Genomic DNA, 72,089 nt, shown 5'->3' on the forward strand with positions numbered 1-72,089 from the left:
TGGACTAGCATTTTGCCATTTATATGAGTTCCACAGATTCTTTCGTGGACTATTCTCATTGCTCTTTGTGCATCCTTCTTTCCTACACATAGGAGAGCTCGACCTTTAGGTACCCTTTTATGTAGCTCGTTGTCTATGAGTACATATTGAGAAGCCAAAAGTCTTAATGCTCGTTTCGCTCTTTCGTCAGCATGAGGAGGGTATTCTCCATTGGTGACATAATTGAGCATGTCCGTGTACCATGGTTCTTCTTCTTCTTCTTCTTCTTCTTCTTCTTCTTCTTCGCCTTGGACTACTTCGTCGTCTTCTATGGCTTGGATGTATACTGGTTTGTGCCTTTTTTCAATAGTTAGAGGCATTTGCTCGATTTCCGTGGGAATCCTAACCATTGAGGCTAATCTTGCCAAGGGATCAGCAAATTGGTTTTCTTCTCTAGGTAGATATGTGTATTTTACCTTCTCTAACTGATCGGTAAGAGTTTCCAGATAGGTTTGGTAAGGGGCTAGACTTTCGCTCCTTACTTTCCACCTCTTAGATATCTGATTGATGATCAAAAAAAAGTCTCCGAATATCCTTAACTTCTTTACTCCCAATTCCAAAGTTGTTTCAAGGCCTACCACGCATGCTTCATATTCAGCAGCATTGTTGGTAACGTCGAAATCAAGCTTTATGGAGATTGGAACATGCTCCTCTTTAGGTGATACTAGTAGTACTCCAACACCACATCCCTTTTGGTTTGAGGCTCCGTCGAAATACAAGGTCCAAGTATCATCTTCAGTAACCATTAGGTCTTCATTTGGAAATTCATTGTCTTGTATTGGCGTCGAGTCTTCTATTGGAAAATCTGCTAGAAAGTCTGACACCAAGGATTCTTTGATAGCTTTTTGTGGCATAAACCTTACATCAAAACGGGCTAGATTGACTATCCATCTTGAAATGCGTCCATTGAGTGTAGATTTCTCGAATAGATACTTGAGTGGATCTAATCGGGAGACTACGAAGGCGGTATGCACCAACATGTAATGTCTTAACTTAGTTGTGGCCCATACTAAGGCGAGGCACAATTTCTCAAGCGGTGTGTAGCGTGCTTCGTATTTGAGCATCTTTTTTCTTAGGTAATAGATTGTGTTCTCCTTGCCTTCTACCTCTTGTGCTAGCATAGCTCCCATTGTCTCTTTGGTAACCGTCAGATATAACCTAAGGGGTATTCCGGGAAGTGCTGGTGCTAACACGGGAGGATTCGCAAGATAGGATTTGATCTTTTCAAAGGCTTTTTGACACTCGTCATCCCATATTACTGGTACATTCTTCTTGATCTTCTTGAAGATTGGTTCACATATTGTCGTTAGTTTTGATATGAACCTACTTATGTATTGCAACCGGCCAATAAATCCTCGAATTTGTTTCTCAGTCTTGGGCGGTGGCATTGACATGATTGCTTTAATCTTGGTTGGGTCTACCTCTATTCCTCTAGAGCTTATGACGTAACCCAAGAGCTTTTCTGAGGTGACTCCAAAAGCACACTTGATGACCTGGACGGTCTTTTGATTTTATATTTTCTTAGCCTTTCGAAAAATTTCCTTAAGGCTACTTGATGACGTGGACGGTCTTTTGATTTTATAATCATGTCGTCGACATATACTTTGACTTCTTTATGCATCATGTCATGGAGTAAGGCAGTTGCTGCACGTTGGTAAGTAGCACCCGCGTTTTTCAACCCGAATGGCATTACCGTGTAGCAGTAAGTGCCCCATGGCGTTATAAAAATTGTTTTCTCCATGTCTTCTTCTGCCATGAGAATCTGATTGTAACCTGCGTATCCATCCATGAACGAGAGAAACGCGTGATTTGCCGTGTTATCTACAAGAATATCGATGTGTGGAAAAGGGAAGTCGTCCTTTAGACTTGCCTTATTTAGATCTCGATAGTCGACACACATCCTTACCCTTCCGTCTTTCTTCAGAACTAGGACGACGTTGGCGACCCATTCGGGGTAATTGGATACCTTGATGAAACCTGTAGTTATCTGTTTTTGAACTTCTTCTTTTATTTTAAGTGCTACGTCGGGTTTCATTCGACGTAACTTTTGTTTTACAGGTTTCATTCCTGGAATTAGTGGTATAGTGTGTTGAGTTATTTCTCTATTAATGCCTGTCATATCTTCATATGACCAAGAAAATACATCAATGAATTCTTTAAGTAAGTTAATTAAATCGGTTCTTTCTTGCTTATTCAATGTTAATCCGATTTTAACTTCTCTTTTATGAGTTGAATCATTTGAGATATCAACTGTTTTAGTTTCTTCAATTATCAGTGTTTTCTTTTCGAGTGTTTCCATTGCTTTAATAATTTCTTTGTCTTTTTCATCGTTAGCTAAGCAATGCTCGTCATCTTGGGTTAGAGAAGAACACGAGAGGTAAGGAGAATGAGAAATATTATTATACTCTGAGATCATTACATCAAAGAGTGATATGTCCTCAGGGACTGGATCACTAACTATCCTAGGAGAAGAAATAAGAGGGGGAGGTGTTAGTACTAAAGACTTAGAAAACTCTAGAGGGAGAGACTCCGACTCAGACTCTGACTCAGACGACTCTTAAAACATCGGTCCTTTCCCTGTCGTGATGGATATCTTCCTTCCGTTTGGAGTAGTCACCTTGATAGTCTTGCGCCACCCTTGTAGTGATCCTTCAGCTGGAGTAATTAGCTTCGAGGGATCGAAGCTTTCACTTTGTAGGACTGTTTGAATGAGCAAGGAGTTATCTTCTTCATAAGTTTGCTCATTCTTTTCATGCCCGAACAGTAATCCCATGACGTTAAAGTCAAATCATGGGGGTGCTTTCTCCTTATGGATGGGAGTTGGGATTTCATCAGTGAAGTAGCAATCCAAGAAGATCTCGAATCCCAGTTGTCGTATGCCGTTTACAACAAATGGCTCGGGAAATTCATGGCATGGATAGTCCTCTCCTTCTTTTATGAACTGACCATTAAGCGTAAGAGGGTACTGATCCATTGGAATTGCTTTCTTTTGAATGCGAGCGTCCCTACGTGCCTTTGAATTTTCCTAGGCTCGCTTGATATCTTTCCGAGTTGGTTCGAAACCAATTCCGAAAGTATCTAACTTAGGGAGGCAAGGTGACTCCAGTGGTTTTGTCATTCCTTTCTTCTTTCCTAAGGTCATCCCAGGAAAGTGTCCTTGTTTCTTCAGCATGGCATTGACAATCATGTTGGAATGGGGGTCATGGCAAAGAGGGGTCCTTTCATCCTCCTAGATTAAGGAGACTTCTTCGTTAAAGCCCCATAAATCTTCATCATCCTCTTCGTGCTCTACATTAATGATTGGATTCTCTATGGATTTGATTCTCATAGGCGAAGCATCTATGGTGACTGGAATTCCCCCAACTATAGCTTTTACTTGTTGGTGGAGAGATGAAGGGACGACCTTTAGATCATGAAGCCAAGGGCGTCCCAACAATAAGTTGAATGAAGCTTTGATGTCCACTACTTGGAAAGTAGTAGCATGTTCTATTGCTCCTGCCGTTACATTTAGGGTAATCTTGCCAAGAGCTTGACGACGAGTGTTATCGTAGGCCCTTATTCCTTGTGTGGACGGAGTTAAATCTTTGTCCCTTATGCCGAGCATCCTCGCAGTTCTAAGTGGACAGACATTGATAGCCGATCCATTGTCTACAAGAAACATAGGAACATTCATCCTCTTGCAAACTACTGTGAGGTTTAATGCCTTGTAATGTTTGTCACCTTCTGGGGGTAAATCTTTGTCAGAAAAGGTGATCAAATTAATCGGACTAAGAAGGTCACTTGTGAGGAAGTTGGCTAGTCCCTCAGGAGTAGTGTCAGAATCTATCCCGATTTTGTCCAAGGCATTCATTACAGCCAACCTATGTTCTCGAGATGTTGCCAGAAGTTTCCATACATTCATCTCAACCTTTGTCTTCTTAAACTTCTTAACAATATCATTGTCTTCAATGATAGGTATGGGAACTTGTTGTGTGGTTGGCATAGGTTGTGTTGAAATGGGAGGTTGCATTCTCCCAGATCTTGTGAGGACGTCTATTGATGAGTCTTCTTCACCCCAAATGTCATTTGTGGTGTATGACACAGAAGGTGAAGGTCCTACTATGTCCTTTAGATAGACATCTTCTTCATCACTGTCCCAAACTCCATTAATGGTTGCATCCTCTTCTTATTGAATTTGGACTAGTTTCTTTTCATCAATCATTTTCTGTACCAAATCCTTGAATTTGAAATAGTTTTCTATGGTGTGACCTCCTGATTGATGATACTGACAGTAATATCTATCTTTCCTTTTTAATGATTCGAATGGTCTCGGTTCGAGAGGTTTGACCTCGCCACTCTCGGAGAGCATTTCGAACATTTGCGCATATGGGATCCCAATTGGAGTGTAGATTCTATTGCTCTTCTTGGGTTTTTCAGTGACTTGTAAGGGAAAGTGCTTTACCTCATAAGTCGTTCTCACTGGTGTGAATTCTCTTTTAGGTTCTTCTTTCGGAAGTGGAAGCTCATCATATTTCTTATGGAGTTCGTTCATAGCTTTGAGAGCTTCGCGTAGTAGTTGCGATACTTCCCTCATATACAGTGTGAGCAATTGTATATCTTCCTTATTTGCCGGTTCTGGAAGGTTATCCTTGACATCGAAAAATATTTCCTCTTCTTTTTCTTTGACACAGATTTCTTTGACAGGTCTAATGAGAGATGAGGGGTCAACCTCGTTTTCCTCATCAAAGATAGCGAGGGTATGAGCGAGAGGTGCATTGTCAATACTTGGCTTCTTACTGGCAGGGGGCAACGGCAGCTTGTTGTTGTCGATTAGGTCTTGGATAGCTTCCTTTAGCTTCCAACAGTTTTCAGTGAGATGGCCCCTACCTTGGTGATACTTACAGTGTGCATTGGGGTTCCAATTAACCGACCTCTTCTCAACTGGTGGGTCCCCAAATGGTCCAATAGGAGTTATAAGACCTTTTGCATTTAATCGATCAAATGCGGTGTCATAACTCATGCCAATAGGAGTGAAGTTCCTCCTAAATGGTTTCTTCTGTCCTTGATTGTTCATAGCAAGGACTTCTCCTAAATTAAAGGTGCTAACATTGTCTGAGTGGGCGGTTTTGGAAGAAGAAGTATTGTCGTTCTTCTTTCCTTTCCAGCCACTGTTGGAGTTATTGTTGGCAGCTTTTAACTTAGCCAAGTCATCTTCAATATTTAGATGCTTGGAATATTTTTCTTGGAGATTTTTGATGAATAGTCTCACAGACTCTTTTTCACTTGGCACATCAATCATTTTAGCTGAGGTTTCTCTCCATTTGTTAAAGAAAGAGGTGAAGCCTTCATTCTCTTTCTGTTTGAGGATTTCCAGTTCCCTATGGTCAGTCTCGACTTGAATGTTGCACTTGTACCTATCAACGAAAGCGTTTTCTATAGACTCCCAGGTAGAGGTCTTTTCTTTCTTGAGAGAAAAGAACCATTGTTGGCAAATGGTCCCGAGAGATAGTGAGAACAGAGAAGGGAAGACCTTCTTATCAATACCCTTGATACTCATGATTGTTTCAAATGCTCTTAAATGAAAGTAAGGGTTGTCAATTGCTCTGAATTTTGGGATGTCGTTGGCGTTGAACTTCTGCGGAAGAAGCTCTTTGTCCAGCGAGACCCCTTGTGATGTAAGCTTTTGAAACTTGTAGTCGCTAGACAACTTGCTTAAACTCTCTTGCATGAGGTCCATCTGTTGTTGCTTCACGGGATCATCGATCTTGAGTGCGAGAAGCTTCAATGTCTCAGTCACGGTAGCCAGTTGGTTCTTAAGATCATTGACTTCTTCTTGTGTTGTCATTATAGTCTTAGCTTTTCTCTTGCGAGCTATGGGTTTGTCGAAAAGTTGGACTTGTACGAAGAGGTTGTCTTTGATTAATCGTCCTTCCTTTCTTGACCATGCGCTGTAAATTAAGCCATTTTGCGTTTTAATTACTCGACTCGAATCAACTTGACTTTACGGTTTATTTTAAGGAGGAAAAAGAAATAAAAGGGAAAAAGGGGCCTATTTTTGGCAAAAATAACGTACATATTTTTAGGGAGTACATATTTTTAGGGAACTAAGTATAGTTTTTTATTATTGGAGGATTAATATCCGACTTACCCCCTTAAAAAAATGACGGAAAAAACGCGCACACAAGACTCTCTTAAACATGGTCAAAGTATGTGGATTGGTGTGTGCGTTGAGTGTAAGTGGTATGTTTGGACTCTTGTGTAAGACCATGGGACTTAGTGCCTAAAATCGATCATTGACTCAATTAAATACTATTGACAGCAAAATTTTAGCCGACTTAAATAGAAAACTGATTAATTAGACTCTAGGTGATGACTCGACCAATAATCCGAACTGTCGGTCAAGCGACAGGACTGACGTTGCACTGTGAAGCTTGGCGCCAGACGACATAGCTGTCTTCAGGTGCTACACTCCATGATGTGGCGCTACAGCTCAGACCTTGGCGCCAATATTAGAGCTTCGGTCTGGGACTGTTTTCGGTGTTATTAGTCAATCAGGGTATGCCTAATGTCGTACTAGGTCAATTCCGATTGAAATATTAGACTTTATTGACTCAAATTAATTAATTATTTAATTAAATAGGCAAATTTCTTTAAGTCGTTAATTTTTTAGTCTCAACACAAGTCAACAAACGGTTAAGAGAAACATAGAATATATATGCACAACAAATAATGCACACTTAGTCAAGTAGGCACAATATGATGCAATGCGTTTGCAACCTAACCATGGCTCTAGTTCTCTAAAATTCGGGATATGGTTTAGTCAAAGAGGGTCCATGGTTAATTGTCCGGATGCACCGCGCGGAAGCCTAACCATGAAGTGTTGGCGCGAGTGGATGGGACACCGCGAGTTTAGAAAAAAACTCGCTTCCATGGTTTGGTGAATTCAACATCTCGGATGTACCCTTTATTGCATGGAGCGTTCAATCGGGTAGATGGAGCATGAATTCCCAGAGGGTTATGTCCATATGTAGAACACATATGGGTTTCAGAAAAGTGAGAAAAAATTCAATCAGGAAGTAGGATCGAGCAAACAATACGAAAAACCGGTCGAAATTAGAACGCATATTTCTGGCAAGGTATTGGGAGAAGTTGGCGCCAGCAATCAGAGACTGGCGCCAACTTTTAACTGTAGCGCCTGGCACCAATACTGGCGTCTAGCGCTACAACTAAAATACTGGCGCCAAGCTCTAGCCCCTGACGCTACTTCCCACATGCCTCAGCAGCTTTCTGTGCTTGATAAAATTTTCCAGTTTCGCGCGGTGTTATTTCAGTCCTAGTTGTGAAAGATATTTCTCAAATTTCCTACGTGTAAAATCCTATGTTTTTAATGCATTACGGATGGTCTTTCCAATGAGATCTTTTTTATGCATATGACAATAATGTTAATCAAAATTACGCACATGAAATACTTAGAACTTTTCGAGTCTCATCCACTCATTCTAAATCATTGCCGAAACAAATTCAGGAATTAAAATAGAAATCCTCCCCAGTGGAGTCGCCAAAAACTGTAGGGAATATTTTCAAGCTTTAATCCCACTAGCTTGAACCCCACTGTGATCATACACTAAAGTACGGTGGCGTCCAAAAGGGAAGAAGATAGAGCAAAAGAGTCGCCAACGAGTTTTTTAGGAACTTGTAAACCGTTCACGAGGTGAAGGTTACACCCCTTAACGATCCAAGAGATCGTCAACTCCATAAGGTCATGAACCAAATAAGGGTTCGGGGATGAAGGTACAAATCCAACATAAAAGAGATTGAACCTACCCTAATAATAGGCCTCTACTTTATTCTGATCGTATTCATGTGCGCTTTCTGATTAACATGCAATAAATAGGATTACCCTAAACCTGTTTATCTATGTTGGTTGAACATTAATGCACAAATAAATCTATTATTGGCGATCACTTGAATTTATAATCATAATTAACCCTAAACAAGATTATTAATTATCTTATTAAGCGTGATTACAAGTACAAATTCCCTTTAAACATGCAATAAAAAGGTGATCAAGCAATAAATAAGCATCAAGCAACATAATCATTATCATAAGAATAAACATGAATAATAATAATCATCAACAAAATAATAATAATAATAATAATAATAATAATAATAATAATAATAATAATAATAATAATAATAATAATAATATTCATAATCATGTTCATGTTAATATTAAAGCATAAAAAAAATAGCAAGATCCTAGGCATGATACTAACAAGATTAATAACAAACCCTAGCATGTCACTAAGAAATAAAAAATCAAATCTTTAACCCTAACATGATACTAACAACCATAAATATTAGGAAGAACATAGGAAGCATCGCAGGAGTCATAATAAGCATATTTGATATTATAATTACCCTAAACATGATATTAGGAATATCATAATAACAACATAAACATGATTTCTACATTATAACATCAATAAAATCATTAAAGCACTAACTTTGATGCCTTGTACCTCTTTCTAATAACAAAATACACACGTTAGTAACTTCAAGGAAAATAATAAACAAACAATTAAATTAAATAATTGAAAGAGAGATTTGAGACCAAACCCTCAGAAATTAAACCTTTCACGTCTAGGGCGAAGGCAACTTCGAATATGGCTAGGCGTTTCTAGATCTTGTGAATGCGGAATTTTGTATGAAAAGTAATTTTTAGAGAAAGAAAGAAAGAATGATGAATGATTAAAGAAAAATGATTGTAGATGAATGTAGATGAGAATTGGTGAATGAAAACGGAGTTTTTGATACGTTATTTATAGAGAAAATCAGCCAAAAAGATAAAATAAACAAAACAGAGTCTGACGCATAAAAAAACAGAGCTGGCGCCAACCCAGGCTAGCTGGCGCCAGGCACCAACACTAGCGCCAGGCCTGGTTCCAGGCGCCAAAACCTAGGGTCAGGCGCCAAGCCTAATTTTAACGCGTTTTTGAAAATCAGATAAGTTTGCCGTACTGGAGGATGAAATCATATAATTTCCTCGAAAATGCTATTTGATTTTGATTAAAACTCTGAAAAGTCAACAAAAGTCAATTTAGCAATGCTAATTGAATTAGGAATGAAAACAACTTTCTAGAAGATTCTAGAAGACTAAAACCATTCCTAATTGCATTAGGAATGATAAATCATATTAGGCCCTCCCCAAGATCATTGGGCAGTATATAAAGCTCAACCCGGGCCCAGTTTAGTAAATTGGCCATAACTTCTTCAATATTCATCTGAATTGGGCTTATAATATATCGTTGGAAAGGTCTTTGCAAGCCCCATCCAACTACACTACTATTGGACCCACATCATGGATCAACCAAACTGGATTGGCTGTTTTCTTAAAATAATTTTTCAAAAACAGAGAGAAGAGAAAAGAAATTAAAACTATCCGCAACACTAGACTTTCCACACTTTCACTTCATTCGATTATGATTCGACGTGAAAGGTACTCATCACTGGGTTTGGTTTTGGGGAGACACAAATGGGTGTCTACACCTAGCATGTCACTAAACAATAAAAATCAAAGCTTTAGCCCTAACATGATACTAACAATCATAAATATTAGGAAGAAAATAAAGGGCATCATACTTTTAATCATACTTGATATTAAAGTTACCCTAGACATGATACTAGGAATCAAAATAACAATCTAAACATGATCTCTACATCATAACATCAATAAAAACCAATTAAGCACTTACTTTGATGCCTCGTACCTCTTTCTAATAACAAAATACACACGTTAGTAACTTCAAGAAAAATAATAAATAAAACAATTAAATTAAATAATGGAGATAGAGATTTGGGACCAAACCCTCATAAATTAAACCTTTCACGTCTAGGGCGAAGGCAACTTCGAATATGGCTAGGTGTTTCTAGATCTAATGAATGCAGAATTTTGTTTGTAAAAAGCTAGTTAAGAAAATCTTGATGAGAGTTGGTGAATGATTATTGAAGAGAATGAGAGAGGATTGAAAACTGGTTGTAGGTGAATGAAAAACTAGTTATCGAAAACGGAGTTTTTAATACGTTATTTATAGAGAAAATCAGCCAAAAAGATAAATTATTAAAACAGAGTCTGGCGCATGAAAATTTGAACCAGCGCCAACGCTGGCGCTGGCTGTTGGCGCCAACACTAGCGCCAAACGCCAATGCTGGCGCCAGGCGCTACAGCTGGCGTTTGGCGCTGATTCAGAAAATCACGCGTTTTCTTAAAATCAGATAAAAATTGCCGTACTGGAGGATAAAATCGTATCTTTCCTCAAAAATGCTCTTTGATTTTAATTAGAACTCTGAAAAGTCAACAAAAGTCAATTTATCAATGCTAATTGAATTAGGAATGAAAAGAACCTTCTAGAAGAATCTAGAAGACTAAAACCATTCCTAATCGTATTAGGAACAATAAATCATATTAGGCCCTCCCCTAGATCATTGGGCCGCATATAAGGCTCAAAACGGGCCCAGTTCAGTAAATTGGCCATAACTTCCTCAATATTCATCGGAATTGGGCTTATAATATATCGTTGGAAAGCTCTTGTCAAGCCACATCCAACTACACTCATTGGACCCATATCATGGACCAACCAAACTAGATTGGTTGTTTTCTTAAAAATAAGTTTTGAAAAAACAGAGAGGAGAAAAGAAATTAAATCTATCCGCAACACTAAACTTTCCACACTTTCACTTCATTCGATTATGATTCGACATGAAAGGTACTCATCACTGGGTTTGGTTTTGGGGAGACACAAATGGGAGTCTACACTCCCTCTCTTTTCTCCCGTCTCTTCTATCACTCCCTATAGTTGTATTAAAAAAAAAAAAGTAGTTACTCATGAATCTAACACGATTCTACTGTAATGTTGAATTTTATGTCAAATGTGCTACTAATTAAATAACTTGTTCTTGATCCATCTTCTAAAAGGCTTTGAAAATTTTATAGAGCTTCGAAAATTTCTAATCCTTCTTATCCTTGTGCCACCCTATAAAAGTCTTTGAATATTATAGGTTACACTTTATCCCTGTCTCTCTTTTATCCTGACGCCTCTATTACTCCCTTTGGTTGTACAAACATTAAAAAAAAAAATTAATTACTCTTATCCCTTTTTCCTAGCAAATAAAGTAACTATTTTTGTTAAGTGGTCATAAAAATATTATATTTTCCATCTCCTCTCTCTTTTACGATCTATTTTGTTACCCGATTTTTTAAGTGATTTTTCTTAAGTGGTATATCTCTTTCTCTTCTAAGCTAATTTCCTTGATTTTATTAAGTTATCTTTCTTAAGTGGTGATCTCTCTCCTAAAAAGACTCAATATTTCCTTCACTATTATACTTTTTAAAAAATAGTATTAAAAGTATTATTTTGGGTTTTGCTAATATTATAATTATATCCAAATTGTTTAATTTTTATGGTTTTGTTGATATTATAAAGTTAATTCATGTACGTTAGCTTGCCCTTATTCTAAGATATTTGTGTTTTTTTAAAAGTATTTTAGTAAACCTTTTCCTAAGTTAATTGTGTATTTCTAACTCGATTGCCCTGTTTTTTTTCTTAAGTGGTCTCTCTCTCTCTCTCTCTCCCCCCCCCCCTATAGTAATTGACTTGATTTTATTATAAGCGATCTCTCTCTCTCTTTCTCTTTCTCTCTCTTTCTCTCTCTCTCTATCTTCTCATAAGCTAATTGCCTTGATTTCTTAAGTAATCTTTTTATAATAGTCTCTATCTCTCCCTCGCATGTATTTTGGTAAGCCTATTTCCTAAACTAATAGCCCTGATTCTCTTTAGTGATCTTTCATAATTGGTATCTCTGTCTCTCTCTATCTCTTCTAAGCTAATGCCTCAATGTTTTTTAAGTGGTATTTCTCTCTCCTCAACTAATTGCCCTGGTTTTCTTAACTGATCTTTGCTAAGTGGTCTATCTCTCTCTCTCTCTCTCCTTCCCTTAAGCTAATTGCCCTGATTTTCTTAAGTGGTTTCTGGATTTTCTTAAAGAGATAGATCTATCTTCTTAAGTTGTCCTTTTCTCACTCTCTCCCTATTCCAAAATAATTGCCTTTTTTTAACCAGATTTATCTTGATTTTCTTAAGAGATCTTTTCTTTGCTTAAGTGACCTTTCTTCTTAAGCAATCTTTTTTAAGTGATATTTGTTCTTAATTTACCTTTTTTAAGTGATATTTTTTTCTTCTTGAGTGGTCTTTCTTCTTAAGTGATCTATCTATCTCTCTCTCTCTCACACACACACACACACACTTCCCCCTCTATCTCTCTTTCTTAAGATAATTGTCATGATTGCCCGAAATTTTTTAAAGTGATCTTTCTTAAGTGGTCACTCGAATTTCTTATGTGAATTTTGTTTTCCTAAGTGATCTTTATTCTTTAGTAATCTTTTTTAAGTGGTCTCTCTCTCTAGAATTAAGTAACTCTTTTTCCTAAGCTACTTAATCTTATTTTCTTAAGTGATCTTTCTTAATTAGTCTCTCTCTTTTTGTCAAGTGATTTTTATTAAGTGGTCTCTCTCAAATGATCTTTCTTAAGAGGCCTCTTTTTTTCTTTCTCTTTCTCCCTTATAGTGTGTTTAGATATAAAAAAGAGAAGGATAAAAAGGAGAAAGAGAGGAAAGGATGGGAAAGGAAGAGAAGGGGAGGGAAGAATGATGTGTTACCTTCCAAATCTCTCTATTGTTGGAGAGATAAATTTTTTATAAATTAATTTCTCCATTTATTTCTCCTATAATTCCCTTCCTACCTCATTTGTTATCCAAATGAATGATGATCCATCCCTTCATTTCCCATTTTCTTCTTTTCCCTCCATTTCCTTCAATTTAAACAAAGTGTTAAGTTCTTAAGCTAATTTCTCTGGTTTTTAGATGTGATATTTATTAGGCCTTTCTCTTACTGTTAAGTGATCTTTTCTAAGTGATCTCTCTCTCTCTCTCTCTCTCTCTCTCTCTCTCTCTCTCTCTCTCTCTCTCTCTCTCTCTCAAATGATCTTTCGTAAGTGGTCTCTCTTTCTCTTAAGTGATAATTGGTAAGTGGTCTATCTCTCTCTCTCTCTCCCCGCTTCCTAAGATAATTTCCCTGATTTTCTTAAATGAACTTTTTTCTTAATGTGATCTTTCATTCTTAAGTGGTCTCTTTGACAGGCTAAAGTCGTATCACCTAATCAAAAGTAATTCCTAAAACCACTAACTAAAATAGATAGGGAAGTAGGGTCGAATCCACAGGGAAACAAGTCTTTCTATTCCTAATTAGTTGTTATAATCTGAATTATTAAGTAACCAAAATATTGTAACCGAAGGATAACTAAACTACTAAGAGTAAAAGTGGGAAAGAATAAAAATAGGAAGAAAATCAATGAATAAAAGACCTAGGGCATAGGTTCACCAATAAATAATATTCCAGGGTAAAACATAATAATCAATCATGAATGCATAAATTAATCAGATCATAAAGGGCTTTCGCTACGTATTACAATCACACAATTAATTTACCGGTATTAAATCTCATCTCTCGGTTCTCGACTTAACCATTTATAAATTAACCTGCCTATTGAAACTAGAACTAAACATCAATTCTCATCTCTCGAATCTCGGATCAATATTGTCAAACTCATGCATAAAAGATCAGGCCTAATCTAGTTACAGAGCATTAAATCAATCAATAGGAAATTAATCTAGAATTGACAATCAACAACAATAAATTACCCCTTCATATTATTTATGGATCCCCATAAACCCTAGAAAGAAAACTACTCACACATAATTAAATATAAACTAAACAAAGCAATTAAAGGAGACATGATAAGGATCAAAGCAAAGAAAATAAGTAATAAAGGAGAGAAGAAATAGTACCAAAAGAAAGAAATATAAAATTGCATAAATTAAGAGTTTAGAGAGAGAAATAAGAGAAAAAGTAATACTAAGAGTTTAATTAAGAGGAGAGAGAGGGAAAAGTTGGAGAGGGAAAGAGAAAAGAAAACTAAGTAAAACTCAAAAAACTAATTAATAAAACTAAAACTAAACTAATGAAAACTTAAAACTAAGGGCTTGTTTGGCATCATTTTTGGTTTTCAGTTTTCTGTTTTTTTGAAAACCAAAAACCAAAAATAGGAAACAAGAAAAAGGTGTTTCCACTTTTCTGTTGTCAGTTTTCAAAATTATCATGATTATAATAAGTCCATATATTTTTTGAGTCATTATGTGACATATATAATACACTTTTAAAAAACAAAAAACCAAAAAAAAGAAAACCATAGCGATGCCAAACGAACCCTAAACTAAGAGAAACTAGTAATTAAAAGCTAACTAAAGAAAATCTCCCCCGTAAAACTACTACTCCTCCCCCTTAAATAAGAAAAGAAATAGGAGTTTAATACAAGTCAACTTCTTCTAATTCCCACTTAAAGCCAAAGCTGCGGGAACTTAGAGCAAAACAATGAAGCCTAAACAACGAAGCCCAATAGCTGAAGTAACATGCGCTGAAATCCGCCTGAGCGGGCCAGGCCTTGCCTGATCGGACCCGTCTTTCTGGCAGCGAGCTGGGCTTCAAAGCTCTACCTCCCTTTTGTTCTTGGACTTGGTCTTTTAGAGTTCATTAGACCAAATTCATTCACTTGTTTGGTCCGTCGTGATATAATAACTTATAAAATCTAGGGTCTTCTTTCGTATCAAGTCCTTAATTACCGAATTAAATTTCTCTAACTCGGCCTTGGGCTTAAAATATACGGTCATAAAATTGCTCCGTCTCTAATATATTTGTAGTGGTTCAATAAGCTCTGAAATTGTCATAATTATGCAAATTCCTACAAAATAATACCAACTCTACAAAAACACTAGAAAACGTATATTAGTAATAAAAATAGCTCCGTAGAACTCAAATAAGCACAAATATGACTATGAGACAGGGAATAAAAATATATATAAAATAGACTTATCACTCTTCCTCACTTTCTCCCTATTTTAAGCTAATTGCCCTCATTGCCTTGATCTTCTAAAGTTATTTTTCTTAAGTGGTCTCTTGCTTTTCTTAGGGGATTTTTCTTTTCTTAAGTTACCTTTTTTATCAAGTGTTTTCCTTAATTGTTCTTTTTCTTAATTTATCTTTCTAGGTGATCTTTCTTTCTTCTTTAATAGTCTTTCTTCTTAAGTGATCTTTATCAAGTGGTATCTCTCTCTCTCTCTCTCTCTCTCTCTCTCTCTCTCTCTCTCTCTCTCTCTCTCTCTCTCTCTCTCTCTCTCTCTCTCTCTCTCTCTCTCTCTCTCTCTCTCTCTCTCTCTCTCTCTCTCTCTCTAGGATATAGTGACTCTTTTTGCTCAGCTAATTTCTCTTATATTTTCTAAGTGATATTTCTTAAGTGGTATCGCTATTTTTATTAAATGATCTTTCTTAATTGATTTCTCTCAAATTATATTTTCTAAGTGTGCTCTCTCTCTCTCTCTCTCTCTCTCTCTCTCTCTCTCTCTCTCTCTCTCTCTCTCTCTCTCTCTCTCTCTCTCTCTCTCTCTACCTCTACCTCTACCTCTCTTAAAAATAACTTAGCTTAAGAAAATGTAGTTAGCTAAACTAATTAGTGCTCTCTCTTTCTCTCTCTCTCTATCTATCTCTCTCTAGTGATTTTTCCTAGCTAAGCTAAGCTAATTAGTGCTCTCTCTCTCCCCCTAAGTTAATTGCGATTTTCTAAGCTGATTGCCCTGACTTTCTTAGTAGTCTCTCTATCTCTCTTCCCCCTCTCTCTCGCATTTCAGCGTAAGCCTTTTACTAAGATAATTGTTTTTTCCTAAGGTTATTGTTCTGATTTTCTTAATTGATATTTACCTCTCTATTTCAAGCTAATTGCCCCCTTTTTTTTTTTGTATGTGATCTTTCTTAATTGGTCTCTCATCTCTCAAAAGCCAATTGATCCTATATTAATAAGTGATTTTTCTTAAGTGACCTCTCAGTCTTTTTCTTTAATTATTTTATTAAGATAGTTGCTATAATTTTCTTAAGTGATCTTTATTGTGTTATCTCTCTTTCTCTCTCACATTTTAGTAAGCCTTTTACTTAAGATAATTGTGCTCTTCTAAGCTAATTGCCCTAATTTTCTTATGCGATCTTTCTTAAGCAGTCTCTCCCATTCACTCTTTCTTTCTCTTCATTTCCTAAGCTAATTGCCTTAATTTATCTTATAAGCTAATTGCCCAGATTTTGTTAAGTGGTCTCTTGATTTTCTTAAGTGGTTTTTCTTCTTAAGTGACTTTTCTTAGGTGGTCTCTTGATTTTCTTAAGTGACTTTTTACAAGTGATCTCTTTTCTTGAGCAATTTCCTTTATTTTAAAGCGTTTTTAATTCTAAAGTGATCTTAATCAAGTGGTCTCTCTTACTTTCTAATATTTCCGTAACTCTTTTTTCAAAGCTAATTTCTCTTAATTTATTAACTGATATACTTAAGTAGTCTCCTTTTTTTTTGTTAGGTAGTCTTTTTAAAGTAGTCTCTCTCCAATGATCTTTACTAAGTAGTCTCTCTCTCTCTCTCAAGTGATCATTTGTATGTGATCTCTCTCTTTCACTTTCTTTCTCTCTTAAGTGGTTAATTCTTTTGATTTTCTTAAGTAATATCTTTCTCTCTCACACACACATACACATTCTCATGTTACTATGTTAGGAAACATTTTCCTAAGCCAATTGTTTTTTTAATTCTAATTGCCTTGATGTTCTTAAGTGGTTCTCTCTCTCTCTCTTCTAAGCTAATTGTTTTGATCTTTTTATGTTATTTTTCTTAATTGGTTTCTCCCTCCAAAGCAAATTGACCCGATTTTCTTAAGTAACCCGATTATCACATAAATACAATTATAACTATAGTAAATATAACAAATATTTCAATATTCGGCCAAAGAAGACCCCTAAATTGATGTACTAAAATTAAAACATGCGATAATGCAAAATTAAACCCAAGATGCATTTTCACATGTGGATCTATATTCTAAACTAAAAACAAAGCCAAGATCAAATGCATTTTCATCATATGGATCCATATTCCATACCCAATTTGTTAAAGGTAGCTCAATAATGTACTATTTCGTGTAATTAATTAGTGTTATTAGCAAATATGTTACAATAAATTCTTCACTTAAGAATATTAACATAACGAATTCTTAAAATCAAAATCATTAGCCGACGACGTCTTTGATACTTTGTCTATTGACTCAGCGATACTCTTTAAATACTAATTTACTACTTTAAAAATCATTTTGCTTGTACACAAAGATCAAAATACATGATCAGAGTGAAAAAAAAGGCTTTTTTCATCAATGCTTAGCAAATTTACAGTATGATGATTTTTAGAAAAATGTTTCCTTTATGAAACGATTAACCTTGCTAACGCGTTTAAACAATGATAAATTATAGCAGAGGCACATATTATTATCGTCTGCTTAATTCACACAGATGAACAAGAACCCGTGACAAGATCAAACACAAAAGTAGTGATAAAACAAATCCCCTTCATTTTCTTTTGCATTCCTCTGATTGTTTCAGTACTATTTTGTAAACTATCCCTTTATTAATTAACGAAATTGCCACTTTTCAAATAATGGACTATCTTAGTTAAAAAAGGATTACTTCAAGACATAATTTATAACATCACTTATACTAATACATTATGTTTTATCTCAGGGAATGAACAAGCTTTAACTTAACACTCCCAACATCCTTAACAAAAAATTAAAAATTCTAACTACAAGTTTCACGAGAAATGTCAATCCTTTTGTTAGGGACATCATAGACAACCCTGTGGTTCTGTTGCTGCATGTTGGCAATGATATTGAGGGCAGAGTTGGGGTTTTTCGGGGCAGCCGCCATTGCGAGGCATGCGATGCTGGTGGAAGTACTACGGAGTAGGAAGTTGTCTTGGTCCAATGTCAAGTCCATGCCATCAAAAACAAAGGTTATGGATGGTATGGTTATTGGTCGCTGTAGCACGTGTCGACTCTTTCTTTTTCCCCCTTTTCTGCTTGCCATTACCTTTCTCTTTCCTTTGAACCGAAACTTCTCACTCCATCTTTCCTTTATCTCATTCTCCTCCATTGAAGGAACTTTTATGCTTTCCTCTCCATTATTGAAGCACGCAGAAACATTAAGGAAGCTCCTATGAGATCAACTTTGACTGTTAGCAGGAATGAACAGTTCAAAAGCAAAACCATCTTTTAACTTAAAAACTGAAACAATTACAGACATCTAAAAATATTTGCATAAGAAACTGCTACCAACACAGATGCTTACCACTAACTTCTCAATTAAACTCAATAAATTTCTCTGATATGACTTGGCATATTTACTAATATACTTACTGCAGCAACTCTAGTTCTCTAAGCACCATATTTCCACTTCCAAATAGATATGAGCATCAAAATCAGCTTCACTTACCTTCTCTGTTGCTCTGTGAAAACACCACATAGCAGAGCCCATGTCTTGCCTCACACAGTCCCCTGATAGGTGCGCACCACCTAAAAGATAAAGAGCGCCTGGATGCAACTGAGACACAGCATACTGCCATAAGACCTTTGAATAAATTTTATCCATTGAACACAGTAAATGAAACTGTAAAGCTATACTTCAAACAACTCTAACCAAATAATTCAAGATACAACCTATTTACCATATCCCACTGAAACAAAATCGGATAACCCAACCCAAAACAAGATTTATAAGAAATTAATTATTGAATAAAATGAATTTTTGGAATTCAGGACTGACTATATAATTAGTTAAGCTGCTTCATGAATAGCTGATAGAATCTTTAGCTAGTTGTGCACAGAACGCCTGCCATATGTGAGACACACCAAGACATCAATATAAGCTGCTTTTCCAGTTTTTTGAATTAGCTTAATGCTTCATTCAGAGCTGTTCTTCAGTTTGGCCAAATTAATTGTTAATAAGTCTAATTGCAGTTGTCTTTCTTAATCACTATATGTATTAGTTAAAAAAAAATCACTACATGTAATAACAACATTGCATTCCTTAAGTAAATAATGTTGTTAACTAACTAAAAGGCTTTTTATCTTTTTACGGCAATTCTATAGTATAATTCAAAGCGCTTCCAATATAATTCACTATGTTTAAATCACTTATCGTAACTTTGTTAAGTACAACTGAACAGTTAGTTCATATATTGTCATGTCAGCTCATTCAAGAATACAACTCAATTTATACAGAGGTTACCATATATCTTTTCAAAATGTGGCATTCAAGACTTTAAAACAACAATAATACTATATCAATCAACCTCGATATTTATAAGGAAAACCCTGTGTGCATGATGTTGTCATTGTATAACAATATCTTTCGAAAGAGGATAGTAAGGGGCTGAATGGCAGTGAATGATAGCCCTCAACTATAAACACCACAGATTCACAGAACCTGCAGGTACACCATAGATGTAGAGGTGAACAAATGACAGTCAGCTAGTTTCTAGTTTCCTGTAACCAAGTGGCAAGTGTATGGTAGTCATTCTGAGCTAACACTAATTTTTTTATACCTTTCAACAGAAGCAGATTCTCCATGTGCTCTCTTCCATCAATGTTACTCCATGCTGCCCTAATCTTGTTCAGATCAATAATTAGTGCAATTCTAACAGTCTTTCCCTGAAGCCTTCTGAGTTTGAGACATAGCATTGTGCCAAGCTACATTGTTACTGCAAATAGTAAAGGATTGATTAGCTCAAGTACTGATCATTGACGCAATACATCATCACATCATTACTATTAACCACAGCAAGATACACACAGAAGGATTGAAAAAATGGAAGACAATGCAAGTATGTTTTAGAGATCAATGCAAATTGCTGTATTTTCTTAGTCTTTTAAAATTTATTGCCCCCACTAATCTGTGTGTCACTGATGATAAAAACCACGCCTTTAATTCTGATACAATCAGAAATCTGCATTTTAAATGATTTTAGTACAGTATATGACTCTTAGTTGATTTAATTATCATAAGGCTCCAAATATCACATAAAATTACTCACTATAAATATCAATAAAATCACTCATATAGTCTGTCAAAAGGGAATTCTGGATGATCAAATTATAATGATGGGAAAAAATGAATGATCAGAGTACACAACAAAAACTACTACTTAAAGTGAGGCAAAACTATCTTATGTATCACCATGCTATAAATTCTGATAACTGTTTAGTGATAAAGACTTCACAATATCGTCGGTTACCTAACAATGACTAATTTTCCTTCATGAGAAGCTGCATTATGATTAATACGAACAAAAAATTCATACTATAGCAATATAATATAAACTAAAATTTTGAATATTGTTATCTCCTAACTAAAATTCATACTATATATTGACAATAACGATAATAATTCTACAATAATAAATACTTAAAAATCAAATTCATTCCAAAATAACACTTTTGCATTTAATTTCTCTACATTCTGAAGGTTGGAACTTACTGGTATTGATGAAATGCATGATTTCTCATCTTTAGACCTTTTGGATCCTATAAAAGGGAGAAATTCAGCACCAAATATATCAAAAAATCAATAAATTCATAGAATTGATGAGAGTGAAAGGAGAGAGAACTTACAGGGCCATTGATTCTAACCATTACAGAAATAGTGAAGAAACCCTTATGTCTCTACTATCAATTCATTTATAATTTTAGAAATTCTGAATATACCCACATTTCTCTTAATCTTTATAATTTTAGAAGTTCTAACCACCTTTGATGAATGCTAATAATTAAGTAACCAAGTAAAACAAAATAGGGTAACAAAATGGAAGAAAGTAACCTTAGTTGTAGGCAATAACCTCTTCTCCGAGAAGTAAAAAGCTTGTCGACAATACTGTTGGACCAGCACCTCCAGTACCGGCTGTGTAGTAAGAGAATCTGAGAATAACATTCAACAAGCAATAGTCCCAGTGAACTCACATAAGACCATCTTAATAAAGTCAAGAAAAGAGCTGCATAAAACTTGAAATTAAGATTTACGCATCACAAACTTTGAAGGTTGATCACAGGTTAACAAATCAGGTTCACCCCTGCCTTCATCTCTAGCAGCACGATAAGAGTTCATCAAAAACTCACTTTTCTCTCAGCAATACTGCAAGAATTTGTGCAGGGGTATTCCTAGTCTTTTTCAATATAATTTCTAGTTATCAAAACCTCATTCCTGTTCTCTACTGCCTTGAAACCAGGCTGGAAAGCGCAAACAAGAAGATGTACAAGTTAAATTATGGGAAAAGAAAAGATAAGAAAAACATTTTTCAGTTTTTCCAATCGAACCAACATTCACAAATATATTGCGGAAACTAAACATAATCTCGATAAAAAAATTATTAATCTCTATTCATCATATCATAGCACAAATGAGAACATAATATTTTTTGAAAATAAGCAAGACCCATAAAACAAAAGCAAAAGGTTGGCAAACCCAAACGAATAAAAGCTTATTGTACATGAAAACAGGAAAAATAAGTAAGTAAATATACAAAGCTAAGCAAACCCTTGGTTATACAAAGCTAAGCAATTCCAGAGGCCATCATCTCCACTTTCGGCTCTTGCAATAACTGACGAGTCTGTATAAGCAAATTTCATGTTAATTGCAAGCAATACAAATATGACAACTGAAACAGCAATGCGAAGGCTCAAACCTTATTAGGATGATGCCTCAGAGCAGCTTTACAATAACTTTCTTCATATTAATTGCTGTAAGAGATGGCTTTCTATCCGCCAACAACCCAACAAGATTAAAGCCAAAACTGAAGTTATTAAGTACCAAATTCCAGTTCACCAGGATTAAAAAAACACACTGAAAAATTCACAAACACTTACAAGATGAGGTAAAACTTTAAAGGTATTTCTCTTTTAACCTGTTCCTCCAACTGATAAAACCGTTGTAGAGCTTGGGCTCAATGGCAAATGTTCTCCTGGTTATTGATGCATGTAGTAATCGAACACTAATACACGTCTCACCCTACAACAACCCGTAATTCCAAATCAATGCATCTCACATTTGAAAGGGCATGAATAATCGAACACTGAAACGCTAAATTCACACATTTAGCCGCCGATTTTTTATTCTTCTCCACAAATTTCTTGATTGCTTGAGCATTCATACACGCCTCACCCTACAACAACCCGTAATTCCAAATCAAAACCCAGAAACAGGTATTTGCATGCAGATTAAACAACTAATTAGAATGTTTTTTGAAACGAATAGAGAGGAAATCAGGACTAAATAAACATAAATCCAAACAAAAAATCACACAAAAAGGTGAAAGATGGAATCTAGACATTGAGAATGGAGACCATGGATCCGGTCCTGTGAAGTTGTTCGACTGTCTTCTCGAGTCATTGTCCGAGTCACCCATCAGTCAACTCGTCCGAGGTTGAATTGTTCTTGTTTCGCAAAATTCGCATCCTCTTTACCCGAGTTCGAACCTTTTTTTCCGCCACTATTGTATCATTTTCATCATTCGTTACTTCTTCCTTTACTTCTTCCTCAACCTTTTCATATTCCTCAACCTTCAGAGAAAATCAAAACACACAAAACCGAATACAAAGAAATTATTCGGATTATTGTACGCATGCAAGGCAAAAATAACCCAATTCTAGACCTAATTAATCTCACATTATTACCCTAATTAACGCACCTATTCAAGAAATTATTGAAAAACAAATTACCTCGCGAGCTGCATCGATAATGGAGAGGAAAGCATAAAAGTTCCTTCAATGGAGGAGAATGAGATAAAGGAAATATGGAGTGAGAAGGGGTTCAGTTCAAAGGAAAACGGAAGGTAATGGCAAGCAGAAAAAGGGGGGAAAAGAAAGAGCCAAAAGCAGAAGGGCAATTTCGAAAAAAAAGGGGGGGGGGGCAAAATCGGGAAGTTACTGTTCCTTTCGAATGATAAAGATAAACATATTTACCAAAACAATCACAAAGATAAACATATTTACCAAAATAAACTCTATCAAATATTTGGAAAATATATTCGTAATAGAGTGGTACAAAGAGAGAATGAAGGCTTGATTGTTCAATAAGATTAACCGCCTGCTCATAACCAAATCGTCCTAACTTTTGTTTTGTTAATACAACATAAATAAAGAATAATAATGTAAGGAATATGAAAAACTCCGAATATTAAATAACACTTAAAGAAAGCAATTAACATTGGTGAATGTTTAAAATAAAGATAGTCCAACTAAATAACATTATAACAATGACATTAGACATAAACAACTAAAAAGGTGACGAGGCTTCAGCAACACGGCCTAGTAGTAAAATCAATAACCTTGAGTTGAAATGTGTTGAGCGTAAGGCCAAGCTTCTCCGCAACTCTTTCCATTACTTGAGAAATTGTGACAGTAGATGACAAGAAAACCAACCCTAAAACCCCTTTGTTAATCACCCTCGACACAATCGTTCTTGTACAACTGTTGCTATAACAGTAGCAAGGCTTCCAATTTAGCTCATCCTCAATTGGTGCAATGTCCATATGTTCTAGCCGTGGTAATTCGTCCACCAACATCTTTGTAGACGAATTTTCGACGTCTAAGCTTTTTGATTCTCTTAGGGGGTGTTTGGTTCACATAATTAAGGTATAAGGTATGGGTTTAGAATGGTTTAAACTCATACCTTATGTTTGTTTTATGATTTTATGAGTTTCAAACCCATACCTCAAACCCCCAAGGTATGGGGTTTAGAAACCTTGGGGGGAGATGGGTTTGGCTCATTCCGATACATTTAGGCTTAAATAAAATAAAAACATTGCATTTCATGATTATACCAAACATATGGTATTAAGAATCAAGTTCCAAACCCATACCACTATGGTTTCATTCCTGATTCCAACCCCATACCTGTTTGCGAACCAAACGCCCCCTTAGTGTTTTCTCGTCCACTTTTGCGTATGTGAACCCTTCAATTGTCACTGGAATTAGCTTCGTCGACTCACTTGGTCCATCGATATTGAAAAACCCTACATCCGTCTCATGTCTACGTATAATCGACAAGGGTTTCTCGACTTCCTCCAACTCAAGATCAGCATCAGCGTCGTCATCATCATCATCATCATCCGTAGGCGTAGGGCATGACCGCTCTTCCATAATATCAATCACACCTGTTACAGGCTCACACCAAACAAAACCAAATTTGAATTACTTTTATAGTTTTACCACTACTGTACCTTTTAAATACCACACTTCAGATTTTACTACATGTACTTTTGTAAAACTTTGTTATTATTATTATCTTAAAAATTCAAACTTGAAAAAATTACTGCTTGTATTTTAAAAAAAATAATAACTGAAAAGCAGTAAATTACAGGGTTGCCGTTCAATATTTATATTAAAAAAAATACTTAATAAATAAACGAATTAGGGTTTTCTGCAAATTAAAATAGATTTGAAAATTTAATACTGGGTTATGATAGTATATCATAACCAAGAGATGAATTACGTATATCATAGCGATAGGAGAGATGTACAGGGTTGCCGTTTGACGGGTGGCCACCGTTCGATTTTGATGAGCCTGAGCCGTTCATCACTGACTCTTCCATGATTGAGCTGTTCATCATCTTCTTGTAATTTTTTTAGGGAGGAGATATTTTTTTTTTTTTTGAATAGTTTTTTAGGGAGGAGATTAGGAATACTTTCACAAGCAAGTTAATGTTATATCTATATGCCTATATATAATAAGTGATGGATTCCGAACTAGGGTAGGATTTAACTATAAAAAAAAAAGTTTATTGCTTTGTTTTTATATTAGGAAAATTTATCAAAAATAATTAAATCTTTAGCCGATCTTCCACCAAAAAAAAAAAAAAAAAAAAAAAAAAAAACTTGCCAACACCTTGGTTGTTGCTTGGAAACTTAACAACTCTATGATAAACCTGAACAAGGGACCCACACAAAAGTAGAAAATTACGCACACTCGTTACCTTTACCTTTGTCATCCTCGCTGACAATTTCTCAAACTTTCTCTCTCCTCCACTTTCTCCCTCATCAACACCGCCGGAACTCCCCAATCAACCCCATCTCCGGCAATGCAGCAAGCCGGCGATTTCAACCCTCCTTCTTACTACCCTCACCCACCACAACACCAACACCAACACCACCAACCACCACCCCCTCCATCACAATACTACGCCGCCCCTGATCTCTCTCTCCCTTCTCCTCCGCCCCCTCAACCACCGTCCTACGCCTCTGCACCACCTTTCTCCGCCCCCAACTCTTACTCCGCCGCCGATTACTCCTCCTCTTATTCCCAGAATTACCCTTCTTTTCCTCATTCTTCCGATCCTACTGCTCCTCCTCCTCAACCCCACTACGCTCCTCCACCGCCGCCGACGCCGACGCCTTCTGTTGGGCCTGAATCATATGGGCCTTACCCTCCTCCGCCTCCTCCGCCGGCCCAATTGCAGTATCCTCCGTCTACGACGCCGTATTATCCACCCTATGATCCTCATCAATCAGCTTCCCCTCAAAATTACCCTAACCCCCCTCCTCCTCCGCCTCAAAATTACCCTAACCCCACTAATTTAAACGCTAATTCTAGTTATTATGAGAAATCGTATGATAATACTGCGAAATTTGATTATGGGGCAGGGTATTATGATGAGAATTTAAGTGGGTATGGGAGTTTTGGGGGAAGTAGGTCTAATTCGGGAGGTGGGTATGATTATAAGGATGATGGGGCATATGCTTATCAGGGGAAATCGGAGCCATATGGTGCTCGAGGGACCGGGTCGAAATCGTCTAATTGGTCTGGGTTGTTTGATGATTATGGGAGGGCTATTACCTTCCCTTCAGGTTCCTCAAAGAAGGAGAAGGAAAAGCCTAGCTCTTTGAAGGTTGTTAGGGCGGTGCCGAAGGCGGAGTCGAATTCTGATTCTAAGGGGGGAGTTCAGAAGTTCAGGGTCAAGCTCTTGCCTGAAAGTGGTGGTCAGAGTGTCATGGATGTTCTCTGTATGGTATGCTATTTCTTGCTGTTGTTTATGCATTTTTTTCTGTTAATGTCAATGTTGTTGCTGTTGTATTTATTGGATTTGGTGTCTGTGTAAACTCTATGAGCTTAAATTTATCATCCCTTGCTTAATTCTAGAACAATGTATTATAATACAAGTAGTAAAAGTTATTCTGATTAGAAATTCTTTGAACATGATGATGGTCTTGAATTCATATTTTTAGTGGGTTTTGACTTTTGAGTGAGTTGTCTAGGGAACTAAGTTTAGTTGATTGTGGTTTGTAGGAAACAATGGACTGGTGGTAAGGTGAGCTGTTAGTTTGATTGAAGTGTCTAGAAGAGAAAGGAATGTTATAAATTTTGACTGGTATGACAGATTGACAGGGAATGAGTGAAACTATGTTAGCTTCCTTAGTAGTTCACTAGTTTGTGGTTACTTGATTGAATTTGTTGTTAAATGCTTTACGAAGTAAATTGTGGAAGACCTTTGTTTGTTCAACATAGCCTGCTATTGCAGTGAATATCAACTATGTATGCTAGTGGAAACTAGGAAACATGAATTTTGTTGATGGTCAAACTTTCTTCAGTTTTTTCCAAAATGCTTGTAAGACAATAGTAATGATGGTTGATTGAGATCTATATGAGGTAATGAGTAGTGCTGGAATGCTATGTGTAGCTTCTATTGCATCTCATGAAATGTACTCTTGGTCCAGGAAATAAAAAAATCTTGGTGAGAAGTTTAGGGTTCGTTTGGTATCACTATTTTTTTTTTTTGGGTTTTTTGTTTTTCGAATTATATGATATACTACATCCGTTTCATATTATTTGCAACAATTTGACATAAAGTAGAGAGGAAAACTATCTAATCGTTGAAATAATATGTAACAGAGGTAGTATGTCATATAATGAATCAAAAATTAATCAAACTTATAAAATCATGATAACTTTTAAAACCGACAACAAAAAAGTGAAAACATCTTTTTCTTGTTTCCTTTTTTTGGTTTTTTTGTTTTAAAAGTAGAAAATTGAAAACAAAAAACAATGCCAAACAAACCCTAACAATCATGTTTGGAGAGGATACTTTGGTTGATCTTTAGAAGAATTTTGGATTATTTGGCATTTTAAATCTTGAAAAACCCTCAAATTACTTGATTTTTTTTTTCTTGGTTAAAGTTCCAGAAAGATGCGCTCTCACTGTAATCTGATGTGTAGAATGGGTTGTGCATATTTTTCCAAAGTGGCACTCTAGAAGTGCGTGTAAAGTTGGAGCCTTGCCATCTTGTTGGTGAGAAACTAGGGCTTGCTATATTAAATGGCGTATGGGTTGCCATTCTTGTCAATATGGCTGATAAATCTATATGCTTTGTGAAACACTTTATTTTCTAAGTGGGTATTAGACAGTTACAATATGCTTATTCTTGTAAGAATGTAACACTTTCCAATTTAGTTTTTGTACGACATGGGATTTAATTCAACATTCCTTATGTGGTCAAGATTTTTCTCTATTTCTCACCTCATAACTTGAGACCTTATTCCATCTCACTCCATCTCTCCTTTCATCATATTGGTGTCTTTAAACCTTTTACTAATCCTCTATACTCTTTCAAGAATGGAGGTTTAAGCTATGGAAATTATAATATGGCATAAGGGTGGGGCTAATTCTCTCAAACAAAAGAGATGAATAAATACTGGCCTTGCAAATGATGCATTATTTCAATCAAGGCATACAAATATTACAGGTTTTTTCAGCCATAGCACAAAAAAATCTATTAAAAAATAAAAACAAAAAAGCACTCATTTGAATCCTTTTGTACCCTCAGGCCTCAGGCAGGCCCCAACTCATTCTTGATGCATTATTGTAAGTAACTTACCCTACTCTTACCCAACGTTTTAAAAAGCTCAAGGCACAATATTGGTGATAAAGGTTAAATTTACTATGGAAAAATTGGTGTATAGAAGACAGATGTGTGCCTCTTTGGATGGTGATAAAACTTATTCGTTTGCCTTTTCAGTATTTTCTTATGATATTTATCATTTTGTAGGGCATATAATTGATAATTATATTAGTAAACATCATGTTTCTTATAATCTTTTGAAAGTTGCCTGTGGATACCAAAAGTACCTCTCTCTCTCTCTCTCTCTCACACACACACACACACTCACACACACACACACACACACACACACACACACACACACACACACACACACACCTGCCTTATAACAAATCCATCTGATTGATTTTTGTGTCTTGTGCTTGTACTTGTGGTGGACTCTTGCTTTTGGCTTGTTATGGAGTAATTATATTAGATTTTGTTGCTTCCATTCTCAGGTTGGCTTGGATGGGATACGAATGCTTGATCCTAACACGAGTCGTACTTTGAGGATATATCCACTTGAGACTGTGACAAGATGTGATGTAAGCTGAGTGAAACTCAAAATTTCCATATTTATTATGTAATTGTTTATGAACTCAATTGTATTGTCTGTTTTGTTTTCATGTGTAGAAATATGATTCATCTACATTTGCATTCTGGTCTAAGGCTCCTGTTGATATTGAGCCTAGACGTATTAGACTGCAGTCCAATAGCTATACTACGAATACACTTTTGGACACAGTGACAGCTGCTACTGTGCAGGTTTGTTTCCCTAAGCAATATGTATATTCATCCCTTCCCCCCTTCTTTTAAGTTATGTTACTTAGATTTGGGTACAAGCTTCAGGTATAAATATTTATCCTAGTGTCAAGACACATCATTGTACATAATTTTGAATGTAAGGAGTGGATACACAAAATCCATGAAACATACTTCCTGACTGAAAGACTTTTGCATCTGTCTTTTATGTTACAAATGCATTAATATTTTGAGGAGTTTGTAAGTTCTTGTTGAAATTATCTTTTAAATTGTATTTGTGAGCATATATAACATAGCATTATGTTCTTTTCACTTATTTTTACATACCCTTGTTTGAGTGATATGAGCATGTAAGATAAAATGAAGGTTGAAACTCACTTGAAAGTAGCTTTAAAGTGGCAAAATTCAGTCTATCCTAAATTTTAGAGATTTATTAGTGCCTATGCTTGATTTTGAGACGTAACTTTCCGAAGATAAGAGCATGTGAAAGTGAAGCTTCCTATGTTAGGTGAAATTACTCGTCAGCCCACATCGGCACATCCTTAACCATGGGAAGTGGAAGGGGACATGGAAAATGAGAAGATATTGTAATGAAAGTTTGTGTTCTCGTGGTTTTCCACTGAAAATTTGTACAAAGGGGTGGGAAAGCTGACCACTAGGCTCCCATCATCATATGTGCAACTTTGTGTGATATAGGGCATATACAATGGTAAAAGCTCTTCAGAGTTGCTTTCCATTCTCTCACCTCAAACCCTTAAGGAAAAAAAGATCTAAGACCTTATGAATCTCTGAAATTGATCTCTTATCTCTTTCTTACTTTTGATCCCTGAAATTTTGAGAACTTGGGCACGTCAGTGCTTGGTGGTTGACTTTTGATCTTTATTGATTTCCTTCCAAGAGATTTTTTTCTTGCCCAGGGAGATACTTCTCAGGACCATCCAACATATCCGAACGTTTATTATGGTTTCAAGCTCATTAGTAGTTGTTTTCTCTCTAGAGAGAATGTGTGACACAACAATCTGGAGCATTACTCGGGTCAGTTGTTAGTTTGCTTGAAGGGTGACAGCCTGACAGGGGGAGGATTGACCTATTAATAGCCTTTGCACCCTTATAAATTATGAAGTTTTGATCTGGTTAGGGCTTGCCCCATTAACATAGTGGATTAGGTCTGACTTGGTTATAATCCATTTAGACCAGGGATGCAATTGGGGTCCATCCTGTTGAATAGGCTTAATCCTGACTAAAAGAAGCAAGTTTCTTATGAATAGAAAAGCTAGTATAATGCTACCTCCTTGTAGAGGAAATTGTAAAACCTTCAAATCATTAAACCAGTTGACCTTGTCAACTTTGCTTGCTGGATTATCGCTCATTCTATTTTAATATTTGCACTATGATACAAAATTTTAAGGGAAAAAGTATATGGTACTTCTTTAATTGTGTCAATTGTATATAGTAGACCAAATGATTTTGAAAATTACTTTCTTCCTTCTAATTTTGACCATCTTTACACTCCATTGACACACATGGTGGCAACATAGAGTCAAAGACTTGAGTGGTTGCGTGCACAATGAGAGAAAATGAAGATGATAGGATGTAGCTGGTTACTTCGATTGTCATGAGGCAAGGCTCCTGATTAAGAATTGACCGTGGTTTTTAGATTTTGCATTCACACCTTGGTTTTGAAAACTTTTTTTGGAGCTAGATTAAGGAACGCCAGGTTTTAGATAAGTTTAGTCAGGAAATTTTGGTGTTAAAGATCAGCCTCAACAATTAATTTTCTCATTCCACATTGATATGTTTATGTTAGCTGCATACTCCATGTCTTTAGTAGTTGTTCTTGCTCTAAGCGCAGCCATCTTTCTTTGCTAGTGTGAGACTCAGAGACTGAGTTATAAAAATAAATATTATTGAACTATCCAATGTCATGGTTTGAATTTTCCATTTGATAGAAGATGTTGTTGCTAGAATGGGCTTGCCTTTATTTCGTGGAGAAAGGACTTCAAATCTTTCGGCTATTCCAATCAAGGATCAACTATTAGGGATGATGCTGATAGAAGTTTCATTTATAATTTACTGAACCCTGCCTTAGGCTGTAGCTTCTAGATGAATTGGGGATAGTGGTTTAGTATGGTAGTATATCTCAGATTCCCTGCAAAGCTGTGTTGCACCTATTCATATATTATTTCTTTAGGATTATACATTGGTGTGATGAATTGATGATTTATGTATTATTTTGAGGATGGTGTATGTGTTTTTGAATATTTCTGTGTTCGATTGCAGTTCAAGGAGATGGGTGGGAGGATCAGGTCTTCTGAACCACCCAAAGCCCTGGATCAGTCTGCAGAGAAGAAGAAAGGTTTTGCTGACTGGATGAACAAGCTAAAACCAGTCAATGAAGAGAAAGATCATTGGGTAATGATTTCCCCTGTCTTTCTTATCACTGTAATATCTGTTATTTTTAAATGCTGAAGGGTGTGTCTGCTGCTGTTTAAGCTGAAATTATGTCCTTTGTGACGCTTTAGCCAAAAAGTTATGGTTGGCAGGATATTCTTGAATAGTTGAATATACATGATTTATTGATTTATTTCTTTATATTTATTTGGGATGTAGTGTACATGTGAAGTGATAAAGAGTATGGCTATCCATTATGCTGTACACCTTATTTTTCATGACTTATCTGTTGCTGGAGGGCTTTCAGTCAGAAAGTAATTATGAGCATTTTAATTTGGATACTTATTCTTAAATGAAAAAATACTGGTGCTTTCAATATTTATTTAATTTAATTGATTCCTTTGTACTAAGTAGATATTAATATAATGGAGTAGTAGTTATGATGGCATGATGTATGTTAAAGTCTACTTATATTCTGTCACTTATTCTTGCCATTTTATGTGGCCAGGCTTTGTTGTATTGCAATCGGACCCCCTCTTGAAATGTGTGCTGATTTTTCTGTATGATATTGTGGCATGCTGGTATATACTTGCTAGTAAGGTTGTTGCTTGGTCAACGTATTTTTAATGGATGAATAAATTGTAAAATGGTAAAAGCAAAAGGCAATGGTAGCATTGCTGGCTCCTTATTCCTTTTGTATTAATATATACTATATTTGTTTATTGTTTATTTTGAGAGGTCTTTTATCTTATAGTTGTTTATTTGCACGTTATGTTAGGTTCCTGATGAAGCTGTATCCAAGTGCACAGGATGTGGAGGAGATTTTAGTGCCTTCAATCGTAGGGTATGTTATTTACCAATTTTTGAGGATTGTGGTTTCTTCTATTACTTGGCATGCCTATTAGTTGAAAATAAAATGGTGGATTTTGACTGACTTGTGGTTTTCTTGTCTAGCATCACTGTCGAAATTGTGGAGATGTATTCTGTGACAAATGTACTCAGGGTAGAACTCCCCTCAATTTGGAAGACAATGCTCAAGCAGTTCGTGTGTGTGATCGATGCATGGTATGCATTTTATTGGTGTATTTGGACTATTCCCTGATACTTGCAAGTTATGTTTTGGTAGGAATTTGTAATGATTGCTTGTCCTGTTCTTGGTTTATCTTCTTTTCATGTCTTTTGATCACGTTACTTATTTTGTTCACCTGGACTTTTACTGTTCATGTAAGTTGCTTGAGGATCTACTTTGCAGTTAATGGTTGAAAGGAACTTGCTATTCCCCCCCCCCCCAACCCCCCCTTTTTTTTTTGGGGGTGGGGGGGGGGGTGGGTGGGGTTGATGTGGTTGGAAACCATTCTGTAATGTTAAAAGATCTTTCTTGTGAAATTCTGAGTATTATAAGTTCTTTGCATGGCTATGTGTGATTTGGGCATTCAATATTGTTTCTTAGTCTTGTTGGCATGTACTAGGCTTTTCAAGGTGGAACCTGCCTTTTTTATATTTGTGAAAAAATAAGTTACTGGTCTAAATCAATATAAACTTGTGTCTTAAAATTTACAGACAGACACCAGCATTTTGCTGTGGAAGATAAGTCCAGGTAATGTAATGTATGAGCGGTGGTAGAATGCAACACATCATGTCTTCATAGCTCACTGCCATGGATTTCTAGGATATGATCTAAAGTTCACTTGTGTATTACTCCAATATGAACATTGATTTATGGATAATTTTGTGAGAGTAAGCTGTGTGTAGTAGGTTTGATTATATAAAAAGGTTCACCATACTACACCATAGGATTAGGATTGTAATAATTTCTTCTCATGATTCAGGCACATGTCACTCAGAGGCTTAGTATGGCAAAGGAAGCAGCTAGCAGACCAGTCTCTTTGCAGAGTCATGAAGACCTTGCCAAGAAGCTTCAGGTAATATATTATATTATTTTTTAATTTATCATGTAGCTTTTTCTTCAATTGGGAGAGTGTGGGCTTAAAATCTCGATAGACATTTTTTATAATGTGAAGGGAGGACTAAACTTGTGTTGCTGGGGATGCGACGCCATGTCATCTGTAAATAGGGGGTGACACATGGCGTGGTTGCATTTCTTTGCTTGGGTTTTGGAATGGTGTAGATTAGTTTTATAAGTAATTTTGTTGGGTTTCTTAGTGTGTGTAGGTGGGGTTCATTCTAAAGACATCACATTTAGCAAACTTGTTTCTTTTGTTAGTTTTGAAAGGCCAAAGGCAGGGTTTGTGAGGGGACTGTAATTGTTCTGACTTTTGAGGAGAATCTTCGACAAATAACAGATGAAAAATTATATAGATTGGAATTACTTATATGTGAACATCAAATGATTATTTTTTTAATACGTATATGTAATTATATAGGTGGGGTATGTATGTGAACATCAAATGATTATTATTATTATTTTTTCTAAATTGTTGAAAGTAGCATTCATCTAATTGTAGTTTGTGTCATTTTCTTTTAATATATGTAATTTTTTTCCTTCTCGTTTTATGATTATTGCAGGAGGAAATGGAAAAGAACCTGAGAATTTCCTCAGGTAATCATTTTTTCTTGCTTATGAATGCTTGGAAAAATAATGATCAATATTTTGCTTCAGGATTGTTATCAAATGAAAGTGGGATAGAATGGTTAGCTCCATAAAAAATGTAAAACTGACTTAGAATAATGTCTGCAGGTACAAAGTTAGAAAGTTCTGGTAAGCGAATGAGAGAAGTTGCTTGTCCTACATGCACTGTTCATTTGCAGGTTTGTTCGTAAGATTTGCATCTTTTTCTTTCAGAAAATTTTAACTGAAGCCCTGACCTAATTAAATTGCATCCTCTTCCCTTTTCAACACAGGTCCAAGTACCATCCTCCGGTTCTGAAACCATTGAGTGTGGGGTTTGTCAGCATCCATTCCTCGTGAGTGCTCATTAATATCACATCACCTCCATTTCTCTTATGATGTCCTGTATCTTGTTCAATATATTCATTGGCTAAGCACTCAATAATTAACGAATAACTTTTAGTTGTGATATCCTCTTCCTCTATCCATTTCTCTCTGACTGAGTTTGTATATGAGTTTCGGTTTCCTTTTTTCGGTTTTTGGAAGAGCTGATCCAGGGTGTTATCACTGTTGTGTCAAAGCAAATATTTACATGTTTATTTTATAATTTATACACTTCTGTGTTTTGCCCTGATATGGTTGTGTTATTGTTCTGTTGGATTTCATGTCTGATAGTCTGATACTATTGCCTTCATTGTATTTTGACACCATTGCTTCCCTCAGACCTCAGTTACAATATGTTAATTTACCTTTGATTGGCCGAATCGCCACACCAATATTTGTAATTATTCTTTTTATTTTAAGATATGAGAAAAGTTACTTCTTTAATTGGTTATTGGTGGTAAAGAAATTCAATATACTTAGTTTTATCTTGATAACTTTGTTTTCAAGTCAGGTTTCAAGTAATTATCACTTTATTACTTAAGGGCCATCCATCAAAGTGTGTGTCATTTTCTAACCCTACGAACCATCTTTCCGCTTCCAAACTATAATTATGACATTCAGTCTGATTGTAGTTGAGCCCATTTCCAAATTAAAACATTATACCAACTTTATGTCTTTATGGGCATTTGTTATGTATGAATGAGAATTTGAGGATTTGAGAGTGGGGTTGAGATTGTGAATTCATGGTTGGAAATTTATAAAAACTCTCACATTCATTAAGGAGAAAAATAAGTTGTACGTGTATTACATTTGTTCCAAAAAATTTCACTCTCTCACAGTCACATTCATTAAAAAAAAAAAAAAAGTACTCTACTATATCTTATCTCATTATTTTTTCAATAAAATAATATTTCACTATCTTGATATCTTCTTTCAGGCCTAGTTTTTCAGTAAAATAATAATTAATAATTTTCCATAATCAAACATTAAATTTTCACTTAAATTATGTGCCAGTAAAAGTAAATTGGGATATATTATTCTCTACTTCCTCGTTTTTTCCTCATTTGGAATTAGGGAGAAAATTAAGAAAGTTAAATCTTTTTAGAGCAACTCAAATAGATTAGCTTGCCATGTCATCTAGGATTGTAAACTATTCTTCCTTCTAGTTAATCTAATATATATAAATAAAGTAGGCATTTTTCGAGAGTATTTGGCGCGCCACATAAAAAAATGTATTATTTTGTCCAATGAAAAATTAGATTAATAATTTATTTTAGAATTAAAAAATTTACTTGCCACCTAAGCAAAAGTGATGAATAATATTTAAGAATTTTGACACATATGTAAAAATAACGAATAGAGAATAATTAAAATTTAAATTATTTTAAATAACCCATAATTATCAACTCTTAAAAATAAAAAAATAAAAAATAAAAAACAAAAAAAAAAACTAAGTAATAATTATCTATATGGATGCAATTTTTTTATTGCAAATATTTTTAATCTTTCCCTAGCAAATATTATAAAAGTTTGATTTTAATAATGTACTCATCTAGGCAAAAGACTAAGACGAATAAAACTAAATCTCATATGATTAATTTCCCATAATTTTTAATAGTTAAAAGATTATAAATGAGACTACCATTTTAAACAGAACAAGTATATTAAATAAACACATAGACAAAAGACTTATTTTGATCAATAAAAAAAACTAGATTTGTCATTTATTTTATGAATTAAAAATTTCAATCATCACATAAGCAAAATTAGTGAATAAGGTTTGAGATTTTAAATTCAAGCGTCACATAAAATTAATAAAACAACAAAAGATAACTTTAGCGTTAAAATTAAAAAATTATCTTATGATATTAGAAATTTTATCCATATATTTAGTGAATGATCTTCATAAATATACAAAATTTTAAATTAATAAAATAATTTATTAGAACCGTGCATTGCACGGGCTTACATCTAGTTTATATAACAATGGTTAAGCTAATTGTCTTAGTTTTTTAATTTTTTTTTAAAAAATAATTAATATTTTATTAGAGACAATTAACTTCTAAGCTAATTTGCTAGTCCCCAGATACAACCATTGGTGTAGTTCTCAGAGAAAAATTATTTATATCCCATATCTTTGTATTTATTAGTGGACCAAAGCTTACCAAACTGCAAAACATAAAAAATAATGACTATTCAGCAACAAATATAAGATAACCATGTAAAACGTGACTCACTACTTTCAATCTTAGAGTTCTAGTTAGGATCATTCTCTTTACTTAAAAAAATAAATAAATAAAAATATTACTCACTTATTTTGCAATCAAGTTATATATATATTCTTTTTCAAATAACTATGTACTCCCCCTTGATTTTTTTATTTTACTTTTGAGTAGGGAGCCTAGGGCAGTATTATAGACCAAATTAACTTAAGACTAAATTAAGAGTCTATCTAAATTTTTTTAACAGAAATTTAGAAAATTATAGATTCCCCAAAACTAATGATTAAGATTTGGGAGTACAAATATGCATGTGGGATTAGAGATAGAGAGAAAGAAAAACTAGTTAGATATTATTGATGAGAATTGAGAAAGAAAGAAAAAATATTGCAAACTGATGCCAAAAGTATAAAAAAGAAAAGAAAAAAGATGACAAATTATAAAAAAAAATAATATTGTAAAAAAAAAAAAAAAAAAAAAAACATATAAATAAAAATAGACTCTTAATTAATGTTGGTTACTCGGTTACTTCAAAATAGAATACATACTCTTAATAAAAGAACAAAGAGAGTATTAATTATGAAGGGCTGAAAGTCGATTTTTTGATATATAAAGATCCGTACCGATCTAACATTTCCATCTTTGAAAAAAAAAAACCAATAAAAATACAAGAAATGTATTTTAGAATTATGTACAGTCGAGTGATCTAATAATGTTATCAACTTTGCTGGTCAATGACAGCCCAATGGCCAAAATAGTTGAAATCCCTTATGTCGCGTTGATAATATAATAAGCTAGCATCATTTGGCATGTCGTTTTAATGTAAAGTGTCAAAACATCAACTTTGTGGAATATCTTTGTTCCTAATATATGTTTATCCTAGTATCCTACATCATTCTTGTAGAAATGTAGACAGATTTCAATCATGTAGCACAATTCACTATCTATCAACTTCTTAAGATCGAACAACAATATAGTTACTTTGTTAGAATATTCTCTTACTAGGTATGGGATGTATTTTGTATATATTCTCGATCTATCAATCAGAAATCAATCTTCTTAGGGTATGTTCTGTTCAGCTTATTTTCATTTCAGTTCAGTTCCAATTAGTTCAGTTTCTAATTTCTTTTCTAATAAAATATTCAGTTTAGCTCTGTAAATCATAATAGGCCCTTAGCTTCGATAATCGATAACTAGACGAGTTTTGGACATACATACTTGCTTGCATTGGAGATTTTGAGTAAATTTGGCCTTTCTAACTTATTGTGAAACTAATAGAACATTACTGCATCAGGTGACGTAAAGTAGGCAAGTAGCCCACTAAAAGGTTAACTAATCCTCTTTCCTCTTTTGCGTTCATGCGTGTACAACAAAATCACATGTAGGGTTTTGCCACTAATTCAGAAATAAAGGGAAATTGAGAACAGGGGAAGCTAATGGCCTTCGCAAATTAAATCACAAACCTCCCTAATTTGGCCCATGGTATTAATGGTTAGTTGGTTGTTATTCTTCATGTAGGTCTTTTGTACGTAGAATGAATCCACCCTTCTATGGTTATAGTTATATACTTCCTCTGTTTTTCTTTATACTTAACGTACTACTTGTAGACTTGGGTTAGTTAGTTGTTAGTCTTGCAACATATACGTAGTATAACAATTTGATTACTAATTTATATGATTATTACTTTATCAGCAAACCAGTATTGTAAAAAATTAGTATTATAAAGTATTGAGATGTACGAATAATGCTACATTTTATATTATTATAAATCACAATATATTCACAAATATAATCAAATTAGATTATGTGAATAATGTGATAATCCGAGCATATCGGCCTAAAAATATCATTGAGAAAGAAGCAAAAAAAAAGGAAAAAAAAAAAAAAAAAACTAAAATGTATATCAAAGATTCAAAGTTCTTGTCGACATGTTCCAACATCTTAGCACGATATCAAAGACAAAACTTTCAGCCTCTTAGTCATAAATAACGTCCAAATCAATATGGATAGGAGTATTTGCTTGTTTAAATATCTCTTTGCATTTTTATGATATAATTTCCCATGTGATCCTCTTTAATTGGTTTGTAATAGAACTCTCTAAATATATGTACATAGAAAAACTTCCATATCCTTGATTGATGAGAATATTATTAAGCCCCACTTAATTTAATTTGCAAGAGTTTTATTTCTATAATTCTCTATATTAATGGTTCGTTGTATGTTTTATAGGGTGGGTAAAAATTTAGCTATGTTATTCAAAGAGGCATGCCACATTGCAAGATTACAAAACTTTTGTTTTAAGAGTGTTTAATTAATACCCTCTTTTAAGTATATCGGCTCTTAGGTACTACCAGCAGTTTTACCTAATTTATGGATGAAACATGTAACAAATCATAATTGAACAAACCATTCATCTCCTTAACAATATTTTAAAGAATGAAGATCACTTCACCTTTTACAATTGGATTATGTATAATGAAATAAAAATAAAGTGGCTCCTCTATTATATGATGATAAGTCACCAATTAACATTTAACAGTATGACAAGTTACACCGTATTGGTCTCACCGACAATGACGGATCTAGGGTTGGGTCTACAGCCCATGGCCCAAAAAATGCAAGGTGTATATATGAAATTGTTGGGTTTGTGTGATTATTCTCTCCGTCCCAAATAATTGATAGGTTGGATTTTTTTTTCCATATTCGTATATGTAGACTACGACACTACGTAGTGTTAGCTTCGACTTTAGTTTTTTATTAACATAATAATAACATATTAATTTAACATAAAATATGTTGTTAGATACATATTGATATAAAGGTTCATTATAACTGTTTCGGGGTTTTCTGATGTCCTGTGGGAGAGTTACAATTCTGAGACTGGAACCGGACGCCTGTACCTGCAAAACAAACGGATGCTCCGGACGATTGGAGATCCGCCTCCGACAGTCAAGTTAGTACTTGATTAAGGAGTAATTAATGCGGAAATAAAAGTAATTGGGTCTCTCTAGGTGAGAGTGTTAAATGTGCGTAATCCCCCTTAATGAGGATTAATGGGCATATTTATATGCCTTGGGATGCGTGCCAGTACTAGGTTTAGGTTAAACCTAAGGCTGACTGGGCCTCCCACAATGATTGGGCCTTGTTGGTCGGTTTTCCCATTTGGCATGGGTTGACACGTGTCACATTGCAATTGGTCCAAGGAGAACGAATCTCTTGATGACACGTGGCAGGCTCATATTGGCCTACATGAAGGACACGTGGCGAAACCTGGCTGGCCCACGTGTCGGATGCTGATTGGTGGATAAAAATCCCCTAATCAATAACTACTTCTTTTATTTATTTATTATTTTTTTTAATATTTACTCACGTAAAAATAAGGTTAAATTAGTGCATCAATTTCGGTACAAAGTTTGACTGTATCAGTTATTTTGGGACGTAGAGAGTATTTTACAAAATATACTTAGGCCCTGTTCTTTTGAGCTTCTGGGCAAGGCAGGGCAGGGCAGAGCAGATTAAATTTCAACAGAGGAGAGGAGATTTCAACATTATTATTATTATTATTATTATTATTATTATTATTATTATTATTATTATTATTATTATTATTATTATTATTATTATTATTATTATTATTATTATTATTATTATTATTATTAAGTGCATATACGATTTAGGTTAGTGAAAACATAAATATATGTGTACCATATTTAACATATGTTAATAGTAAAAAGATAAAGACAACAGTTTACTTATATTTATTTCACAAAAATTTTAAAATAAAATGATTTAATGAGTACTAATTGTTTCGGGGTTTTCTAATGTCCTGCGGGAGAGTTACAATTCCGAGACTGGAACCGGACGCCTGTACCTGCAAAACAAACGGATGCTCCGGATGATTGGAGATCCGCCTCCGACGGTCAAGTTAGTACTTGATTAAGGAGTAATTAATGCGGAAATTAAAGTGATTGGGTCTCTCTAGGTGAGAGAGTTTAATGTGTGTAATCTGCGTAATCTCCCTTAATGAGGATTAAGGGAGGTATTTATAACCTCGGGAAACGTGCCAATCTAGGTTTAGGTTAACCTTGGGCTGATTGAGCTTCCCTCGGAAGTTGGGCCTAGGTGACCGGTTATCCCAGGTGTCATGGGAAGGACACGTGTCGTGTCGTAATTGGTCCATAGTGGACGGATCATTGCTTGACACGTGGCAGGCTCCTATTGGCCCATGTGACAGACACATGGCGGAACCTGATTGGTCCACTTGTCAGATGGTGATTGGTGGGGAAAAATCCCCTAATCACTAATGATTTTACTTATAAATTTGTCTTAATCATATATTTTTTACCCTAAAAATAATAATAATATACAAAGTACTACTTGAAAACAACTTTTTTTTTTTTTTTTTTTAATCTTAAAATGTATGGAAAGATTTGAAAAATAATTCAAGTCAATGAACTAACAATCAATACCCACATAAAATGTTTCTACACATTGTGATTCTAATATCAAATGTTTATAAAAGAAATTGTTATTAATTGTTATTATTATTATTATTTATTTACTTGAAAGAATTGTGCTGGTATAATTATTAAAAATTATTAATTAATAATATTATTAAATATTAATTCTTAATAGTTTGAATTATTGTATATTATTATTAATAATTATTATTATGATTAATAAATATTAACAATTATTAAAATTATTTTTAATATTAATAATTATTATAATTATTCAAAATAATAAATTATTATCATCAATACAATATTTATTATTATTATTGAATATTAATTATTATTGTTGTTATTATTAGTTATTATTTGAAAATAGAGTAGAGCAGAGCAGAGCAGATTTGATTTGAATAGAGCAAAGCAGAGCAGCTCTAAAGAACGGGGCCTTAGTTGAGTTGGTTTAAGCTTATTAATACAAGAATCTATTTTGTTGTGGTAAAGTGGCAGACCTTGAGCCAAAAAATAAGGGTGACAAAGGTTTGATCCTTCGACCTTTAATTTTTCTAAAGCTAAGAAATACTTAGGGGGGCCCGGGCCCTTGCCCACCTTAACTAAGATCCGCCCCTGGTGTTGTAGACTTGTAGGTAGTCACAAGAATGAAACATGTTTATATTTTTTTTTAAAAAAAAAAAATATTTTCTATTACTTTATACTTTGTGCGGCCCGCCCTATGTATAAGTGCTTGATTCATTATTGGTACCGGTTTGGTTTAGGATAACTAAAATACGGTTCGGGTCGATTTTTTGTTTAAAATAATTTGTTTTTGATTGGTTCGGTTCTCATTTGGATTAGTCAGTTTCGGACAGTTAAATGGTTTGAGTTTGAAATTTGACAGTACAGTGATAATCATTGCTCACCAAATAGTTGAACCAGTCGCATTTGTTTTGGCATTTAGATTGAGTATGGGATTGTGGTCCTTCATGGTTCGTTTTATCCAATTTAATTTTGTAGTGTTATTAGGCGGGCTTAGATATGATTGGTGCGTGGTACAAGCAAGGCCTATTTTAGTTCTGCAGCCGTGGGGATTGTGGATGAATTGAAGATGAATGTTGTACATTTTTACCTGTCAATATTGTGTGTGTGTGATGTGCGTTTATTGAGATATGAATGTATATTGATATGATGCGGATTTCTCGTAGTATCATATCAATATACATTCATATATCTCAATTGGGTTGGTGATAAAAAAAAAAAAAATATTTGGGTGAGGATGTTGGTGGGGATAGAGAAGTAATATTCACATTCTCCACTGTACCCGCATTGATATCCCTGTAAAACTTCGAATTGTGTTTATTATTTACGTACTGTTAATATATTTTTTTACGGAGTATATGGTTTTCAATGTACATCTTCTAATTATGATTATTTTTATTTTTTAAAAAAGTAAATAATAGTAAGCGAGTTTGGGAACAAACATAATATGGGGTATTAAAGTGATTGGGTCTCTCTAGGTGAGAGAGTTTAATGTGTGTAATCTGCGTAATCTCCCTTAATGAGGATTAAGGGAGGTATTTATAACCTCGGGAAACGTGCCAATCTAGGTTTAGGTTAACCTTGGGCTGATTGGGCTTCCCTCGGAAGTTGGGCCTAGGTGACCGGTTATCCCAGGTGTCATGGGAAGGACACGTGTCGTGTCGTAATTGGTCCATAGTGGACGGAACATTGCTTGACACGTGGCAGGCTCCTATTGGCCCATGTGACGGACACATGGCGGAACCTGATTGGTCCACTTGTTAGATGGTGATTGGTGGGGAAAAATCCCCTAATCATTTGCCCCTCACAGGTGGCACGTGACTGGTCACGTGTTACCTGTGACAGGTATCGCCCATTAACAGGCGACGGCCTGCTACAGGTGTCACTCGGCGAGAGGCCGAGAGATTCTCCCGCCAAAATTTTGAATTCTGGAAGTGACCCTTCGCCTTCTCACTTCGCCTATATAAAGGAGTGTTGACTTCGGTCATTTTCACACTTGAAAACTTTGTGAGAGAACATTCGGACCCCTGAACTTGCTCTGACATTTTGGACCCTTTCTGCCTACCGCCTGCTCTGACAAGCCGACTGCAAAGGATTTTCAGAACTTCATCAATCGTCACTCGTTCAGGTAACCGTCGGTTCTCTTACTCTTAATTTTCTCTTTACTTTATTCTTTTTTGAAATGGCACCACGGAAGCACACGACACGACCTAGGTTAGTGATCAGCCGGTCACCGGGGACGGCTGAATCTAGGACTAGGAGTGCCGCCTGCCCTTTTCTGGACCCATCTTTGCCCTTTATACAAAGTCCGACTGTATCTGTGTCTATGCAGAGCATGATGGCCAGAACAAAAAAGACTGCCAGGATCTCAAACTCAGACGGCTCCTCCCACAGGGTGCCGATTAGTGAAACATCTGACCAGGCGCCAGATGTGGAAGTGAAACAAAGCGGCTTGAAAGCCGGCAGTTCTGAGGGAGGAGTCAAAGTGACCCCTTCCCATTTTACAGTTGACAATTCTACATTCTCTCCTGCTCCTTTTAAAGGAGAGGAGGCGGGCCCCTCCGGGAGAGGGGAGGAGTCGTCCTCTTCGGACTCGTCAGAGGACGATTCCGAGTCTAGCTCTTCTGGCCATGCTTCTCTGGACACAGAAGAGAAAAACAGTCGCCTGCAAGAGGCGAGGCTTTCTCACGCAGTTGAGAAGGGGGACGATTGGGCGGAGCCATCCGCCTCTCACCGAGAGCAAAATACCCCCTACTACTGCACGGTACCTCGGGGCCGGATCACAGCCATGCAAGAGAAAGTGGAGAGCTTTATCGCAAACCACACAATGGGCCCCGGCTTTTTAGTGTTCGTGCCGGATCCAGAAGACACAGTCGTCTGGCCGGCTGGTACCAGTTATGATGGCGCCTGCTTTGGCTGCTACGAGGCGGCCATCAAGGCTGGGCTGCGCTTCCCACTACATCCGGTTGTTCAGCGGATCTTGGATGGGTATGAGTTGGGGTTATGGCAGTTAGCCCCGAACTCCTGGGTCAACGTACTCGGCTATGTGGCCGGGTGCGAACTGCACGGGGTGGAGCCGAACTTCGAGGCTTTCGCCCACATGAACTACCTCAGCCGGACCCCTAAGGCAGGCGGTACCGGCTGGTATCAATTGACGAGCCACAGGGGCTACCTCATGACGAGAGGTAAAGCAAACAAATGGAAGGACTGGCGGAACACCTTCCTTATCATTGAGAGTTCAGACACAGAGCTGAACAAGCGCTTCAACAGGTGGAACAGGAATCCGCCCCTTCTTACAGGCGGCCGCAGCATGCCGCCTGTTCCCCCCAAGGCTAAGAAAGAGATCCTAGATAAAGGACTCTTCAAAGTAGAGTCGAAGGTGAACTCTACTTCAAGGGTACGAGAGCAAGTACCCCTGCACTGCGTCCCGAGCTTCAAATGGCTCTACGACGAGTACTTTTTGGCCGCCTGTGGCCTCAGCAGCCGGTGCTCAAGAGGTAGCCGGCCTGTCGAATACTCTGTTGTTCCATGCATTTCTTGTTATGACTTTTATTAACTTTGCTATTTGTTTTTGCAGCGGACGCCATGAGCAAAATTACCGCCTCCAAGACTGCGGCGACCATGTTGCGGGCCTCCATCATGCAACAGTCTTCAACCGACTCCCCCAACAAGGGGGCACCCTTGGTGGGCTTCGAACCTTTCACCCTCTTTTTGGAGTTGTGTTTATGCATATACTGACTCTTTTCTTCTTTTTTAGACGGGCGCTCCAAGAGCTTCTTCTTCCCAACAGCCGAACCCCAAGGCCCGGAGGACGACTGTTGCGAGTTCTCCTGGTTCTGCCAGGAAACATGTGGCGGCTGAGAAACAGCCGACCACTTCTTCTAAAACTCCAGCTGGGCCACCTAGAAGTATGAAATTATCCTTGTAAATTTTAGACTTGCTCCCTTCTTTACTAGGTCTAATTCGTTTTTTTTATGCTTGATGCAGCCGGCCCTCAGGAGCCTGACTTGGTCGAGGTGGCCAAGTCTATGATCAAGGCCGTTCCTCCAGCTGAAAGGGAGGCGGTCAGGAGTGTCGGCACCCTTGACCTAGACGGGATTGCAGGGGTCCTTGCTGAGGTATACTTAGCATATTTTTGAGTATTTGAATTCCAGGACGCCTGTTTTCTTTTTTGTTTGGAAACTGACGCCTGTTCCCCTTTTTAGTTAGGCCCTGCTCCGAGTGAACGACCTTCGCAAGCCGCTTGACCGGAAGAATAAAGAGGTAAAGGCTGCAAAAGCTATGGCCGCCTCTGACTGTGATAAGGCAATGTTTCAAATTGCCCAAAATGAAGTTCTGACCATTGATATTCTTTATTATCAGGCGCAGGCTACCGCCGCTATCCGGGCTCAGTTAGAGGCGGCCCAGAAGAGGAATAGCGAGCTGGAGGCGACCATCAACAACCTCAAGGCCGAGCTGAGACCTCTTCGCCAAAAGATGTCCTCATACGAAACCTTGGAGAAATCCTTGGCGAGCGTAAAGGTACGCCTGGTGACCCAGGAGAAGAGTCTTACTCAGGAGCTCTCGGAAAAGGCCGAGCAAGAAAAGAAAGAGCTGGTCCGGGAGATGATGGAAGACTTTGCTCAAATCAAGCGCATGACTTGGGGCCGCCTCTTCCCCAATGCCGACTTTGCCTCATGGGAAAAAACGTACCGCCAGTGTTCTGATAGATATAATCAAGAGATCCTGGCGGCTGCTGAGAAAGAGGCGTTGGAGGAGGAGGAGCAGCCGGTAGTGGTGCTTGTGCCGCTTGGGGGTAATGCATCAAAGAAGGATGCAGCTGAAGCCGAGTCCAGCAAGAAGAGTGCTGACCAGGCGGCAGCTGCTAATATTGAAGATCTGCCCCCTTCTTAAGCTTTATGTCTTCTTTCCACGGCCTGCGTGCCGTTTGTTTGTATTTACCCGTCCAGGGGGCCGGGGCTCTGAATATTTTGCCGGTCTTTAATGACCGGCTTCTTTTTAATGAATTTTTTTGTTTTGCTTCAAATTTGTTTAAGTATTGAATATTCTGATATCCAATTGTTCACTATACCGACTGTTTTACATGGCCGATAGTTGCAAACAGGTACGAATAGTTAGTCACGTCGCCTATGCCCCTGGACGACTGGTTGTCTGTTTCCAGGCTAGACGATCAGTCGGCCATTTATCCAATCGGTATTCGAACCATTTTATAGACTGGATCCCCTTTAGGCAGGCGGTCCTGTCATTTGTAAAATTTAACCAAGTAGGAAAGTTGTTTCCTACTTGTCATGCTTTTAGGCTAGAGACTTTAGGCCGTCTAGGCCGACTGTTTCCCGCCATATTTAATCTAGTGTGAACAGGTGCTGTATGAACACCTTTTTAGTTTCATACTAAATTTTTAAGGAGTGACCAAGTAAACATGATTGTTACCTAGTCGCCAAGTAACTGAGTAGTAGAGGTATCAAGCGGTGGGTAACGGTTGTTCCCCTTTATTCGCCAATGTTTGTTGGCTTTTAACTCATAGGTTGTTAACCTAGCAGGAGTAGTGGTTGAGAGCCCCTGTTTGCTAAAAACAGGCGGACGACTCATACCTTTTGGGCTCCATACTAAGTTTGAGAGAGTGACTATGAGTTAAATTTGGTGTTACTCAGTCGCCGTCACTCCTGCTTGAGTAGTAAAGGTACCAGGCGGCGGAGGCCGGCTGAACCTTTTGATTCGCCAATGTTTGTTGGCTATTAACTCAAGAGGTACCCCCTGCATTTATCCCAAGTAATACAGGCAGTCATCTGACTCAGATGCCAACTGCTACCACTGGTTTGGTTAGTGATAGAGTTATCCTTGTCTCAAAAACGGCTACGTGGTTGCCCTTGGGGACAGTCGTATAGGTGCCGTGTAATTAGTTTATAGAGCAATGTTCCACCCAAAAGGGAGCTGCTCTCTGCGACGAATTTCATCCGGAGGGATGCCGCCGGACTCCTGCTATGATGTTGGGACAGGTCGTATTAGTTTAAAGATTGGATCAGTTGGCTTGGCGCCTGGACTGATCATTCGGCTTGTAGAATTGGTTAGTTCTTGGTGAACGTAGGTGCTAAGTAAGAGGAGGGTAGCCGATAAGAATAAAAATTAAACATGGAGAGTAGCCGACTGTTTGTCAGTAGGCATGCCCCTCTTAGGTAAAAATGAAAACTGAGTATGGAGAGTAGCCGACTGTTTGTTAGTAGGCGTGCTCTCTTAGTACAAAATTGAATATTAAGTATGCAAACTTTTATTAAGTAGCCCTTGACTATTTATATCATTCAAAAGAAATATTTCTTAAGATTATCTGCATTCCAAGTTCGATGCAACAGTTGGCCGTCTGGTGTTTCCAGACGGTAGGTACCGTCCCTGACCTCTTCACAGATTCAGTAGGGTCCTTCCCAGTTGGGAGTTAGTTTGCCAGACTCATTAGCCCTTCCAACTACTTCCATTTTTCTAAGTACAAAGTCCCTCACTTTGAGTGGACGCCTGTGTACTTTTTTGTTGTATGATCTAGTCATTCTCAGACGGTAAATTTCATGGCGCAAGACAGCATTGCCCCTCCTTTAAGGAAGTGAGTCTAATGCCAGGCGCATGGCTTCCCAGTTTGCCTCTTCGTCATATAGCATTACTCGAAGAGTCGGCTCGTAGTGTTCTATTGGAAGAACAGCTTCCGCACCATAAGTTAGGAGGAATGGAGTTTCTCCAGTTGCCCCTTTTTCAGTCGTCCTAATGGCCAAGAGAACATGTGGTAATTCATCCGCCCATAGGCCGCCTGCTCGTTCAATCTTTTTCTTGAGACTGTCTGAGATGATTTTATTAAAGGCTTCTACCTGGCCGTTTGCTTGTGGACGGCCGACAGATGCAAAGTAGTGTGCAATTCCTTGGTCACCCAACCAGCTTTTGAGAACAGGCGTCTCAAATTGGGGACCATTATCAAAAACCATAGACATGGGAACCCCGAACCGAGTGATGACATTTTTCCAAATGAATGAAATTACATCCTTCGTCTTGATTCCCTTTACAGCCTCCGCCTCTACCCATTTAGTGAAGTAGTCGACGGCAACAAGTATGTACCTCCTTCTGCCTGTAGCAGGCGTATATGGACCCAGAATATCCATGCCCCACTTAGCAAACGGTAGTGGGCTATGAATGGTAGTGAGGTCAGTAGCCGGACGGTGAATTAGCTTGCCAAACCTTTGGCACTTGTCGCATTTTTTCACCATCTCCATTGCATCTGCTTCTAAAATAGGCCAAAAGTAGCCCTGCCGCCTTGCCCGTTGAGCAAGCGTCCTACCGCCTATATGGGAAGCACAGTAACCAGAGTGAAGATCGTCTAGTATCTCTCGTCCCTTTTCTGGAGTAACACACTTTAAGAAGGGTTGAAGGTACCCCCTTTTGTGAAGTTCTCCCTTTATTATTTCAAAACTGGTTGCTCGTTTTTTCAGTGCTGCCGCCTGTTGATGATCATCCGGCAGGGTACCCTTTGTCAGATATGCCCTGATTGGATCCATCCAGGTTGAGCTTCTGTCTAAGATTCCAATAGGTTCTTCCTCAATGCTTCTCCTCTCCATTACTTCCCAAAAAACAGTTCGAGGAGTATCACAGGAGGCGAATGATGCTAATTTTGAAAGTGCATCCGTCTGGTTGTTTTCTGATCTCGGCACTTGGGTCAGATGGAAATCCTCAAGGGAGCCGACTGCTTGTCGGACCGCCTGTAAATACTTGATCATGGCCGGATGGGTTGCTTCGTATTCGCCATTTTACTGACTCACTATCAATTGTGAATCGGAACAAGCATCTATTTTTCTTGCTCCTGCCGCCTTGCACATGCGGATTCCGGCTAGTAAAGCTTCATATTCTGCCTCATTGTTTGAGGCCTAAAAACTGAAGCGTAAAGCATACTCGTACCTGTCGCCCTCTGGCGACTGACATATGACTCCTGCTCCACAACCATTTAAAGTAGAGCTTCCATCCACATATACCTTCCAGACTTGGTCTGTAACTTGAGAGTCAGGAGGACGAGTCATCTCAACAATAAAGTCAGCAAAGGCTTGCCCCTTCACTGCTTTTCTAGGCTCGAAAGTAACTTCGAGGCTCTGTATTTCTATGGCCCATTTGATCATTCGGCCTGACGACTCCATGATGGTCAGTGGCCGCTTGATAGGTTGGTCTGTATACACGACGACTGCATGTGCCAAAAAGTAGGGCTTCAATTTTTAACAGCCATGAAGAGTGCAAGACCAAATTTCTCCACTAAGGGATACCTCAACTCGGCATTTTTCAGTACATGACTGACAAAGTAGACCGGGAGCTGACAGTCGTCTCTTTCAGCAAGGAGAACAGCGCTTAACGCATGATCAGAGACGGCCAGGTACATGTAGAGTACTTCTTTGGGCAAAGGGCTGACCAGCCTCGGCAAGGAATGCAAGTGAACTTTCAATTTCTGGAAGGCCGCCTCAGCATCCGGCCCCCATTCAAACCTTGCCTTTTTCTTAATTGCCTGGAAAAAGTATAGGCATTTGTCGCTTGATCGGCTTAAAAATCTTCCCAAGGCCGCCAGACAACCTGTTAACTTCTGAACCTCTCGGATGGTACGAGGCGACTGCATGTCGATGATCGCCTGCACTTTCTCAGGGTTCGCCTCTATTCCTCTCTGATTGATAAGGAATCCGAGAAATTTCCCAGACTCAACTCTAAAGACACATTTCTTGGGATTGAGCATGACATGGTGCCGCCTGAGTGTGGCGAAAGTTTCTCGGAGGTCCGACAGATGATCTTTCTGAAGTTTAGACTTGACAATCATATCATCAATATATGCCTCGACATTTCTCCCAATCTGATCAAAGAACACAGTGTTTATCATTCGCTGGAAAGTGGCCGGGGCATTCTTAAGACCAAACGGCATGACCGTGTAACAGTATAACCCCTGATCAGTGACGAAGGCCGTCTTCTCCTGATCTTTCTCCCATAAAGGAATTTGATGGAAACCAGAGTAGGTGTCCATAAAGCTCATCAAAGCATGGCCGGCTGTTGAGTCGACCAGGTTATCAATTTTAGGCAGAGGGTAACTGTCTTTGGGGCACGCCTTGTTTAAGTCTGTGTAGTCTACACACATTTGCCAGGTGCCATTCGGCTTTTTAACAAGCACCACATTTGCAACCCAGTCTGGTAAGTAACATTGCCGAATGAACCCTGCATCAAGTAATTTTTTAACTTCGGCGGCTGCCGCCTGACTTCTTTCTTCGCCATGGTTCCGCTTCTTCTGCCGTACCGGCTTCTTTTTCGGATCCACGACCAGTTTATGTACCGCCAGATCAGGACTAATGCCTGTCATTTCATGGACTTCGAATGCAAAGATGTCCTTGTATTCTTTCAATAGTTTGTGAAAGTCGTCACCCAGGTCCCTTAGAGCAGTCGTCCCAACCTTGATTGTTCTGTCAGGACGCGAGTCATCTAAGATCAGGTCCGTATGCTCACCAGCTGGCTGAGGGCGGAATTCATCCGACCGCTCCTTTGCCAATGATTGCTATTTTCTGTCTTTTCTTGCGGCCCCTGTCTGGGATGCCTTTCTCTTCTTGCCGCCTGCTTCTTGAACAGGCGCACTCTCCTTGACATTGTCAAGGTCTATTTTTCCACCGCTCGACCCAGTGGCCATAACAGTGGGCTTGACATCCGAGAGATAGCACTCACGGGCCATCCTCTGATCTCCCCTTAGGGACCCGTCTGTTCCATTATCCCTCTCAAACTTGAGCAACATAAGAGATGGGATTATAACAACCTTGGAATTATTCAGGGTTGGTCGTCCCAGAATCATGTTGTAGGCCGAGAGTTCTTCTACGACCAGGAACCGGACTACCATGTGTCGTCCTTCCCCTTTTTCGCCCAGGCGGATGGGTAAATCCACTCGTCCCACTAGGTGGACTCCTCCTCCTCCAAACCCTACTAAAGGGTGGGATGCCGGATGTATGCAATCAGTCTGATATTTTAGTTTCGACAGACATTTGCTACTGATGAGATCTGAGGAGCTTCCGGTATCTATGAGGATTCGGCCAACTCTCTGGTTGGCCACTTTACATTCAATAACGATAGGGTCGTCATGCGGCCCTCTTACCCCTCCTAGATCTTCTTCAGTGATGACAATCTCAGGAAATGAATATTTGGAGGGCCGTTCTTGGTGAACGGAATTTACATCTAACCGTCTGATATTGTCTTTGTTGCCCCTAATAGTGGGGCCGCCTCCTGAGAAGCCGCCTGCAATGGTTTAGACGACTGCATCATCTGTATCGGAACTGTCGGCCTGTTGATTCTTTTTGGCCGACTGCTTTTTCGAGGAAGTGTTCCCCGTAGATTTCTTGACATAAGTGTCAAGATCACCTTGCTCAGCCAGGCGGTCCAGATACCGCATGAGACTGATGCATTCATTGGTGTGATGACCAACATCTTCATGATAATCACAGAATTTTTCTTGGTTCCAATTGTTTGTAGAACCTTTCATGGGGACCGGCTTCTCAATTAAGATCTGTCCCTTGATTTCCTTTAGGATAAATTGGCTATCCTTGTTAAACGCATACTTTGGGGAGTATGGTTTGAATTCTTTTTTCTTTTTCTGGGCCGGCTGTTAAGAGGAATCAGCCGCCCAGACCTCTTTTCTCTTCTCGTCTTTGTTTGACGACTGTTTCTGTCGTCCTTCTCTTTTGTCGGACCTTCTCCCGTCTGACTGTTTTACCGTACTACAAAGATCAGTCGCCTGTATATAAGCTTCCGCTTCAATCAAGGCCTCTTGAAGAGTCGCCACCCTCTTTCGGACCAAATCAAACTTGAAGGTCGACCCGTCTTTGAGACCTCTGAAAAAGTCAGTATAGGCTACTTCATCCGGTAACCCTTGAATCTGTATTCTCATCAGGTTAAACCGCCTGATGTAAGAACGAAGCCCCTCCTTCTCGCCCTGCTGAATTGTTCCTAAATCAAGGGTCGTCTTCTTCGCAGGGATGTTCATGGCGAAGTTGGAGGTGAATAAGTAAGCAAGCGTCTTGAAATTATTTACACAACCAGTCGGCAGGTTGCCGAACCATTGTTGTGCGATTCCTTTGAGAGTCGCTGGGAAACACTTGCACCAAGTGGGATCATCCAACCCTTGAAGGTACATCAGGTTGGTGAATGCCATCAGATGGTCTTCCGGGTTAGTAGTGCCGTCATAGGCGCCTACTAATACGTTTTTCACTTTGACCGGCTGAGCGGCTTCAGTAATTTCCTTGGAGAAGGCCGACGACTGTTCACCAAGTCTAAGCAACCGTAACTGCCAGTCCATAGGTTAGACATTTTTTGCTGCATGTCCACCAAACGGAGGTGGCTGTAAAAAATACTGTTGTTGCGGTACAAACGGTAAGTTTGGTACCGCCTGGTCGCTATGAAAGCCGGACTGACGGGAGGTGCCGCCTGACTGACTCTCATGATACGACTGAGTATGCCTCATCGAGGTATTTCGCAGACTGTCTTGGAAGTTTGAAGTAGAGGCCGACTCTGACAATCGGTCACTCTTCTTCTGCTCTAGCAGTAGCCGAGCGTCTGTGTATGTTTTCCTCGACCCGTCCGCCTGAATATGACGAACAGGTTTCCTATTTCCTGGAGTAGGAAAACGGTATTTTGTGAAATCAAGGGCAGGTGGCTCCCACTTCCTAGATTTAGGATGAGGGGTCGCCTCTCGCCCTTGAACTGGCTTCCTCTTCCGTGAAGTGGAGGGTTTCTTAGCCGACTGCTCCTTGTCCAGAGCAGGCGGCTTCTTGTTGATCAACTCTTGAATTTCTCCCTTGAAGTCCCTCATGAAGGTCATGAGTTCGTTCCTTGTGATGGGAGCAGACCCATCAATCGGCTGCTGCCGAACAGGCGGTGCGCCTGCTGGCTCGCTTCCAGTTTGAAGATGTTCCCGTTCCCTTCTTTCGGTATGACGGGTACGTCGGGCCCTTAGGGTCCCGTCTGAAGCTGTGTGAGCTTCAACTTCAAATTCATTCTCAGTATCGTGGTCCGACTGAACTAGAGGGTCGTCCAGGGGACGTCTCTCTTCAGGAGCCGGTACAACCGTGGATGCCATCTCAGAATTACTCTCCCCACAGACGGCGCCAAGATGTTTCGGGGTTTTCTGATGTCCTGCGGGAGAGTTACAATTCCGAGACTGGAACCGGACGCCTGTACCTGCAAAACAAACGGATGCTCCGGATGATTGGAGATCCGCCTCCGACGGTCAAGTTAGTACTTGATTAAGGAGTAATTAATGCGGAAATTAAAGTGATTGGGTCTCTCTAGGTGAGAGAGTTTAATGTGTGTAATATGCGTAATCTCCCTTAATGAGGATTAAGGGAGGTATTTATAACCTCGGGAAACGTGCCAATCTAGGTTTAGGTTAACCTTGGGCTGATTGGGCTTCCCTCGGAAGTTGGGCCTAGGTGACCGGTTATCCCAGGTGTCATGGGAAGGACACGTGTCGTGTCGTAATTGGTCCATAGTGGACGGATCATTGCTTGACACGTGGCAGGCTCCTATTGGCCCATGTGACAGACACATGGCGGAACCTGATTGGTCCACTTGTCAGATGGTGATTGGTGGGGAAAAATCCCCTAATCACTAATGATTTTACTTATAAATTTGTCTTAATCATATATTTTTTACCCTAAAAATAATAATAATATACAAAGTACTACTTGAAAACAACTTTTTTTTTTTTTTTTTAATTTTAAAATGTATGGAAAGATTTGAAAAATAATTCAAGTCAATGAACTAACAATCAATACCCACATAAAATGTTTCTACACATTGTGATTCTAATATCAAATGTTTATAAAAGAAATTGTTATTAATTGTTATTATTATTATTATTATTTATTTACTTGAAAGAATTGTGCTGTTATAATTATTAGAAATTATTAATTAATAATATTATTAAATATTAATTCTTAATAGTTTGTATTATTGTATATTATTATTAATAATTATTATTGTGATTAATAAATATTAACAATTATTAAAATTATTTTTAATATTAATAATTATTATAATTATTCAAAATAATAAATTATTATCATCAATACAATATTTATTATTATTATTGAATATTAATTATTATTGTTGTTATTATTAGTTATTATTTGAAAATAGAGTAAAGCAGAGCAGAGCAGATTTGATTTGAATAGAGTAAAGCAGAGCAGCTCTAAAGAACGGGGCCTTAGTTGAGTTGGTTTAAGCTTATTAATACAAGAATCTATTTTGTTGTGGTAAAGTGGCAGACCTTGAGCCAAAAAATTAGGGTGACAAAGGTTTGATCCTTCGACCTTTAATTTTGCTAAAGCTAAGAAATACTTAGGGGGGCCCGGGCCCTTGCCCACCTTAACTAAGATCCGCCCCTGGTGTTGTAGACTTGTAGGTAGTCACAAGAATGAAACATGTTTATATTTTTAAAAAAAAAAAAAATATTTTCTATTACTTTATACTTTGTGCGGCCCGCCCTATGTATAAGTGCTTGATTCATTATTGGTACCGGTTTGGTTTAGGATAACTAAAATACGGTTCGGGTCGGTTTTTTGTTTAAAATAATTTGTTTTTGATTGGTTCGGTTCTCATTTGGATTAGTCAGTTTCGGACAGTTAAATGGTTTGAGTTTGAAATTTGACAGTACAGTGATAATCATTGCTCACCAAATAGTTGAACCAGTCGCATTTGTTTTGGCATTTAGATTGAGTATGGGATTGTGGTCCTTCATGGTTCGTTTTATCCAATTTAATTTTGTAGTGTTATTAGGCGGGCTTAGATATGATTGGTGTGTGGTACAAGCAAGGCCTATTTTAGTTCTGCAGCCGTGGGGATTGTGGATGAATTGAAGATGAATGTTGTACATTTTTACCTGTCAATATTGTGTGTGTGATGTGCGTTTATTGAGATATGAATGTATATTGATATGATGCGGATTTCTCGTAGTATCATATCAATATACATTCATATATCTCAATTGGGTTGGTGATAAAAAAAAAAAAATATTTGGGTGAGGATGTTGGTGGGGATAGAGAAGTAATATTCACATTCTCCACTGTACCCGCATTGATATCCCTGTAAAACTTCGAATTGTGTTTATTATTTACGTACTGTTAATATATTTTTTTACGGAGTATATGGTTTTCAATGTACATCTTCTAATTATGATTATTTTTATTTTTTAAAAAAGTAAATAATAGTAAGCGAGTTTGGGAACAAACATAATATGGGGTATTAAAGTGATTGGGTCTCTCTAGGTGAGAGAGTTTAATGTGTGTAATCTGCGTAATCTCCCTTAATGAGGATTAAGGGAGGTATTTATAACCTCGGGAAACGTGCCAATCTAGGTTTAGGTTAACCTTGGGCTGATTGGGCTTCCCTCGGAAGTTGGGCCTAGGTGACCGGTTATCCCAGGTGTCATGGGAAGGACACGTGTCGTGTCGTAATTGGTCCATAGTGGACGGAACATTGCTTGACACGTGGCAGGCTCCTATTGGCCCATGTGACGGACACATGGCGGAACCTGATTGGTCCACTTGTTAGATGGTGATTGGTGGGGAAAAATCCCCTAATCATTTGCCCCTCACAGGTGGCACGTGACTGGTCACGTGTTACCTGTGACAGGTATCGCCCATTAACAGGCGACGGCCTGCTACAGGTGTCACTCGGCGAGAGGCCGAGAGATTCTCCCGCCAAAATTTTGAATTCTGGAAGTGACCCTTCGCCTTCTCACTTCGCCTATATAAAGGAGTGTTGACTTCGGTCATTTTCACACTTGAAAACTTTGTGAGAGAACATTCGGACCCCTGAACTTGCTCTGACATTTTGGACCCTTTCTGCCTACCGCCTGCTCTGACAAGCCGACTGCAAAGGATTTTCAGAACTTCATCAATCGTCACTCGTTCAGGTAACCGTCGGTTCTCTTACTCTTAATTTTCTCTTTACTTTATTCTTTTTTGAAATGGCACCACGGAAGCACAAGACACGACCTAGGTTAGTGATCAGCCGGTCACCGGGGACGGCTGAATCTAGGACTAGGAGTGCCGCCTGCCCTTTTCTGGACCCATCTTTTCCCTTTATACAAAGTCCGACTGTATCTGTGTCTATGCAGAGCATGATGGCCAGAACAAAAAAGACTGCCAGGATCTCAAACTCAGACGGCTCCTCCCACAGGGTGCCGATTAGTGAAACATCTGACCAGGCGCCAGATGTGGAAGTGAAACAAAGCGGCTTGAAAGCCGGCAGTTCTGAGGGAGGAGTCAAAGTGACCCCTTCCCATTTTACAGTTGACAATTCTACATTCTCTCCTGCTCCTTTTAAAGGAGAGGAGGCGGGCCCCTCCGGGAGAGGGGAGGAGTCGTCCTCTTCGGACTCGTCAGAGGACGATTCCGAGTCTAGCTCTTCTGGCCATGCTTCTCTGGACACAGAAGAGAAAAACAGTCGCCTGCAAGAGGCGAGGCTTTCTCACGCAGTTGAGAAGGGGGACGATTGGGCGGAGCCATCCGCCTCTCACCGAGAGCAAAATACCCCCTACTACTGCACGGTACCTCGGGGCCGGATCACAGCCATGCAAGAGAAAGTGGAGAGCTTTATCGCAAACCACACAATGGGCCCCGGCTTTTTAGTGTTCGTGCCGGATCCAGAAGACACAGTCGTCTGGCCGGCTGGTACCAGTTATGATGGCGCCTGCTTTGGCTGCTACGAGGCGGCCATCAAGGCTGGGCTGCGCTTCCCACTACATCCGGTTGTTCAGCGGATCTTGGATGGGTATGAGTTGGGGTTATGGCAGTTAGCCCCGAACTCCTGGGTCAACGTACTCGGCTATGTGGCCGGGTGCGAACTGCACGGGGTGGAGCCGAACTTCGAGGCTTTCGCCCACATGAACTACCTCAGCCGGACCCCTAAGGCAGGCGGTACCGGCTGGTATCAATTGACGAGCCACAGGGGCTACCTCATGACGAGAGGTAAAGCAAACAAATGGAAGGACTGGCGGAACACCTTCCTTATCATTGAGAGTTCAGACACAGAGCTGAACAAGCGCTTCAACAGGTGGAACAGGAATCCGCCCCTTCTTACAGGCGGCCGCAGCATGCCGCCTGTTCCCCCCAAGGCTAAGAAAGAGATCCTAGATAAAGGACTCTTCAAAGTAGAGTCGAAGGTGAACTCTACTTCAAGGGTACGAGAGCAAGTACCCCTGCACTGCGTCCCGAGCTTCAAATGGCTCTACGACGAGTACTTTTTGGCCGCCTGTGGCCTCAGCAGCCGGTGCTCAAGAGGTAGCCGGCCTGTCGAATACTCTGTTGTTCCATGCATTTCTTGTTATGACTTTTATTAACTTTGCTATTTGTTTTTGCAGCGGACGCCATGAGCAAAATTACCGCCTCCAAGACTGCGGCGACCATGTTGCGGGCCTCCATCATGCAACAGTCTTCAACCGACTCCCCCAACAAGGGGGCACCCTTGGTGGGCTTCGAACCTTTCACCCTCTTTTTGGAGTTGTGTTTATGCATATACTGACTCTTTTCTTCTTTTTTAGACGGGCGCTCCAAGAGCTTCTTCTTCCCAACAGCCGAACCCCAAGGCCCGGAGGACGACTGTTGCGAGTTCTCCTGGTTCTGCCAGGAAACATGTGGCGGCTGAGAAACAGCCGACCACTTCTTCTAAAACTCCAGCTGGGCCACCTAGAAGTATGAAATTATCCTTGTAAATTTTAGACTTGCTCCCTTCTTTACTAGGTCTAATTCGTTTTTTTTATGCTTGATGCAGCCGGCCCTCAGGAGCCTGACTTGGTCGCCTGTGGCCTCAGCAGTCGGTGCTCAAGAGAAGTAATATTCACATTCTCCATTGTACCCGCATTGATATCCCTGTAAAACTTCGAATTGTGTTTATTATTTACGTACTGTTAATATATTTTTTTACGGAGTATATGGTTTTCAATGTACATCTTCTAATTATGATTATTTTTATTTTTTATAAAAGTAAATAATAGTAAGCGAGTTTGGGAACAAACATAATATGGGGTATAGATATATTGAATTAATGAAACATCATAGTAATATGAAGGGATTATAGTGATGTTTAACCCACTTATCCTACATTAAGTTGTATTGTTGAGATGTCACCTAAATTGCCGTTGAACTAACAAGCTACTACTAGTTAAGAGAATGAATGAAGACGTATATGATTAAGAAATTTAGAAATAGATTGATGACACCTGTGACCTGCGTGTTATATATTAGGTCCTCTATTATACCAAGTAACTTTAATTGTGTATACTATTTTTGAAAGGCTTGTTTATACTAATAAATGTGGTTGCATTGCGATAAGACACATTTTAATTTAAAGAGTGATTACTATACTTTCGTCATTTTCGTGACTGTCAATTAGTCTTTCCCAACTGTCAACTGTTACCGCACCGCACTTGTTAATTATTGTATTCATCACTACTTACAAACAATAATACATTACAAGAATTCATAAAACGAGAACATATATAATTATATATTCTAACCTTACAAAAAAATGAAATAATGCAAGAAGGTAGCTAGTATAAGCAACATTAGTTATGTTTCCTCTAATTATGTAACGAAGAAAATTGAGGCCATTTGTCCAATTATAGATAATGCTGGATGTTGATGGGGGCCTAATTAGCAAGTAATTTGTGCCATGCATGTGTATGTCTAATGTCTTAACACAATTATTTAGATTTAGTCAATATTAAATTATTCATGGATATTCAATTTGTTACAATGTAATTTGGATAATCGATTATGGACATGGAAGGGCCGTACACTTACAAGTAAGACTTATTACAACAACACTGTTACTTTTGTAGTGAGAAAGAAATAGCATAAAATAAATACTACGTATGAATAAAATTAATAATGATAAAGATAGAAGGAATATTGTAACATTATATATTCTTTGATGAGCTAATGAAAAAGATAAGCTAAACTTTATATATATGCAAATTTTTCCTGATATCGAAGTCAGCATGACATAAAGGTCACGGATTCGAATCTCCACACTCCACTTTCAAGTGAAATATTAAACGTTGGGTATGAAGAAGGCTCATGCTGCATCCACACTTCAAGCCTAACATGCTTATAGAACATAAAATATGTTTCTGGGCATAACTATCTTTTGACTGAGATGGTCCTCTAATTATTGTTATTGTTATTATTATCATTATAATTATTATTGATGATAAAAAGTGATTTATGACACGGGTGCATTGATTAATTTGACACCATAAATATTTTGTTTACAAGTTTTACCCTTGACTACAGTATAAAACAATTGGGAAATCACAAAGCTAAAGCAAGTTTTAGTTCACCAGTCACCACTACTGTATTATTTTAAATTTTTAACAAGACATGACAAAGAGAAAATATATAACTAAAGCTGACTATATGAGATCGACATGCAATGATTGATTAATGGATCGGACGCGATAGTTAGTCAACACACTATAAAATTTACATAATTTTTAAGCATTAAACTTCAATTGTTAAAAAGACAAAGAGAAATATATAACTTGAAAAAGTATTAATTAATACTTGTATATTATAAGAGGTTGTCCGATTAAGGCTTCCACCAACAAGTATTATTTTTAATGAAATTTTCCAATTTTGATTTGAGGAGAATTTTGCTAATGAGTAAAAATGGTGAGCAAAATTGCAATAATAGCTTCCCCATTAATGAGCAAATGGAAAAATGCTCATGAGCATAATTGATTTGGCTCATCCTATGAGCAAAAATGAAGGTGAATAGTAAAATGGTGGGGCCTAGCAAGTGTACAAACTGACTTTTTTTTTTTCTTTTGACACCATCAAAACGACGAGTTTTGGGTTTTCTTGTGAAGAGCAGTCCCCCAAAACGACGCGTTTTGATGGGAGCAAAGAAAAAAAAAATTAATCGCGGCTTCTGACAGGGGTGCATCAGTCCAACGAATGGGAAGCTGACACGCGTCCCTGTCAGCTTGTTCCTCCAATCAGCAATTGTTACCGTTTTGCAATGGTAATTAAATATAAACGGTAATTTGGCCGTTTTATAATTAAAAAAAAATTGATCAACAATTATAATTTTTTTTTCTCTACAAATAGAGATCCATTTTGACATATTTTGGTATAATTTCAAAAATCACAAAAACACTCTATATTACTCTTAATCCCATTTCTAGCGAGATTTATTTTATATTTTCTAATATAAAGTTGAGAAAGGTTAATTTTTTTTTTTTGGTTTATTATTTTTAATTAATATTTTTAGTACTCTAATATTTTTGCAAAACGTTATTAATGATATACAAAATTTTATGTTGTATTAAATTTATAATTAATTAGCGATTAAAATTTCAATATTATGAATTAATATTTAATAATTGTATTAAATTAAATAATAGTATAATTGTAATTAGTAGCCCTAAAAATTCATTTAACCAAAACATAATAAATAATAATAGGGTGATGTGTAAGAGAGAGAAATATTGGTGGGGTATGTGAAAAAGTAGGAGAGAGATTGATGAGCAGTTTTTTTTGCTCACTAGTGGGATAAAATTTGCTACAAAAAATGCTCATGAGCAAATTTAGTTGGGAAGAGAGAGAAAGTGGGTAGAGAGAGAATGAGGAGAAATTTTTTTGATCACTAGTGAGGATACTCTTAGTCTTGCAGTTTCTTGCATAAATGTAAATTCGATAACTAGATATCAAAGATTGCCTTTTTCATAATCGTTGTGGTAGATAGTTGTTTTTTGTACAATAACTATAAAATTATATAAATTAAATAACGATCGTGGAAAAGAGAAGCTTATAGATGAATTAGGTACTTTCCTCTTTTTTTTAGTCATCTATTTTAATTTGGCTTGTCATGTTTGCCAACGTGCGTGCAACTACTATGAATACATCTTTGATTGTACAATGGTTGGAATAATACATCTTAAAAATATATATATATATTAACGCAATCTAACGAAATAAGTTAAATTAAATATATATAAGTTAAATTAAACATATATAATTCATTAACTTGTCCCTAGATTTGTATTCCGGAGTAAAAAAAATTTCCATATAGTTGAAAAAAAAAATGGTTCCATTTTTTACAGAAATTTGATAGTCAAAGTTGGATTTGGTAGCAAGTATGTGAGGTTGAACTTGTGATACCTATGCTAAATACCTAATTGTTTTCTATAAGTCTAATTAATGCACAAGGTTACATTCTCATCTTAATTTCGTTGAACTTGATTTTCTTATGCTGAAATTATGTTTTCATTGACTGTACTTTTGCTAGTTTAAGCTCAACATAAATTGTTTCTTCTTGCACGCGAACTTATAGTTGGTGAATTATCTTAATTTTACTAAAGCATGTTTAAGTAAGTTGAGGAAATCGGACAAAATCTAAAGTTCTAAGTACTCAAAAGTCACATTCAACATTGTTAATTTAATTAAGCTAAAGTGTATATATAATACTAACACATAAATCTAATTGCATGCAGACACATCCATTTGGTCAGACTATCTTATATTTAATTAGAAGCTTCTTCATCACAAGTATCATCATTCATCAATTTATCATATCATTGAATTGAGTAATTATGAGTATATAATATACATGTAAGGTGTACGTAAAAGAAAAAAGAAAAATAAAACGATTATAACTTGTAGATTAATTTATGTAAGCTAAGGTAGGTCTAATTTAATACTCCTAAAATTATATATATTGACCTCAGTAATTTAATTAATAATTATACAAGCTTTAAATAAAACGGTTGATTCATTTCTTATATAAATGCGTCCAAAAAACATACCTAGCCACACATAAAAATAAGTCAGCATTTGGATGGTATTTTCCAACATTGTTCTCCAACTTTAGAGGAAAAAAAAGAGCTTCATTAAATTTTATTATTATTAATATTATTACTATTACTAGTTAACTAGGAACCATGCAATATTCTATTCCTTCAACCTCTTGTTCACTATGTTTATGTTTAGTCTTTCACCTCCTTATCATTTTCTCCACCACTACCCCGACGGCGGCAGTAGTAAAGCTGCCTCCGAATGTGACGGTTCCAGCGATCCTAGCGTTCGGAGATTCGATCATCGATCCCGGGAACAATAACAATATCAAGACCATTGTCAAGTGTAATCACCCTCCTTATGGTCAGGATTTCATGGGTGGCATTCCTACTGGCAGGTTCAGCAATGGAAGAATCCCTACTGATTTTTTCGGTATGAATCATAACACATGAATATAAAATAGTGCTTCATATATATGATCATCTCACATGCATATAACTTTTTTTTTTTTTAATTTTTAATTTTTTTTTAAAAATGTTACTATACATTTGGGGATTTTGGGGGTTTAATGTTTTAGCTTGAGTAATATCACAATCTTATAATCGGATCACTTTTTTTCTTAAAAGCTTGATAAATTCAAATTATTGTTTTATACGAGCTGAGTATAAGTGAGCATAGAGGGTGGCCCATGACGGGTACGATTTTTGACATTCACTTCCGTCCATATCACTACCCACCAAAGTTATAGGGGACTAGGTAAGTATTACGCAAAAATATAAAAAATTATAACCACATGTCATCTCATTTGACTATATATAAGTGACGAAGAACTTTAACTGTCTAGCTTAGCCTCAACTGCTAATCTGCTATTTTTTACAAAAAAAAAAAAAAAAAAAAAAAAAAAAAAAAAAAAAAAACATTTTATTGTTTATTATACTTAATTAAAATGAATTCTATCTTATTAATGTATAAGATGAATCCAAAATAAATTGTGCGAAATTCGAATGTGTAACCTTTTGGAATTACATTTTATGATTGTAACAAATTTTTAATTTTATGCAACATGTTGCGCCTACTAGTCTCACTGCTACTAGTAGAGCATATTACTACCTCCGTTACAGGTTATGTGCAACGATTAGACATTTTCCCTCTCTACTTTATGTCAAATCGTTGCACATAACCTGTAACGGAGGTAGTAATTAAAATTCGTAGTTAAAGACTTAAAGTTTCATTCACAAAAAGAATATGCATAAAACTTTGTATGTAAAAAGACAAAACATTTCAGAATAATAGTAAATGAAATTTAAGTTGCTTAGGATAAAATGATATACAAAAGAAAAAATCAAATCCTGGGTCATAACAGTGATTGCTCTACAGTACACCAAAATAAATAGTACGAGTACTTCGTACCTAATTAAGGTTGTTAAATGCTAAGTGTAAACTCACACTTAGGGCATTATTACTATAGTTGTAAGTAATATGATTTATGAAAATTATGCCTGGCAATTATTGGTCTTTTCACAATATTATTATTACTTGAGAAAATTAGGTGAAAAATTTAAAGTGTTATCAGCTACATTGATTTTCCCATTGCAATTCACCAAACTTTGGCATAAGCGTTAAATTAGAAAAAGAATTAAAGGCTCACGCAAGTTTCATTTAGGTTGCCTGATTAAAATGTATCCTTTCAAAGTAGTGTGACTGTTCAAGTAGTGATATTGATAGTGATTACTTAATTGTCTTTCTTTTTCATTTTCTATTTCATTCATTGAGAGCTTTGAACAAGTATTTACTAATTAAGAATTATCTCATTCACTAAGAGCGAGTGATAACTCAGTTGGTAAGAGCTTCTCTCTTAATTTTAAGGGATTTTCTATGTTTCTGATTCATCACCTGCCTTATGGTTCTCTAAAAACACACACACAAACTTCTTAAAATTAGCGTATGCAGCACACTAAGAATAGGTGTAACAATTTCATTTTGACATATATGCACATACATAAGGGCTAAACCAATCTATAAGGCTAGAGTAGCCGGGTGATGACCAATTGGCATAATTGACAACCAGTCAACCATGCATATTCATCATAAAATTGTGATTCCATTTTGTTTAGGGTGTGTGTACGTAATTTGTATATATGTACCATATAACTTAACTATTAATCATAGTATGAAAGTTGTTGCAAAATAATTCGTTAATACTTAATAGGAAAGCGCTATTGAATTTGAAAAGTTAAAAATCGAAACTTAGCTAGGTTATATGTAAAATTATAAGTAGCTTAGTGTGATAACTCACAAATGTTACGTGAGAGTTAAGATAGAGTGGTCCAGCACAAAGAAAGCTCCATCATCTTGCAAATGTATAAGACCGATTCTTCCTTTTTTTGAAGCCACTCATTATTTGAAAAGATTGAAAACTACTTGTATGTTGTATTGTATAGTTGGTCTACATACACGTATTGCCAAATGCCAACGAGTACATGCATGGCCTTTCATTTGATGTAATTGATTGTTGATGTGTTTTAAAGATCAAATTTAGGGAATAAATATAGTTGGTTGATGGTTAAGATGATCGATTATATGTCGTGAAAGACATCTGTCATGTTTCCATTTATAATAATCATATAATTAATATGTAACAGAACCAAAAAAAAAAAAAAAAAAAAAAAAAAAAAAAAAAAAAAACCTCACTCAAATGGAGTAATATTATTACCGTACTAGGGATGTATGTGTTATTGACACAAGCTATAAGTGGCTCATATAATAATTTTTTTATGGTAAAAATTTCACAAATCACATTGTTTGGTCTTAAATTGCATTGTCTTTCTTTGTCAAAAAAAAAAAAAAAAAAGAAAATTGCATTGTCTTGACATAAAGAGTGTTAGAGTACATGTACAATATTTAAAAGTACTTATATAATTGCAATATTTGTTTGTCAAAGTTCAATTAGAGTTTAATTTGGGTTGTACTTGACTGGTCTTAGTAATGAACACAAAATATTATATGGGGTGTATGTTGTTAATTGCAGCGCAAGAATTATCAGTAAAGGATATTGTACCGGCTTATTTAGATCCCAATTTAAGTTCAGAAGATCTCCTAACCGGTGTCAGTTTCGCTTCTGGAGCAGCTGGGTTTGACCCTTTGACTTCTAAAGTTGCGGTAAGCTCTTTCTTAATTTCATGAAGCTTCAAGCTAAGGGAATTGAATGAAAAGAAATTATTGACTCTAGACTCTAGAGTATATTAATTACTCACTAGTGTTTGGCTCGAGTGTTGCTCCAGGTGTTACTTTGAGTGTTTTTTTTTTTCAGCTTGAAAGATTTATTTTTATTGTCAGTACATTATAATAATACAATGACAATATTAAATAATTTTGAATTATTATTGTTTTTATTTCTAATATGTATTTATATGTTTATGTGCGTAGATAAACCCCATAATTATTAGTTTCTAGCTTAGATGGTAATAAGTTGGTTTTCATTCAATGAGGTCTTGCATTGTGTTCAAACCTCATTGTATGTATTTTTAGTTGACCATAACATGAAACAAATATATGCTAGAAATACACGTGGCAAATTGAACGATGAATCGATGATAATTGGTATAACCCACGGTTTCATTTTATATGCATTATAAAATAAGACAAATTCGGGTTTTGATGGGTAGGCTTGTTGTGCTTTGGCCCTTCTGCGGGCTTTCATCGAGGAAAGAGCAAGACTGACCCCGGCTTCTGCCTCTATCAGGCTTTTCAAGACCTACCACGCTTCCCCAAGAAGCCATTTTTAAGGATTCGACGGGCCCGTAAAAAAAAAAATGAGGATCCTTCCCAAACAAAACCAGGGGAGGCAGCAGCCCCCACCTTCACCGCCACAGCATGGGGGAGCCGCTGATATTATCCTGGTGTAAGAATGAGATACATGTGATACATTGACATATTTTAGAAACGCTTTTTAATATATATGTATAGATTTTCAAGTGAATTGCATGCAACAAAATGCATAAATAATTTTTTAAGACCATTAATTGGTATATATAAAAGGCAAAATAATTTCATATATACTTGTTATATATAAAAGTCATAAATTCCAATTAATCTAATTTGGAATGGAGAAAACAAATGTTTTTAAATTTTAACACCATTATAACCACAAATAATATTGTGATTCCCCTTGATTGGTGTATTTGGTCTCATAATTAGCTGTTAAATCTCACCTACATTTCTTTATTCTAATTAATTTGGTAATGTCTAATTGTTTTCTATGTTGTTGGATGTATACAGTCAGTGATATCACTATCACAGCAGCTAGAGTATTTTAAAGAATACATTGAGAAAGTGAAGCAACTAGTTGGGGTAGAGAAGACCAACTTCATTTTGGCAAACAGTGTTTACTTTGTTGTTGCTGGAAGTGATGATATTGCCAACACTTATTTTGGCACTCCTTTTAGAAGATTTCATTATGACATTCCTTCTTACACTGATCTTATGCTTCAATCTGCTTCTTCATTTGTCCAGGTATTGAATTGTTTTTCCGTATACGTTATGGCCGTCAATCTTAAGTATGCATCCGATGTACAATAATTTTAATTATTGTCTTACGCTTAGTTTTAGGGTAACTTTGATTTTAACCAATTTTATTGTGACATTTAGGCCATGCATAATATTCGCTTTATTTTATATTTGCTGAATTGAAATTATTTTTATTGAGGTGAAATAATTTTTGCTGAACTTTGATTAAACTGAATTTTTTTTACTGAACTAGAATTAATTCTACAGATCCTCTATTATATTTTTTCCTTAAAATTATTAGTAAATTTACCGAGGTAAAACTTTAAATTTAATACATTTTAGAGGGTTTTTTTTTTAAATTTTTTTTTTATTAGGGTTAACTTTGTTTTTATAAGGGAGGGTTAACTTTTTAACATTAATAATGATTAAAGCTAGATCAGAGTATGCCTAGAAGTTTGTGTACTGGTATATTAAAAATTAAAAAAAAATAAAAAAAAAGTTTGTGAAATACATGTTTTACCTCATACTACTTCTGCATTCTATTTATTTAGTTGTCAATCATTCAAGCATTAACATGACAACTAATAATGTAATTACATATTGTATTATTGATCTATTTCAAAAATATATTGATGGATTTAAGCTTCAGTTCATCGCATGTACCCTCCAAAGTCTAAAATAAAGACTATTATTCAATACCATTCCACCATATGATACCTTTAGCTAAAATAATTCCTATTTAATGTTCAATTCTCATCTTTGGCATAGTATATATGCTGGTTATAGAATATAGACCCATCATTTATGAGTATTATTAATGATTTAAAGCCATGAAAAATTGTCATTGTCATGAACGTGAATTAATAGTAAAGAAATGACAATAACCATAATAATGTCGAATAAAGTTATATTATTGGGGACACATTTAAACTGTATCACTATTAATTCTTACATTAATATGAAAAAAGTCACACACAACCATTTAGCAAATTGAGTTACGTGACCTCCTCAATCAGCTTACTAATTAAGCTGAATTTTACTAGTATTAATTATACACTTCCTTCCCTCAAAAAAAAAAAAAAAAAAAAAAAAATAAAATTATACACTTCCTTTATCACAAACTCATCACTTAGTTTATTTGTAGCTTGAAAAGTTAAGGTTGCAACTTGCAAACAAACTTATTAAATTCGGAAAAAAAAATAAAAATGAATAGAGACAGTATAGTCAAATTAAATATTACTTTATATGAGTTTAATATGTCAAACCAGTCTTGTGTGAGGCTGACTACAGAGTGTGATCGCTTGTAAAAAAAAACAAAATAATCTCTATAACATTGACCGAGGAACCCCTGTAATATTGACCGAATAACCCTTTTTAACACTTACCAGGTAACTTTTATAACACTAATGAAGTACACCTTGTAACAACTGTCCTTATAACACCTATAAGTCTATAACACTAACAAAGCAACCCCCATAATAGCGGATCACACAATTTAGGTTGATCATCATGTAACCCCTACATAAGAAATTAAATAAATTGTTACATATATGTCGATCACAATGAGCTTCTAGTAATTACTAGAATCGACGTAATTAATTAATTTCATAAGTAATGCAATTATTATTGATGATACATATGAATTTGAAAATGAACAGGAGTTATATGGACTAGGGGCACGAAGGCTAGCAGTATTTGGTGCACCTCCCATAGGATGTGTGCCATCGCAAAGAACCCTAGGAGGAGGAATTGTGAGAGATTGTGCTGAAAATTACAACGAAGCTGCTAAATTGTTCAATTCTAAGCTGTCTCCTGAACTTGATTCTCTCGCTAACAAGCTTCCTAACTCAAAGGTTGTCTACATTGACATTTATACCCCTTTGTATGATATTATTCAGTATCCGGCTAAATACGGTACGTAATCCAATACTCCCCCTAGCTTATTCTATTCTCTTCGCCTTTAATTTTTCATCACGACATATTTGGTAGGTGGTAATCCTTCACAAGTCCATGAATAAAAATGTTCATAATCACATTATGCATGCATTGTCTTAGTTATGAAGTCCTACTGGAAGTTATGAATGGTTGTCTTGGATTATATTATTATTAAACCTGATTAATATAGGGGTGTTTGGTACATGGAAATTAAGAAATTTGGGAATAGAGTTAAAATTAGAATTAATAGTGAGAATTTGTTGTCGTTTATATAAATGTAGGACTAATGATGTCTGGGTGGTAAACGGGTAATAGGTAAGGAATAATTAAATTAAATTATAAGTTTACAAATAAATATATTTTCACCAACATTTCTTCTCTTGCCTAGTTGGTTTTTTTTTTTTTTTTTTTTTTCCCAACATATTTTTTTCAACATTCCCAATTCATAATTTCAACCAGATATTCACATATTATGTCATCATATGCCAAAAACAACTGACACAACTTTTAAACATGAAAATCACACCAACTTACAAATTGGTATTGGACATTGTGTGAAAAATTATATTATGAAACACTTTTTTTGCGAGAAACTACCTAATTAAAATAATATTGTAAGACACTACCTTAGAAAAGGGTAAATGTTGTAATATAAGAGACTACCATTGGTCGAAAAGTCACCGTTGACTTTCATTTTTCAGCATTGACCACATCACGTGCCAATCACGTGACTTTAATTCACCCTTTCTCTCATTTTTTTCTTAATTGGCACGTGACATGATCAACGTCGGAAATTAAAAAGCCAACGATAACTTTTCGACCCAGGGTAGTCACTTACAACATTTATCCTTTTATAAATTAGTTTCTTACAACATTTTTTTTATTAGGTAGTTTCTTGCAAATAAAGTGCTTTACAAGGTAGATTTTCTCAAAATGTTCAATATCAATTTGTAAGTTGGTGTGATTTTCATGTTTAAAAGATGTGTCGGTTATTTTTGGCATATGATGACATAATATGAGAATATCTGGTTGAAATTATTTCCATTCAAAGTAGGGCATTAAAATTTAACAAAGTTTAGAATGGTCCTAGATATGTAAAAGCATGTTTCTTTGTACCTTTAGATGCGATAGAATGAACAATTTACATGAAACTAACGGTATTGGCGGTGGAATAATCAATAATGTCAAACACTACATTACTCATTTACTCCTATAACTAAAGTACTTATAGTTATGCATAATTCAAGTCTTGACAAGTTTGCTGTGACGTGCCTATGAAGCAGTTAGTTATTGATGGAGTGTGTTTAAAAAAAAAAAAAAAAAAAAAAGGTTTGTTGATGGAGTGGTACGAGGAAATTGAATTCGGTAATAAGTTCAGACTTTATTTTACGTGTAAATGTTCTCATCATAATTAATGTTTACTAAATTTCTAGGACTTACCATATTGGTGTGAATTTTTGTATGGTTGTGTCTTAAAAACTCTACATATCCATTTACTCGATCACTCCATTTATTATTTTTTTTTTTCATAATTATAGTTGTAATTTGAAATTTAATCTCACCTTGCTAAATGCTAATATAATGAATTTATTAAAAGATATAAAATAAACTCAAACCAACATAATCTCTCAGCATATTAACGTATATAGTTTGTATGAATTGTATCTCAATTCTTCAATAGTTGTGATACAATCTACTCGTAGTTTATATGTAACCACGACCACGCATTCAAAAAGTATTTAAATACAATTTCCATGTTGATATTAATATACAAATTCATGACAAAATCACTAACTATTCGTTTTTATTTAACTATATATGCATCGATCCCTAAGCTAATTAGTTTTTCGATTCTCACCTTCACTAAAATTATTAAATTCAACTACAGAGTACAATTGTTAATTAATTTTATTTCGACCATTGTAAACTAAACAGGGTTTGAGCAAGTAGTGAAGGGTTGTTGTGGCACAGGACTAATAGAAGTAACGTCGTTATTGTGTAACAAGTTAGATGCAGTATGTCCAGATGATACAAAGTACTTATTCTGGGATAGTTACCATCCTACTGAAAGAGGTTATGAGGTTCTCCTTAGCTTGCTCATTGACAAATATATCAGCCGCCTTTATTGATACAATTACGGAGTTTAAGTTATATTATTACAAGTACTATATATTTATAGTACTAGATTTTTTTTCTATGTTATTTAATAATTCATTTCGGCATTATTGGTAAGAAATTAATACCAATGCATTGCTCTTGAGTCGTGATCGTTGTTGCTTCATTCAATGTAATCATTTTTATTTTTTCGTTTTATTTTGTTCACATTTACCGATTTACGATACGTACAATTCGTACAAATTGCGTACAAATCCGTTTGTACTTGTATATCAGCCCACATATATTATATACATGTATGTAAGTCTATTTAATTAACCATGCTTTGTAATAAAATTATACACCCTCGGGAGTATGTGTGAAATTCACAATATAACTTGGTATTACAAAGAGTAAAGACCATGTTATTCGTCTTCTCTTATTTATTTTTTTATTTTATTTTTTTTGACAAAGGATGAAAAGGAAAAAAAAGTAATACATATTACTACTAAAGCAAATGAAATGGTTGGCAGCCTCTCCTGCAATTTGGTGTGCCCTTTGAACACGTTCCCTATCTGCCTTGTAAATACTACAACATTGAAAAGTGGACCCTAAATGTTGAATCTGCTGTACCAGCCATAAATACCTAATATCTCCATGCATGTCCATCGCTACATAGAAGGGTGACCAGATTATAAGAATTTGTAAAAAGCAGAAGTGATTGAGTGCCTACATTTGAGGCCCATTGCAAGGCATATAAACAGGCTAAGCTAAGGTTTTCGAATGAAGAGAAGACGAACACAACCCAAAATTACTTCCACCAACTATAACACCCCCAAATTACTCTATAATAATTATTATTATAAAACCTGATTTAAGAGAGTAACTTAGGAGCATTACTGCCACGTGATTACGTAAGGCATTTCAAAACAGAGAATTCCAGCGGAGAAAATTCATACTTAACTTATATATATTGATAATAATAGTAATAATAGCTTTCAAAATTGAACTCTATGAGAATTTTCATACAAAACATCAGCCATGAGACCTAGACTACATGAGTATTGCCCTTCATCCCCAATGCCACATTTAGATCACGTCGAGTCGTCATCACCTATCGACTTATCAAAATGATAAGTAGGGCCAAGCCAAAACAAAGAGAAATATGTATTAGCAAAAACGCTAAGTACATACCAATGCTAGATACGTAAAATCTAGTTATTATTTAATTAAACATGCTTTCGTAAGATTTAGAATTTATAAATAACATTTATTCAAACCTTCCATAAATTGGAATTTCACATTAAGAAACGTTTAGAAACATTCCAAAAATTATCAACATTTCAAAACCGACGACTTTCCCAAAATAGATTCCAATAGAAATGGAAGATCAATATTTTCGTAAACCATTTTTTCACCTAAGTGTGCACACCTCCCAAACTAGTAACTCCTTACATAGTGCTATCAAGGGGAAAGACTAGATCATACATAGTTCATAGTCTTCAATTTTATCTCCACATAGTGCGAGTCATAAAAATTCAATATATATATTTGATAAATCAATCTTCCAATTTCCGTGTATGGGATTTCAACAACATTTTCTCTTTAAAATGAATTTGAATTCAAGTATGCGTATAAACAACTTTTAGAACATTGAAATTATTTCCAAAGATCAAATAGTAAAACATTTCACAATATTCATTTCATAAACATTCATAAATCCTTGTTCAACATTCAAACATATTTCATCATTCAAAACACAAAACATATTTGTATAAAATCACATATTTAAAGATCTAGACACGAGTACGTACCTTGATCTTTACAACTATTCCACCTAGATTTACAACCACGAACTATCTCCTAAACAAACATTATATGAAGTATTTTAAATAAGAATCAAATATGAAACCTTACAAAAAATCATAAATTGAAAATAGATATTAGTTTTGAAAGACTAACCGCAAAACAATATAAAGTAGCAAAGCTCACGGGAAGGTTCACGTTGAA

General features: G+C 36.5%; 2 protein-coding genes and 1 long non-coding RNA gene across 9 annotated transcripts; 2 read left to right on the top strand and 1 right to left on the bottom strand.

The window, feature by feature from the left end:
* Positions 1–17,668: 17,668 nt before the first annotated feature.
* Positions 17,669–22,989, bottom strand: LOC110735186. 7 transcript variants are annotated; one of them, XR_002514024.1, is made up of 10 exons: positions 22,754–22,989; positions 22,364–22,594; positions 21,902–22,197; positions 21,721–21,792; positions 20,859–21,645; positions 20,520–20,566; positions 19,588–19,743; positions 19,336–19,469; positions 18,477–18,584; positions 17,669–18,198 (listed from the first exon to the last, which is right to left on the bottom strand). It is a non-coding gene; the product is annotated as an uncharacterized LOC110735186 (long non-coding RNA). The 7 variants fall into 7 exon arrangements; XR_002514028.1 differs by lacking the exon at positions 19,336–19,469 and having other exon boundaries at positions 21,902–22,043; positions 22,128–22,197; positions 22,379–22,594; positions 22,754–22,926; XR_002514025.1 differs by lacking the exon at positions 19,336–19,469 and having other exon boundaries at positions 20,859–20,956; positions 21,070–21,645; positions 22,754–22,926.
* A 1,684-nt stretch (positions 22,990–24,673) lies between these two features.
* Positions 24,674–34,294, top strand: LOC110735187 (protein FREE1-like). The gene is made up of 10 exons (XM_021915358.1): positions 24,674–26,040; positions 28,366–28,452; positions 28,541–28,672; positions 30,950–31,081; positions 31,839–31,904; positions 32,015–32,125; positions 32,890–32,982; positions 33,587–33,620; positions 33,759–33,829; positions 33,923–34,294. Exons 1-10 carry the CDS (start codon positions 25,114–25,116, stop codon positions 33,998–34,000), a joined length of 1,731 nt encoding a protein of 576 aa, XP_021771050.1. The 5' UTR covers positions 24,674–25,113; the 3' UTR covers positions 34,001–34,294.
* Positions 34,295–61,546: 27,252 nt separating this feature from the next.
* LOC110735188 (GDSL esterase/lipase EXL3-like) lies at positions 61,547–70,497 on the top strand. Its single transcript, XM_021915359.1, has 5 exons — positions 61,547–61,976; positions 64,573–64,703; positions 65,823–66,056; positions 67,709–67,964; positions 69,921–70,497. The coding sequence occupies exons 1-5, from the start codon at positions 61,691–61,693 to the stop codon at positions 70,112–70,114; spliced, it is 1,101 nt and encodes a 366-aa protein (XP_021771051.1). The 5' UTR covers positions 61,547–61,690; the 3' UTR covers positions 70,115–70,497.
* The last annotated feature ends 1,592 nt before the right edge of the window (positions 70,498–72,089 follow it).

This window comes from Chenopodium quinoa, unplaced genomic scaffold, assembly GCF_001683475.1.
Source record: "Chenopodium quinoa cultivar QQ74 unplaced genomic scaffold, ASM168347v1, whole genome shotgun sequence".
NCBI lineage: Eukaryota > Viridiplantae > Streptophyta > Magnoliopsida > Caryophyllales > Amaranthaceae > Chenopodium > Chenopodium quinoa.

Excerpts from the sequence above, each read along its gene's own strand:
- LOC110735187 (XM_021915358.1), top strand. The coding sequence starts at position 25,114 with ATGCAGCAAGCCGGCGATTTCAACCCTCCTTCTTACTACCCTCACCCA. Across the intron at positions 28,673-30,949 it reads TGACAGCTGCTACTGTGCAG|TTCAAGGAGATGGGTGGGAG; the intron begins GTTTGTTTCCCT and ends GTTCGATTGCAG. Across the intron at positions 33,830-33,922 it reads CATGCACTGTTCATTTGCAG|GTCCAAGTACCATCCTCCGG; the intron begins GTTTGTTCGTAA and ends TTTTCAACACAG.
- LOC110735188 (XM_021915359.1), top strand. The coding sequence starts at position 61,691 with ATGCAATATTCTATTCCTTCAACCTCTTGTTCACTATGTTTATGTTTA. Across the intron at positions 61,977-64,572 it reads AATCCCTACTGATTTTTTCG|CGCAAGAATTATCAGTAAAG; the intron begins GTATGAATCATA and ends TGTTAATTGCAG. Across the intron at positions 66,057-67,708 it reads CTGCTTCTTCATTTGTCCAG|GAGTTATATGGACTAGGGGC; the intron begins GTATTGAATTGT and ends GAAAATGAACAG.